Source organism: Malus sylvestris, chromosome 16 (assembly GCF_916048215.2).
Source record: "Malus sylvestris chromosome 16, drMalSylv7.2, whole genome shotgun sequence".
NCBI classification, from domain to species: Eukaryota; Viridiplantae; Streptophyta; class Magnoliopsida; order Rosales; family Rosaceae; genus Malus; species Malus sylvestris.
In genome coordinates this window covers 32,402,600-32,474,688 of record NC_062275.1, presented here as the reverse complement: position 1 = coordinate 32,474,688, position 72,089 = coordinate 32,402,600, and the positions used below count along the sequence as shown (strand labels likewise).

The window sequence follows — 72,089 nt, the reverse complement described above, 5'->3', positions numbered from 1 at the left end:
TTTTGAGAATTGTGGTTGAACTCTTTTGATGAAGCTCTTATTGGCACCATAAATTGGTTTTGCTTCACACTGTCTTGATCAAGAGTGTGTAAAGCTTTCTACAAGTTGTAATGTTTGCATTGTTACAGAGGGGAAATGTCTGAAACAGATGCAAGAGGGCTGAATAGCTTGATCTTCGTATGCCATGCACCGAAGTTGTTGTTGGCTTGCAATAAGACTTTGTTGGTGACTATAACTCTTGTTGGGCATAAGTGCTCCCCTAGTTGAGCTGTTAAGCTTGAGGGTTTTTGATTATTTGTGAATGCTAGGAGTTCACATGTACAAGTTGTACCACTCGTCTTCTGGTAGGTGGAATGAATGGTGAGTTGCTTTCATCACTTGGTTGGTGGTACGAAGGTGAGTTCCTTCATCACCTTTCATCACATTTCATCACCTGGTTGGTGGCATGAATGGTAAGTTGCTAAATGATATTAGAGTACGGGTTGTACATTTCATCACCATGTTGGTGGCATGAAGGAGAGTACGGGTTGTACATTTCATCACCTGGTTGGTGACATGAAGATGAGTTCCTTCTTCACCTGGTTGGTGGCATAAGTGGCAAGTTGCCAAAAGATATTAGAGTACGGGTTGTACATTTCATCACCTGGTTGGTGGCATGAAAGAGAGTACAGGTTGTACATTTCATCACCTGGTTGGTGGTATGAATGGCAAGTTGCCAAATGATATTAGAGTACGGGTTATACATTTCATCACCTGGTTGGTGGCATGAAGGAGAGTATGGGTTGTACATTTCATCTCCTGGTCGGTGGCATGAAGATGAGTTCCTTCTTCACCTGGTTGGTGGCATTAGTGGCAAGTTGCCAAATGATATTAGAGTACGGGTTGTACATTTCATCACCTAGTTGGTGGCATGAAGGAGAGTACGGGGTTATACATTTCATCACCTGGTTGGTGGCATGAAGGAGAGTACAGGTTGTACATTTCATCACCTGGTTGGTGGCATGAAGATGAGTTCTTTCTTCTCCTGGTTGGTGGCATAAGTGGCAAGTTGCTAAATGATATTAGAGTACGGGTTGTACATTTCATCACCTGGTTGGTGGCATAAAGAAAAGTACGGGTTGTACATTTCATCACCTGGTTGGTGGCATAAAGAAAAGTACGGGTTGTACATTTCATCACTTGGTTGGTGGCATGAAGGAGAGTACATGTTGTACATTTCATCACCTGGTTGGTGGCATGAAGATGAGTTCCTTCAAATTTCATCACCTGGTTAGTGAGAATAAAGGCAAGGTGTCGATGCACATTGTAGCAAGTGTCGAATGACACAAAGTATGTTGAACCATTTCGAAGCACAGTTGGCTTATGTATGAATGTGTTGGAATGTATGATTGAACGAATATACTGTGGAGCTGCTCGTTTATTTGTATAGTCTTGTTGAAATATACTTAGACTTTGTTTCATGTTGGAAGCATTCATGTTGAAGCTTTGAACCCAAGTGTTTCATTGCTAGGAATGTAAGAGGATTAGGACCGAGTTGTCTAAATCACCTCTTTATTGAATTCATGCCAAATAATCTTCGTTACATAGGATGCCGAACGGCTGAAGCTTAACACTTGCACACTGTGAGTTTACTTGTAATAGTACTTCAAGTGATCAGCATTCCATGGATGGCCAAGGGTCTTGCCATCAGAGCTTCTAAGCTTGTAGGAACCAGGGTGACTGATGACAACAACTTCAAATGGTCCATCCTAGTTTGGACTAAGTGTTCTTTCACTTGGGACTTTATCGCAGAGTAATCTTTTCTTCAATACCCAGTCCCCCACTTTGAAAGAACGAGGTTTGACCCTTGAGTCATAATAGTTGGAGATACGCTGCTTGTAGGCGACATTCCTCAAGTGAGCCTGGTTTCTATGTTCCTCGACTAGATCTAAGTTGAGGTATGTTGTTTGTCATTTTTGCTTTGCACGTAGTACTGGACTTGGAACGTTGCTTGCTCAAGCTCAACTGGGACAACTGCCTCTGTACCAAAGGTAAGTGAGAATGGGGTTTCTGCTGTTGATGTCCGATACGAAGTACGGTATGACCAAATAACTTGGGGTACAAATTCTGGCCAACAACCTTTAGCCTTGTCCAAGCTGGTTTTCAAAGTTCGCTTGATTATTTTGTTGATGGTTTCGACTTGTCCATTAGATTGGGGATGAGCTGGCAAGGCAAAACATAAGTTGATGTTGAATTTCGAGCAAAACATGCGGAACTTATTGTTGTCGAACTGTCGCCTGTTGTCAGTGACTATCGTATTGGGAATGCCGACTCTACAAAGGATGTTCTTCCATACGAAGTCTTCTATTTTTGCCTCAGTAATGGTTGCCAATGGTTCTACTTCAGCCCACTTTGTGAAGTAGTCAACTGCAATGATTGCATAACGGACTTTACCCTTCCCTGCAGGCATTAGGCCGATCAAATCAAGTCCCCATTAGGTGAAAAGCCAAGGGCTGATCATAGGAGTGAGCGGCTTGGGAGGGGAGTGAGGAATAGTTGCGTAGCGTTGACACTTATCACATGAGCGAGATATTCTGATGGCATCTTGGTGGAGTGTTGGCTAGTAATATCCTTGGCGAAAAGCCTTGTGTGCTAGGGATCGAGATCCAGCATGATCTCCGCAGACTCCTTCATGTATTTCCCGAAGGACAATTTCCACCTCTGCGGGCGTAAGGCATCTTAGGTATGGTAGGTTAAAACCCTGCTTGTAGAGTTGGTCATTAATGATTAAGTAACGGGTAGCCTTGTATCGAATCTGCTTAGCTTGGACTTTGTCATTTGGAAGGGTGTCATGAGCAAGGAAATTATAAAACGGGGTAATCCAACTATCCCCCTGTTGTAAGTTGCCCACTTCTGCAACCATGGTGCTTGGTGCTGCCAACAATTCGACCTGAATTTTTCTCCCAATCTTGTCTTCCATCGCTGAGGCGAGGCGAGCCAAAACATCTGCATGACTTTTTGTCGCTCAAGGAATTTGGGTGATCTGGTAGTGGAAGTGCTTGAGCAACAATTGTGTTTATGCCAGATATGCTGCCATGGAGCTATCCTTAGTGTCAAAGTTGTTGGTGACCTGGTTAACCACCAATTGGGAGTCACTGAAGATATCAATTCGTTTAACCCCAAGGTGTTGAGCCAAATGTAAGCCTGCTAGGAAGGCTTCATATTCTGCCTCATTGTTCGACGCCTTGAATTTGAAACGAAGAGCATACTCCATCGCGATTATGTCAGGGGTCATAAAGACTAGTCCTGCTCCACAACCCTGTTGGTTGGACAAGCCATCAACATATAGATTCCATGTTGGGGCTGTTAGTTCTATTTTCTAAGCTTCCGAGGGTAATGAAACCACTTATTTAGGCGTAGAAACAATGTTAACAGGATATGTGAAGTCGGCGATGAAATCTGCCACTGCTTGGCCTTTTTCAGCTGGCTTTAGTTGGTAGGAGATGTCAAACTCATCCAATGATATCGCCCATTTTATCATTCGCCCCTAAGTGTCAGGACTTTGGAGTATTTATCGAAAATGATGATTGGTAACACGATGATGAAGTGTGCTTGGAAGTAAGGGCGAAGTTTTCGAGTAGACATAACCAATGCTAGAGCCAATTTCTTAATGTTGAAGTATCGAGTCTCTGCATCTTGTAAGGCCTTGCTAGCGTAGTAGACAGGCCGTTTGACATTACTATCATTTCGAATGAGAACGAAACTTACTGCTGAAGCTGATACTGACAAATAGATAATAAGAGTGTCACCAACCTCAGGTTTAGAGAGCAGATAGGCCTTACTCAAGTAGTTTTTGAGGTTCGTGAATGCCTCGGCACATTCATCAGTCCATGTAATGTACTTCTTACTTCCCTTAAATGCTTTGAAGAAAGGAGCACATCTGTCTGTGGCCTTAGAGATGAACCTAGTTAAGGCTGCCACCTTGCCAATAAGGCTCTAAATGTCTTTTGAAGTTACCGGTTCCTTCATGTCGAGGATTGCTTTGATCTTCTCGGGATTAGCCTCAATGCCTCGTTAGCTTATCATGAAGCCTAAGAATTTGCCAAAGCCTACGTTGAAGGCACATTTGTTGGGATTCAACATCATTCGATACCTCTTCAGAATAGTGAAAGTTTCAGATAGGTTAGCGATGCGTTGGTCAACATGTTTGCTTTTGACTAGCATATCATCAACGTAAACTTCCACACTCTTCTCAATCTGTTTGGTGAACATTGAATTGACTAGTCTCTAATAAGTCGCTCCCGCATTCTTTAGGCCGAAGGGCATGACTTTATACAATATAGTCCCCTGTCAGTAGTGAAAGCTGTGTGTTCTTGGTCTGGAGGGTTCATGAGGATTTGATTATATCCTGAGTAAGCATCTATAAAGCTCAAGAGTTCACACCATGCTGTAGAGTCTATAAGTCTATCAATGAAAAGAAGAGGAAAGCTATCATTCGGGCATCCTTTGTTTAGGTCGGTGTAATCGACACACATTCTCCATAAGACCTTTTGGAGCAAGAGACTTTCTTTGGTCGGATTTTTCTTAATAAGGACCATATTTGCTACCCATATTGGGTAATTGGCTTCGCGGACGAAGCCTAAGCCTTTGAGTTTTTCAATTTCTGCCTTCATTGCTTCGTATCGTTCAACGTCATAAGATCTTCGCTTCTGTTTCACCGGCTCGGTCTTAGGGTCAATACTCAAGCGATAACATATGATATCGGGAGAGATGCCTAGCATGTCCTCATATGACCAGGCGAAGACCTCAGTGTTCTCTTATAAAAAATAGATCAATGCCAACCGAATGGGTGGTGACAAGGTGGTGCCAATCTTCACCATGCGATCTGGATAATCTTTTGATATAGAAACCTTCTCCAGCTCTTCAGCGGGTTGTGCTTGCTGGGTGAAAGAGTCATCTCGAGGATCGTCGGGTTGATTGTTGCCACCGTGAAGATCTAAGTTGGCTTCATTCCGGCTGGTCTTTATGACTTGGTCATGTATAGAAAAGGTTTCCTTGAGCACAGGCAGGTGTTGTTGCTTGACCGAAGTGTTGTACCATGTTCGTGCACTAAGTTGATCTCCTCTGATGTAACCATTGCCATAAGGGGTTGGAAATTTCATCAACAACATATGTGTGGATACCATGGCCTTGAGATCATTGATGCATGTGCGTCCAAAGATGACATTGTATGCCGTTGGGCAATCAACCACCAGGAAGTTAGTGGTAATGGTAACTGTGTAAGGCCATGTACCAATGGTGAAAGGTAAGTGTATACTCCCTAAAGGTTGCACGATATCACCGGAGAAACTTATCAGATGAGAAATCGAGCGATCGAGCAAGTGTTCAGCTACTTTAAGTGCCCTAAAAGCTTCAGCAAACATGATATTGACCAAAACCCCAATGTTTACCAGGATTCATTGTACTTCAAAGTTGGCTATGTGAGCCTCCACGATCAATGGGTCGTTGTGAGGGTAGATGATACCTCTTTCTTCCTCAAGGTAGAAACATATTGGATCCCAGTTAGGCTTTTGATACTTGCCTCCCTTGATGTCTTCCACGTGAAACACTTGGTGGCCAGGCCTTAAAGCTCGTTCGCTATTTTTCATGGCCCTATTGGAAGATTCAAATATGGGTGTGTCGCCGCTTATGGAATATATCACATTCACTTGGCGTTGGTTACGGTTATCCCTTGAAGGGTGAAGAAGGAATCGATCAATTTTTCCTTCATGCGCCAAAGCTTCAATATGATCACGAAGGGTGATACACTTTTCGCCGTCATGGCTGTTATACTCGTGGTAGCAGTAAAACATGCCCGTGTTCTTCGTGGGCTTGTAACCCGACTGCTTCGGCATTGGCTTCGGTATCAAGTGTGCTATGCTAGGGTAAATGGCCATGCATGTGGCGTTCAAAGGTGTGTATGTCTCATACCTCGAGGTAAGGCCTATCCTAACACGCATTTGGCCCGCTGTGTTGACTGCTTAGGGGCGAGCATTATCGTGGCGATACCCCTGGTTATTACGATAGTGTCCCTTGCTCCTTTTACTAAAATGAGACTGGTGAGGATGGAAATCTTTCCTTTTTCCCTGAGGTTGATATGTCTGTTGACTTGGTGAAGTTTTAAGTAAGGCAAGGGGAGGCACCGCTACCGTTTGGAAGGTCGAGGTCTTCTCATTTGGTTAGATCTAGCTTCCACTCCCTACTTGTTGATAAGGGGTGGCTGTGGGGGGTTTTCCCTTGATATGTCTTTGCCTCAGCGGAGGCGTGGTTGTAAGCCTGTGCCATCACCTCAGAGTAAGTTTTCCAAGTGTTGGCATTGATCATGTACTTGAAGAAACAATCACGTAGGCCTGCCATGAAGACTTTGAGGGCAGTCTTGTCGTCTGCCTCGGCATAAGGGGAATACTCATGGCTGAAGCGGCCAGCATACATACGTAATGACTCGTCTGGCTTCTGGCAAATAGTGTACAAGTCATCCGTAAAGTGCAAGCGATTGGTCTAGAAAATGTGTTGAGAAACAAACAGTTTCCTCAATTCCTCAAATGAGTCTATCGTCTCAGATGGAAGACGACAATACCAGTTTAAAACTCCTCTAGAGAGGATGGAGGAGACATAGCTCTTCATCGGTGTGCATCCGGAATACCATGGTGGACTCAAAGAGGTTAGGTGTTCAATCAGGTCTTACTTTGTCTTTGCTTGAAGGGGGTGTCGAGGATCCTCCTTGTAAGAGGGCCAATCCTAGGTTGGTTCCAATCAGGTATCTCAATTTGTCGTTCGGCCTTCAACTTGTTTACTTCCTTAAGGAGCTGTAGGACAAAAGAGTCCTGAGTGGAGTCATGTACCACTTGAGCTTTCTTTCATAAATCTACATCTCCTCTTAGAAGTAGGAAGGTTTGATCAAGAGCATGTGATTTTTCCTTGGACTCCCCGTAGTGACTTCCAAGGTATGTCTATCAGAACATCTTTGAGTCCCCTATAACTTCGTGTTTCTCTATGACTTGTTTCCTTTTCCCTAAATTGGTAGCTGGCCTGGGACATGGGAGGGACTGAGTCTTTCAGAGACCCTTGGGTCATTGATCTTCGAGCTTACATGGATGGGATTGTCTTGACGTTGCTTTAGAAAGTCTCGACAGTCGTGAAAGACGGCTTTCGATCCTTCCACTCCTTCTGTAAGGAGGTGTCTTCCTCCACTTCTCCTGCTTCGGGTCGAAGGGCTGGGTTAAGAGAAGTCTCATGTTGGTCGCCATTTCGATGAGTAGCTCACTCCTCAACAGGAATACCCATGTCGAGGGCAAATGACCCTCCGTGTTGGAAGGCATCCAGTTGATGGTTGACTTCTACAAGGGTGATAAGCTCGTGTGTTTTAGTATATCTAGCCTCGTGGAGCATCTCGAAAACCTTCTCATACTGCTCTTGGAGGATCTCATTCTTCATCGATATCTTGTTGTTCTAAGCCTCAAACTCATCGATTTTAGCCTGAAAAGCAAACTTCTTTTATTCCTTCTTTCGTTGCTTCGCACCAGGTGCAAGAGGGGTGTCATTCTGTGTGCTGTGGCTTCCTTCGCTCTCCATGTTGGAAAGGGATCCCTGGTCAAAAGAAAGTGTACGAATGGTGGAAACCTGCTTAACAAAGCTGAAGAGAGTGGGAATAAGTGTCGTTCCCACAGACGGCGCCAAATGTTGATGCACAAAATCAATGAGGACTTTGGTACAACAGAAAGTGTTAAGTTTGTGACCTCCGCTAGATTGCTCCAGTCATTAGTGTGGATAAGTATGTAAAAGAATAGAGATAGGGAAGCAAACACAAAAAGTAAGTGGTTCACCCAGATTGGCTACGTCCATGGAGTAGAGGAGTTCTCATTAATTGTGAAGGGTTTACACAAGTACATAGGTTCAAGCTCTCATTTAGTGAGTACTAGTGAATGATTTAGTACAAATGACATTAGGAAATATTGTGAGAGAATGATCTCTATTTATAGAAGAGAGTTTCTAGTTTCATTCTAACATTGACACGTATCGTGTTGTGATTGTCTTCTGATGTTGACACGTGTTGCGCTATGATTGGCTTTTGATGTCGACACATGTTGCGCTGTGATTGGCCTTCTGGTTGGAGGGAAACTCTTCTAGGTCCTTAACGGTATAACGTTGACTTGGTGCTCAGTAGTTTCGGGATTGGTCAAGTATAGTACAAACAAGGTGTTATCTAAAATCCTTGCCAATTGGTTGAAATGAACAAAGCCTATGACCGGGTTGAATGGGATTTTTTGAAGGTCGTGATGAGGAAAATGGGTTTTTGTGATGCTTGGGTGAATATTGTGATGCACTTTGTTTCTTTTGTCCAATTCTTTGTGCTTCTTAATGGGCAGCCTGGAAAGAGTTTCAAGCCGTCAAGGGGGATGCGTCAAGGGGACCCCTTATCCCTATATTTATTTTTGATTGTCAGTGAAGTTCTCTCTCGTCTTTTTAAGAGGGCTACTAATCTTCAATTCCTGGATGGTATTCAGATCAGTGCGAATGGTCCTCAGCTAACCCATATATTCTTTTGGCTGATGACACGCTTGTGTTCCTAGAAGATACTCTTGATAATTCCAGGAACTTGTCGAGTTTATTGAAAGCATACTGTAAGGCTTCTGGTCAACAGGTAAGCCTCAGAATTCAACGGTCTATTTTAGCGTCAACACTTCTGTTGCTTTGGCCCACGAGCTTAGTGGCATCCTAGAAATGCCGGTTGTGGAGGATCTGGGGACGTACTTGGGTGTTCCTACAATGTGGGGGAGATCGAAACGTGATGCGCTTGCTTTCATCAAAGAGCGGGTCTTGGCAAAAATTTTGGGGTGGAAGCAACAATTCCTCTCCAAGGCAGGTAAAGAAGTACTTATAAAGGCGGTTGCCCTGGCTATTCCTACATATCCTATGAACGTATTCTGGCTGACCGATCGTCTTTGCTGGGAGATTAACGCAACCCTTGCTAAGTTTTAGTGGGGAAATAAAAAGAAGGATCAGGGCATTCACTAGTTGAGGTGGGATGACTTGGGGCGCGCCAATAGGGATAGAGGGTTGAGTTTCTGAAGCCTGAAAGATTTCAACTTTACCCTTCTCGCCAAACAGTGTTGGCGCTTTCTCTACGAGCCTGAGTCACTTTGGGTTAAAGTGCTAAATGATAGATATTTCCCTCATGACTCGTTTTTTACTGCAAAACTAGGTGAGCGTGGGTTGTGGGTTTGGTCTAGCCTGCTGGAGGGTCGGGACCTGATCATTCGTGGTTCTAGATGGTAGGTTTTGAGTGGGAATTCCATTAATTTGTGGAAGGATAATTGGGTTCCAGGTATCATCAACAGTCGTCTGATTCCCAAGGATAGATGGGAGATTGACAAAACACCGGTGGTGGCCTCCATCATTGACACGGAGCGCAGGACGTGGAACGAGGATGAGATTGGAGATCTATTTTCTGAGACTGCTAAGGCTGCTATCTCCAGGATTCATATTGAGGATTCGTGTTCCCCTGATCGCCTCATCTGGCCTGCTTCTAAAACTGGCCCTTACTCGGTTATATCAGGGTATTGGTGGCTGCGCAATTCTATTCCTGCTGGGAAGCTTGACCGTCCATCGACTTCTCATTCTGTTCTTCCTCAGGTATGGGCTGGTATTTGGAAGCTATAGGTCTCTCCAAAAGTGAAATTCTTTTTGTGGTGTTACGTTAGATGTGCCATTGCTACTTGGGAGAACCTGTTTAGGAGAATGAGTGCTGAAAACCCATGCTGTCCTATTTGTCTTTTGCATTCGGAATCTATTAAGGACTTGCTACTTTTATGCCCGTGGGTGCAACATGTGTGGTTTGGTGGTCCTTTCTGCATTTGTATTATTAGCGCCTCTATTTCCTCATTTGATGACTAGCTCTCTCACTTGTTTTCGTTGTAGCTGGGGTCCTCCGAGTCTAAGTCAAGGTTTTTGTCTCAAGTGGCTTTCTCCTGTTGGTTTATCTGGAAAGCCAGATGCGACGCGGTGTTCAACGGGCTATCCCTTTCTCCATCTCACACTATTTTTCACTAGCTGTGGCAGCGTCTATTGTAATTTCGGGCCTTTGCTCTGTCATTAGTTCCTTTGCTGCGTTAGCCTTTGCGGCTTTCTTTGTTCTTGGCTGGCCTCTGTGCCTTGGTACCGTATCCTTGGTTCAAAAAAAAAAAAAAGTATGGAGGAAGGGCACTGTGCAATCTTGCCTCAATTTTAATTTATTTACAAGATTGCCACTGGGCTTAAGAACGGGTCTTCACTCTTTAGGCTGGATCTGGGCTTTGACTCGGGGCGAGAGAGGACTCGGGGAGAGAAAGGGAAGGGCGACAGAAGGGTTGAGAGGGAGAGGTTCGCGGGGATTTCGGGGAGAGGATTTTTGGGAGGGACTTGCTGGTGGGTCGTCATGTGGCTGATGCATCGGTCAGATGGTTGTTGGGGGGAGGAGAGGAGGGGGACAGAGGGACTGACGGATTAGAGAGAGATGGGAGCTACGATTTTGGACTCAGTGAGAGAGAGATTTAGGTAGGATAGAGCCTAAGAGATTTTCTCCGATTTTAGAGAGAGAGATGGACATGGAGATAGAGATAGAGAGGAGAAAGCATGGCTGTGTGCATTTTTGGGGTTGATCAATGGGTTAGTACACAAGGTCAGTGAGGAGAGAATGACAGGGGGATGTATGGGAGGGTATGGGTTTTCAGTTTTTCTCCTCTGATTCAACAGGTAATGCACTGTTTAAAATTCATTGATTATTGTTTTGTTTTCCGTTTGCTTTGTTAAAACCATCATTCGAATTTTTTGGTTTCACTGTGCTCATTTCTATAGTTCTTCATAATTTCCTGCTGTTTGCTTCTCATCCCTCTGTTGGTAGATTTTTTTTTTCCATTTCTTGGTTCCTTATGTATTCCTTGGTACAATTCTGTTTACTATGTTCGAATACAAACTCTTATCCTCTCTAATTTTTGGCTGTGTGATGATCCTTGCAGGTGAACCATATGAACGTTTTTTAGAAATAGAGAGCTTCATTCACTCGAATCTGCAATTGATAGCAGCAGGTTCATCCTCACCCTTTCACTATTATCTACTTAAATCGAAACATTTTAATTATGGCCTTGCTTGCTTGACATTTTTAGGTTTATAATTTGCTATACTTTTGTTTTAGTTTCTTCAGTTAGATGTAATGTCACCCAAAATAGTATAATAGACCGAATCACCATCTCTATTCTCTTCAAGATAATTTATTTCGCAACCCAACTTGGCAAATTATATAGTTTGTTCAAGAGAGAAAGCAAGCTTTGTTTGCAGTAGTGTGTGCAAGTCAGATCTCTTATTTTCCTGCAAATGAATGGACTTAATTGGAATCCTCGGTCAAATCAGTTATCACATTCAGACAAGTTCCCAATAATTTTTGCATATGAAGAAGACCATCTTCACCAACACCGGATTTATCTGCAAAGTGAATTTTGATTAGCCCAAATTTATTAATCAAGAAGCCACTGTTTTAATAAAATTTGGCATAATCTTTAACATGAATATAGAAGGAAAGAAGCAAAATAGGCCTCAAATGGATGTATATGTGTAGAAATTATGTTGGAAGGTAAGTTGACAACTACAAAATGGAGGCTATGGAAGAATTTTGGTTTTTATTCAAATTAAATTAAATAGACTGGTCAGATCAGTTTTATTGTCACAGTGCTCACTATCAATAAATCTTTTCGATAATAGACCCGTGCACTTGAAAAATCGTCCACCTTGGAGAAACAAAGCTCAGTTGAGGCTTCTCTGATTCCTTTGTAACCAATTAAAAGAAATGCCAATGCAGCAGAGACTAGCTGTGTCTGCGTGCCAAAACATGCAGTTCAGCGAAAAGATAAAAATTAGTGGTTAATGGAGACTAGATTGTGGTGAAGGCACTGGATGTTCTCCTTCCAACCTGATCTCAGTTTTTATATTAAAACAATACATTAATTTGGGACCAATCGATTTTTTTTTAGTTTATTTTAACATGGCTAGCATGGATCATATATGTACTCCAAATTGTTTTGTTTTTTGTTGTCTTTACACCATAAGGACCATTAGGTATTAATTCATATATGTATTGGGTGGGTTGGATTTCAATAAGAGAAGAAAAAGTAATCAAAACACAAGAAGCAATTGGAAACATGGCTGCAAGTGATAAGTGTTTTCTGTTTGGTGTGTGTGTGTTCATGGTAGGGAATCTAATAACAAAACTGAATTATATGTTCGATGCTTTTCATTTTCATTTTGGGTTAAAAAGTTGGAGCTTTGGATCGGGATTTTCTTTATTCAACTATCATTCTCTGCTTAGGAGACTATCTTAAACTGCTTAAATTTGTTTGCTTAGGAGACTATGTTAAACTGCTTAAATTACTTAAAATTGTGATCGTTTATGCAGCATTTGATAAAATTGGGAAATAAAATTGGGGAAATAATGTTAATGGTTTGTAGATGCTTAGGAGACTATGTGGGGCTGCTTAAATTTTATATATTCAGTTGCATAGAGTAGACATGACATGCACAATGAGACTTTGTGAGGTTGCTTAAATTTTATATATTCAGTTGCATAGAGTCGACATGACATGCACATCGATGGTCAGATTGCCACCCTTAGTTGGTGGTATTATCTTTACGACACATTTAAATTGAGGATTTAGAAAATCTAATAATAAAACTGAAATATATGTTCCATGCTTTTTGTTTTCATTTTTGGTTAAAAGGTTGGAGCTTTGGAATGGGATTTACCTTTATTAATCTATAATTTTGTGCTTAGGACACCATCTTGGGGGTCTTAACATGATTGTTCTTCTATTTCATAGATTCGAAATGTGTTTAGTATCTCATTTAATTGGTGTACCTTTGCTCATTTAACTCAAATTTAATACGATTTGGTTCTCCAATTTCTCTGAATTGCTAACGGATTTACTTTCTTTTGAAATTTCAGGAACTCTGGTTGTGGTAGGAAGAAGCCGGTTCCTTGCTACTTTTAGGTATACGATTATGCGCCCTGATTGCATGTTCAAAGTCTAATTAGTTATATAAATTTTTTATTTATCTTTGCAAAGCTTTCGTACCTAGATTTTAAATATGTGATTGGTTTGTGAAAAATAAACGAGAAGACTAATCATGGGGACATTCTTATTTCTGAATTTTCTCCTCAGCATTGTTTCTTGAATAAATTTGGATTGGTAGATGTAGGGGTAGAGCAACGGCCGTGGTGTAAATAAAAGGTCTAGGCGTAATGATTTCTGGGTTTAGAATTGATTGGAAAATATAAAAGAAAGTTGTGTTCCCTAATTTTTTATGCTGTTTGCTGCTCTAAACTTTTGAACTCCTTTTTGGATTGATCTTTGTTATTTTTGTTTTTGGGGGTATCTGATAGGTCAAGGTTGCCAAATCTTGGTTGTACTTTTTCCCAAGACATGGCACATTTGAAACTTCAAATTCTTGAGTTTATATTTTAATTCTCATTAATTAATGCTTAACATTTGGCCTTTTGTTTTGAGATTAGAATGAAATCATTCCAATTTTTGGTGTATTTTGAAGTGAGGTTTGGGATATGGTATACGTTTGGCCTGTGTGAGTGACACTCTGCCTGAGGTTTAATTAGCTTATCAAATCTCTTTAACCTCCTTACTCTGTATAAATTTTGATTGAAATAAGGCATTTAGGATTGTTTTTAAAATTTTTTTAAATAGGATTTAGCATATTACGTGCTGTGCCTAAAACTTCTTTATTCCAAGTTGTTTGGTTTCTCTGTCGTTGAACTAGCTACCAAGAAAAAGTATGAAGCAGTATCTATAAACTCATTAGTACCTGAACAAGAAAATAAGTACTCCATCACCATAGAGTATAGTTGCATCCACCCATAACTTGGTTAACCATACTGCTGGGGCGAAGGAAGCTTGATAAACTTTCTAGTTCCATTTACTCACCAGATATTAAAGGTAGTAAACTGAATTAAAATCTGGCTTATTTTCCATTGGCTATTGATCAGGGTAAGAAAAACACTGAATTGGGATCATTAAACAGCGCTGATATAGGACATTATACCAAATGAGCTCGAAGAGGACTCAACAATCGAAGCTTGATCAAAATTGACGGTAGGTTATTTGAAACATGGGAAGAGTATTTAAGAAAGGGTACCGAGATATGCAATGGAAAATTAACTACAGAAAAGTTGAAAAGATTATCTGCCCCATATATGATGTATGATAGTGATTAAGGAACCCTGGAAGATAAAACTTATATCAAAACTAATGATGTTCCAGATTGGGGTTTTTTTTTTTTTTTTTTTTTTTTTTCATTTTCATGTCACGGTTTCAATACATTTTATGCGTGGGGATGAGTGGTAAAAATGTTTGGTTTGAGTACGTTTTTGTGTTTGTTGGAAGGTTTCAATAACTTTTTTTAAGATAATCTATCATCTCAGATGGAAGAGTTGAATGCAAAGACGGTCATGACGACAAATGATACCTTCCCGTGATTAGCTACTTTTCTTTCGTGAAGTGTAATTTTGTTGTAGATTAAGTCCTTTGCACTGTCACAGATTGAGTCCATTACACTGTTATAGATTGAGTTACTTTTCCTACGTTTGTTTGTTTGCACTTCGATTTCTTACTCTGAATCTCGCTGCTTTTTTGCAGTTTAGATCAGACTATCATCGCAATATTGTGATCAACTGTTGCTACTGCCATTAATCTAGGGGTTCTGAGGCATTGCATTTGAATCAAGGCTTTGGTATGTCACCTGAACTTCAATGCATTCTTTTCCCGTGCTTTCCGTTTGAGACAATGCGACTTTGTGATTTTTTTAATGATTGTTTGGTTTGATCGCCTTATATTATTTGTTTGGTTTCTGATTTGTTTCTCATTTTTTGTTGTCTCTGTGATCCTCTGATTGTCCAGAGGTTGGATGGTTTGTTTTTTTTTTCTTTTTTTGGTTTTAATTTTGTCTGTACGATTCTGTTAAGGTTGAAGGTCCCTTGCTATCTATGTGGTTCTGGTTTAACCCAGTGTTCTTGATTCTTTATCAAATGTTGTTAGGCATTTTATCTCTGTGATTTTGTTATTGGTTGGTTGCTGTTTTCGATAGGTTTTTCTGATAGTGAATTGTCTCATCCTCCCCGAAGTGTTTTAACATATGCTGTTGATAATTGTGCTCTCTCAATGAATCAGATTTTTTTTATAGAAAAATCCTGTATTTAAGAAAATGAGTAGCCTTTTAACAACGCATGAATGCATCTTAGATGTTCAAAAAAATTCATGGATATTTACATTCAAACCACAAGATGCATTATCTCATAAATAATTAAGTTATGTATTTTCTTTATCGGCTACCACTTCAAAATTTGATCTACAACACTGTCGAAATGCTTTTTGGTTGCGTTTTCTTTAATAATTATCTAACTTTTACGAGCTCTTATATATTCACTTTGTTAATTTGAGTTTTTAACATTTATGACAATGCTATTCTTCAACCTACAAGCTAAAAGATATTTAAAAAAAAAATATCAATATTGACTTTATATTTCATTTCTGATTCAGGGTAATTAAAATGGTGAAAAAGATTGATCACAGAGAACAACAAATTCTAGGAGGAGTTTTGGTAAAGAAAATTAAGGAAACTGGTTAAGGCTCGTAACGATGAACAAAATCGAGGGACATTAGTGAGATATTCAGACACTGCCCAGGGACCTGAAGGATTATTTTGTGAAAACATGTTCATTTAAGCAACATCTATAAGCATGCAATTAACAATTAAAGGCGGAATCATGCTAGCATGCACTTAAAAAAACAAAACATTAACCAAGAAATTCAAAGCCTAGTAGATTGGTGAACCAATAAACAACTCAAAACAAAGTGAGTTGAAATATATACCTTTGTAGATTCCTCTTTGTATTTAAACAAAGGTTAATCACCCAAGAGATAGGGCCTTCATTCCTTGCATCTAAGATCCATGGATTTGGATGGATCTACACCAAGGAGAGCATGGATGATAAATGAGTGACCATGGAAGAATAGATGGCTAGCTACAACTTCCATGGTGGCCGGCCTTTCTAGAGAGAAATGGAGAGACAATTCTCACCAATTTTCTCTAAAACAAACCCTTTTTGAATAAAAAGCTATAAAGTCATATTTATACCTTTATTCATTTGAGTGGCAAACTTGTAATTAAAGCAAGTTCACTACCCTTTCTCTATATGGCCGGCCATGGGGGGTTGTTTGGGCTTTTGGGTCTTAGTGAATCATTATTCATTAAGTTGTCATACAACTTAAGTCAATGGGCTTGACGTTCGAAGCCCATTGGGCCTTAAGGTCCAAAACCTATCCCGAGGTCTTTAACGAACTTATTCGTTTGATTAATTAACATATTAATTAATCCTTGCCATAAATAATTAAACTATTCAATTGTTCTTACTCATTTAGTTTGTTTCATCCATCTCCACCTTATACGGTGTACGATCCATTAGGTTCCTTTTAGCGAGGCAGTGGGCGATCAAAACTCTTTCAAATCGATTATGAATTGAAACTTACTTTCAATTCTCCCTTTAGTGATAATACACTTTTAGGGCTTCCACAAACCATGAGTGACACCTAGCCGTATGTCATGGTTACCCAAGCTAATCAGAAGAGGTTAAGAACCTATTCAGTTTAGGATTACAAATGCAATACGGTCTTTCTCTAATCTAATACTCCTGACCACATTGTTTGGTTTGATAGTTTATTTATTCATGTCTACTATCCAATGTGATTCGTGTTCTTATATGATTTCCTTGAATGTGATTTAGAACGACTTTTCTAAATCTCATTCATACTCTGGCCAGAGATTCTAAATCATATCATAGAGTATTCTCCCTCAAACGATTTGAAGGTTAGAGATCCCTTGTTGCGCATTCACTTGCCTCCATGACTAAGTGGCTTAACCCCAACGATGCCGTGGACACCTCGATGGGGTGACATTGACATAATCAAAGATCAAGGACTTAACCACAAGACAACTGTGATGCCTCAGGTCAAAGGACTAATTTGCATTATCCCAAACATGAGTTCTCATGTGACATGAGTATGAGAACTCTTCGTTGATCGCGTTCAGTGAACTCATTCTCTACTGAGCACCTACGTACTTGTCTTGATGTCACACACACCAATGACTCGAGACTAGTCACTCTCCCTGAGAGAAGACATAGCACGTACCGATCTTGACGGACTGTCAATGCCCAATTGGCAATCCTATGATCAGGAACATTTAGGATGTGTCTACGAAAGAATGGTCTCATGAATCTAACTTCATTAGATTACATTCTTCCAATCACATATTCCTTGGACTTTATCGTTTAAGCATATAACATTTATATGAGACGGCTCAAACAATAATCTTTGCCCTTTATATTAAACTAGATTAGTTTAACATGTGAAATGTCCGTAAAGTATCATCACATGATTGGTTTTAGGGCACATTTCCAACAGGACCTTGTACAAAGAGAGCGGTGAGAATAGAAAAAACAAGGATGGGTTTTTGTGTTTATGGTAAGGGTGCAAATCGAAACAAGTTGGTGGTCCATACTATGTATCCACCTGCAAATCGTAGTAATCTGCCGAAAGAAAAAGTTCCGTTGGATGAAAATGTTTTGCAACTTTTTTTGGGGTTTTTTGGTGGGATCTACAAGTTTGCTCGCTAGAAGAAGGTTGGAGTTTTGTTGCTCTTACTTGCCTCCAATGCAACGGCCTTTTGGGTTTTAAATGTCTAGAGACGGGATGGGTCTTAGATAAGATAAGGGCAGTGTAAACTTTTTTTATTTGGTCATAAGGGCAATAATGTAAACAATTAACCCTTTAACCGTTGTAAGCATCAAGTGTTGTTAATACTCTTTTTTGCACCTTTTTGGTACGCTTCTGTCTCACTTACGAACGTTTTTTGCTGGCAATAACCTCATCGTGCCGGGATTATGTTTCTCTTATATTTTTATGGCATTTTTGCTGTTCTTGATAGGATCCTTTGGTCCATGCTTCTTTGTTGGTTATACACTTTTAAGGCGGTTGTTGTCTTGATGTTTTTGTTTTCTTGGTGAGCGGCCTGCTCTCATGAACGAGTATTTTCTTTGCTTATGTGGTCTCATGCTGAACAAAGTCAATGTATGCAGCAAGGTTGCAAAAATTCAGCGGATTTGTTTTTCCAATTGCACCCTTAGTTGGTTTATGTGAAGATTCTATTCTCTTTTTTAACTCTGAAAATTTTAGTTGGTTCCTCACTCCCTAAGATTTCTATTTGTGTGGATGTTTATGCTGTGCGAGTTCTTTGTTTTTGGCCATATCTGGATTCTTAAAAATTGTGGTGGTTAATGTGGTTTTTAGGTTGATTTTTCAACTGGGGAAGAAGGGGTGAGCGGGGGATTTATATTGTTATTCTCGGTTGGTATATAACTATTTGAATATGGAAGACATGGATATCGTGCAAGAAATGCAAGAATTTAAAATAGAAGGGGTGAGTGCGATTTGCAGAGGGTGGGTTTAGGGATGGTGAAATTTGCATAGGCGGCGAGATTAATGGTAATGGTTTTGTGGTCGTGTCGATGGGTGTGAAAAATGGCAACGGTCGTTGCCTCGCTGTTTCTGTGCAGTGAGCACAATGCCGGCAGACAGAGGTAAGGAAGCTAGGGAGTGTTGGAAATGTGCCCTAAAGCCAATCATATGATGATACTTTACGGACATTTTACATGTTAAACTAATCTAGTTTAATATAAAGGGCAAAGATTATTGTTTGAGCCGTCTCATATAAATGTTATATGCTTAAACGATAAAGTCCAAGGAATATGTGATTGGAAGAATGTAATCTAATGAAGTTAGATTCATGAGACCATTCTTTCGTAGACACATCCTAAATGTTCCTGATCATAGGATTGCCAATTGGGCATTGACAGTCCGTCAAGATCGGTACGTGCTATGTCTTCTCTCAGGGAGAGTGACTAGTCTCGAGTCATTGGTGTGTGTGACATCAAGACAAGTACGTAGGTGCTCAGTAGAGAATGAGTTCACTGAACGTGATCAACGAAGAGTTCTCATACTCATGTCACATGAGAACTCATGTTTGGGATAATGCAAATTAGTCCTTTGACCTGAGGCATCACAGTTGTCTTGTGGTTAAGTCCTTGATCTTTGATTATGTCAAAGTCACCCCATCGGGGTGTCCACGGCATCGTTGGGGTTAAGCCACTTAGTCATGGAGGCAAGTGAATGCGCAACAAGGGATCTCAAACCTTCAAACCGTTTGAGGGAGAATACTCTATGATATGATTTAGAATCTCTGGCCAGAGTATGAATGAGATTTAGAAAAGTCGTTCTAAATCACATTCAACAAAATCATATAAGCACACGAATCACATTGGATAGTAGACATGAATAAATAAACTATCAAACCAAACAATGTGGTCAGGAGTATTAGATTAGAGAAAGACCGTATTGCATTTGTAATCCCAAACTGAATAGGTTTTCTCTACCTCTTCTGATTAGCTTGGGTAACCATGATATGCTGCAAGGTGTCACTCATGGTTTGTGGAAGCCCTAAACGTGTGTAATCACTAAAGGGAGAATTGAAAGTAAGTTTCAATTCACAATCGATTTGAAATGGTTTTAATCGCCCACTGCCTCGCTAAAAGGAACCTAATGGATCGCACACCATAAGAGGTGGAGATTGGAGATTAAACGGAGATGAGTAAGAATGATTAAATGGTTTAATCATTTATTTATGGCAAGGATTTATTAATATGTTAATTAATCAAACGAATAAGTTCGTTAAAGACCTCGGGATATGTTTTGGACCTTAAGGCCCAATGGGCTTCGAACGTCAAGCCCATTGACTTAAGTTGTATGACAACTTAATGAATAATGATTCACTAAGACCCAAAAGCCCAAACAACACCCCATGGCCGGCCATTTAGAGGAAGGGTAGTGAACTTGCTTTAATTACAAGTTTGCCACTCAAATGAATAAAGGTATAAATATGACTTTATAGCCTTTTATTCATTAGGGTTTCTTTTAGAGAAAATTGGTGAGAACTTGTCTCTCCATTTTCTCTCTAGGAGGCCGGCCCCTTGGGGGGTGCATCTTGCAATCCCACTACTCCAAGGTCACTCATTTCTTCTCCAATCTCTCCTTGGTGAAGAGACTTAGAGGTTCCCTACTTTGGGAACTTGGAGAAACCTATTCTTCCATCCAAAAATATAGATTTAAGATGCAAGGAATGAAGGCCCTCTCTTTGGGTGATTAGCCTTTGCTTATGCAAAGAGGAATCTACAAAGGTATAAATCTCAACTCACTTTGTTTTGAGTTGATTAATGGTTCACCAATCTACTAGGCTTTGAATTTCTTGGTTAATGTTTTGTTTTTTAAGTGCATGCTAGCATGATTCCGCCTTTAATTGTTAATTGCATGCTATATGATGTTGCTTAAATGAACATGTTTTCACAAAATAATCCTTCAAGTGGTATCAGAGCCTAGGTCTAGTAGTTGGTGAATCCTTTTGGGTTTTGTAGTTCATAGTTTGTGATTTAAAAGTTGTAATTGTTACAAGCTTTATTCTTGCTTCTTTGAATGTAAATTTTGTTAGAAAATTTGCCATCTCAAATGTTGTAGATGTAGTTCATATGAGCATGAATATTGGAGCTAAAATTTGGTGCCATGCTTTTGGGAAAATTCGGCCAAATCCAAAGGGTGGATTTTTGGGTTCTTGTTTGACTTGTTAAAAGTGTTTTCAAGTGACTTTTGGAACCCTTATGTACCCTAGTTTGGTTAGATGTTATTTCCCTAAAGTTTGAATGGTTTTGGAATGTTTTTGGGTGAAAAATATTCATGGAAAATTTTGAGTTTTTTCATGAGTGTTCTTCATTGTTCTTGACATTTTTGCCAAGAACAAAAAGGTTTGTGTTTTGATTCAAAGTTTTGATTTATTACATAAAGTTTATGTTTTATGTTTTTCAAATGTTTTAATGCATAAGATATTTATTTGAAGGGTGATAGAAATAATGGTGGGTGTGAAAGGATTAAAACCCTTTCACACACACCACTTGTGCACTTGCATGCTTTATGTCAAACTACACATCAACACACACATCACTCCATTTCTTCTTCCAAAACCGGCCCTCCCTCAAGTGGGAGTACTTTTGGGGCTTTTATGCAATTACATAAAGTTTTGATACTTTTGTGTATTTGCACTTTGGTCCAAAAGTTTACGTTTTTACGTTTAGGTCCAAAAACGCTAAAGGACAAATTGTTTTGATCCTTTAATGAAGTTTTTGCATTGATTAAATTTTGGGTTCTATTGTAATTACATGAAGTAGTGGACTTTTGTGTCTTTACAAAGTGACCCCAAAAGTTTTGCAACATAGCCCAAAAGTTGAGGTTAATTGCTTAATGACCCAAATAAGTTGTGGTTATTGCATGATGGCCCAAATTAGGTTGAGAACAAAATTGTTTTGTCTCTTTAAATGAGAATTGGATTTTCATTTTGTTTAGCTCCATTTAAATCAATTTTATGGATACAAAAACCAAATGAAAATGTTGCATTCAATTTAATTAGTTAAAGTGTTAATTAATTAAAGGGTGATTATGAACCTAAGCCTAATATAATTGAGCTATGTGATAGGCCATTTCAAATTTGTTTGAACCATGGGAATGTGTAGATTAGATTTTGGTTGTAATTTGATTTGATCAAATGTTGTACAAGGGCATAAGCCCTTCTTTACTTTAAGGTAATTTGTTTTATGCAAATGTTGTAATGAGCATAAGCTCACCTTTACTTTGAAGTACTTCTTTCTTGCTTTATTTGATATGCATGAAAATGAAGTAGTTGGGTCCAACGCCCCTAAGACAACACGCCTTAATGTGATTAAACGCGTAACTAAAATCAATCACCATCCCTAGACCGAGATTCAACACAAGGCTCGTGTTGAATCTAAATAAAGGTTCATAATCATCCTAAGGCCCTAAGGCAACTATATAGTCCATCAAATGAATGCAAAGGTTATGTTAGTAGTATCATATACTCTTGCTTTAAAAACCGTTTTATAAACATAGTGGGAGTATTATATACAACTAAAAACAATCATATGGACCAATAGTTGTAATAGGACCAAAATAGTTTTAATAGAGATTAAAATGTATGTTTATATGTGATGAGACCTAAAACTCTTAACCAAACCATTATTAAGTTGATAAGCGGAGAGTGCTTTGAACACTCTTTCGTGGCCTTCCACCGTGGTAGGCTCCAATCGTTTGTGACTTGTACACCGGCTTCACCCTATAATGGGGGAGTACAAAGTGCGTGCTTACACTCAGGAGGAGTTCTATATACATACATGATGAAGTGAGGTAGGCAACGAGTTTAGCCAACATGATATAATTCTGAGGCTATGCTTGAACCCCTACACGAACTAGGCATGGTGGGAATGACTTAACTAAGTGCAATGACGCCAACATGATATAATTCTGAGGCAATCATTCTCTAGAGGCCAAATAAGATGGGTACTTGCATTAGATGCAAATGAGTAAGCGTACTCTCTCATTATTATTAACGCTAGCCAACATGATATAATTCTGAGGTGGGCTTGGTAATAGTGAGCCTCCCATAACCTACTAAGAGTTTCCTCCAAAACTCTCAAATTCCAATGAGGGATATGGAATTTGCCAAAAATAGTGGGTGGTGCTATTTTGATTTAAAGACCCGAATCAAATGGCTTAAAATCAATCAATTTATAACTCGTTATGTATTTGTTTACCAATATATTTGCAAACGCTATCCAACACTTGACAAATAAAAGCCGAAAGCTTTAGTTTCCGGACTTGGTACTACAAAACCATAGATTGTCTTTAATGGCTTGTAAATGTACCTAAGTAGTCTCATCCTCACAATCTTCCTATTGATAATGTATCATTAGAAGAATATGTTAGAAAAGTCTATCATAAAGAGGACAACACTTTTAATGTCATGATTCTTCAATTACAAATTGTTGTATGAAGAAATAAGAGTTGCTTTGAACAACCCTTAGTCAATGCAAACACTTAGTGCTTGTTTCTTTGTTAAATGAACAAAGAACTTAAGAAGAAAGCACAAAGGCATGGACACTTAATGTGCCATGATTCTTCACTTACAAATTGTTGTATGAAGAAATGAGAGTTGCTTTGAACAACTCTTGAAAGTTTGTAATTATGTTTAGAACATAATGGTTGGTTGACAAAAATAGTCCATCAACATGGACTTATGATGATTTTGAATCATTGAGTGTTGAAGTATTAAAACACTTCTAGAGACGGGAACTAGGCAAGGACTTCACCTTTGTGTCCCTATCCTAATCGTTCACTAAGTTTATTGTAAACTATGTAGTGTACAATAACCACATGCTCTCCAAAATGTTTGATGTGTATAACACAATTGAAATAAGTTTCAAGAGAGATAGTGGGAGTTTAGGGACCTTGACTATGGTAGTCAAAGGAGAAGTCAAATGAAGAAAGCAAAATAACTCCAAGGGAACAAACTTTCTTTATGAAAGGATGGACATTGGAAGGGGTATTTGCAAGAAATGTCTTGCAAGTGTCAAGAACACACCTTTCGAAGGCGTTGTAAATTGTTCTTGAATAGTTCAAAACAGTTGGTTCTTCTACTTGAATGCTTGATTCCGTATTAGTAACTAAGTTTTACAATCGTTGTAAAAGTATGGCTAATAAGAAGTAGAAGATATATGAGAGAAGAGAAAGTACTTCACATTCGGAAAGTGAATAAAATATAGATTTCTGCGAAAGCAGAAGGTACTTACTTCCTCATATGAACTACCAAAGAAATTGGAAAAACCAAAGACTGTCTTTACATTCCAATTTTAAGGAATTTAATTCCGTCACTATAGTAGAGATGGATGAATGTTTTGTTTGACAAAACATTGTTCTTTATTAATCAATGATTAGATTATTGTAATCTAATTAATAATCTCTATAGTAGAGATGATATGGTAGTGTTAACTGTTTAGAATATAATGATGCTTAAAAACCCAAAAGGTTGCAAAGTAGTGACTAATCCCAACTAAAGTTGTGATACCTCTAAAACATAAATTACGAGTTGGTCATAGATGGACGCTTTGGATCATTAGATCCGGATCCAATACCTTCTTGTTAAAATTGTATAGAGGCGAAATGTTCGAATCTTTATTCTTTTGGAAAGAAGAAAGAATCACAAAGTTGTTGAGGTTAATTCACTTAGATGTTAGTGGCACTTGTCCACAAACATAATACTACTCATGTTGGATAACATTCACCGAAGATCACTCTCGGTTGGACTATAGTTTATTTTTGAATAAACACAAGTCCGAATACTTTGCAAAATGTTTCAAAGAATTCAAGAAATGTAAGTTGATGAGTAAGACGTCTAAAGTATTTACATCCTCAGATTTGATCCAAGGAATGGTAACACTTTAGAATAGTTTTCTTGAAAGATATCAAGGAAAGAAGCATCATAAGATAATGGATTTCTCCATTAGGAGAAGAACGAACTTGAATAAGATTTAGTTCGTTGGATATTATCAATTACCCATATATATAGGATATATAATTCTAAAAACAATATGATTGTTAATTAGAAGATCTTCCAAATTTTTCATAACTCCATAAGATGTAGTTGGAAAGAAAGACAAATCTTAAGCATGTTAAGATTTGGGGTTGTGTGTTAATACACAATATTTGTTTGATAACAATCTTGTAGGATATCCTTAAATTAACTTTTGGATATCGCTTCTATAAACCAACTAACAAATGTTGTTTTGTTGGGTAGTTCATTGTAATCCTACAATGTGATTTGCCTAAGAGCAAATGAACGAAGGATAGAACTCAAAGAATGGTTCTTTGAGAGACAAGAAAGTAATCAACAAATATAACAACCTAGTTCCTATACCATAAGCTCCAAGGTAGTCGAGAAGGATTTATAAACCGTCTCAGTTGAATGGTTTGAACTTTATGACTATGTCATAGAGTTGCACCTCTTAATTCGAAAGAAATAAGAATGAAAATCCTTATGACTACATTGAGTGCATATACGATATATATACTCATGGGAATGGTAAAGTACCATTTGACCCGAAATAATGAAACCTTCATAAGCTAATTGGTAGCTTAAGGTGACTACAATCAAATAGAATGGTTGACTTTGAAGGAACCATTTTTGACGTAGTCTTAGTTTCAATTAATTTGAAGATTGCTAGCTACAACTAAATGGTGATTCAATGTTTGGACATAATATGGGTTTCCGAAACCATTATTAAGATAGTCTTGATAATATATGTCTAAAACTATGAATCACAAGACATATAAGTTGTAGAGATCCATCCATCATGGATCTTAGCAAGCTAGTGGGAGCTATAAGCGTCTTATGAGAGAAAGGTCAAATCGTTTGATTTCTCATAAAGATGTAAATGAATCTTTTGTTTACTAGTTTTACAAAAGATTAGTGGGAGTTAATCATATTCCTAAATTTGTATATATATATATATAAATATATATGTGATATATATGAATATATGTATGATATATTAATTTTGGAAATGAAAAGAATATTTCTTCGTTAAAGTTATGACTTTAAACATTATATGAAGATAGAATGTATATGGGAGACATAGTCTATATACATGGGATGGAAATCTATATTGATAGATTTTAGGATATAATTTGATTATATTAATCCCTAATAATAGACAAAAGATGCTAGGAAGTTTCTCATATGATGATAAACTTTAATCAGAAGAACAACTCTAGTGAGACTAGGAGGTAGCTCTTCTCAAAGGGAACGTACCCTTTGACTCCCAAAGAAATAATGCGTAAATAGAATCCTTTATGCGTAAGCAGAAAGGTGATTTATGTATTTCATATTGTATGAAAAACATTGATATGGGTTGTACCTAGAAAGGTACAAGACGATATCAGTGTAAGCCCAGGATCAGAACCATGGCAACTGTCAAGTAAGTCCTTAAGTATTTAAGAAATACTAAAGGATAAATTCCTCAAAGAATGAGGAAGAATCAGAGTAACGTAATGGAAGCGTAAATGTATTAGATTATGAATCTAATCCATCATTGGATGTTTCTTCATTATGAATGAAGAGATAAATGGATATCTCTTTATTATGACTAAAGAGATATTTGGATGGAAACATTAAAGTAATGACTTTAGTGTGTTCCATTATGAATGCAAAATATATTGCCATATAGAAGCTTACAACAATGTTGTTTGGATGAGAAAGTTCATTTATGAACTCTCTATTCGGTTCCAACCAGAAAGTGTATCTAGTGTATCGACACTATGACACTAATGGGGCGATAGCTCAAGCCAGGGAATCAAGGTCTCATCAAGATCCGAACTCATATGAGAGACTGAACCACATGATTGAGAATCATGTATAATGGTGACGTCGTTATTCTCAAGGTTGCTTCTATGGATAACATATAGATATCCATTGCCTAGGCCTACTATTCAGCCATTTATGAAATGACTACAGAAGAGGTATCATCACTGATGACTAAGCTGATTGGCTCTAGTGCAAGTGGGAGATTGTTGGAAATGTGCCCTAAAGCCAATCATATGATGATACTTTACGGACATTTTACATGTTAAACTAATCTAGTTTAATATAAAGGGCAAAGATTATTGTTTGAGCCGTCTCATATAAATGTTATATGCTTAAACGATAAAGTCCAAGGAATATGTGATTGGAAGAATGTAATCTAATGAAGTTAGATTCATGAGACCATTCTTTCGTAGACACATCCTAAATGTTCCTGATCATAGGATTGCCAATTGGGCATTGACAGTCCGTCAAGATCGGTACGTGCTATGTCTTCTCTCAGGGAGAGTGACTAGTCTCGAGTCGTTGGTGTGTGTGACATCAAGACAAGTACGTAGGTGCTCAGTAGAGAATGAGTTCACTGAACGTGATCAACGAAGAGTTCTCATACTCATGTCACATGAGAACTCATGTTTGGGATAATGCAAATTAGTCCTTTGACCTGAGGCATCACAGTTGTCTTGTGGTTAAGTCCTTGATCTTTGATTATGTCAAAGTCACCCCATCGGGGTGTCCACGGCATCGTTGGGGTTAAGCCACTTAGTCATGGAGGCAAGTGAATGCGCAACAAGGGATCTCAAACCTTCAAACCGTTTGAGGGAGAATACTCTATGATATGATTTAGAATCTCTGGCCAGAGTATGAATGAGATTTAGAAAAGTCGTTCTAAATCACATTCAACAAAATCATATAAGCACACGAATCACATTGGATAGTAGACATGAATAAATAAACTATCAAACCAAACAATGTGGTCAGGAGTATTAGATTAGAGAAAGACCGTATTGCATTTGTAATCCCAAACTGAATAGGTTTTCTCTACCTCTTCTGATTAGCTTGGGTAACCATGATATGCTGCAAGGTGTCACTCATGGTTTGTGGAAGCCCTAAACGTGTGTAATCACTAAAGGGAGAATTGAAAGTAAGTTTCAATTCACAATCGATTTGAAATGGTTTTAATCGCCCACTGCCTCGCTAAAAGGAACCTAATGGATCGCACACCATAAGAGGTGGAGATTGGAGATTAAACGGAGATGAGTAAGAATGATTAAATGGTTTAATCATTTATTTATGGCAAGGATTTATTAATATGTTAATTAATCAAACGAATAAGTTCGTTAAAGACCTCGGGATATGTTTTGGACCTTAAGGCCCAATGGGCTTCGAACGTCAAGCCCATTGACTTAAGTTGTATGACAACTTAATGAATAATGATTCACTAAGACCCAAAAGCCCAAACAACACCCCATGGCCGGCCATTTAGAGGAAGGGTAGTGAACTTGCTTTAATTACAAGTTTGCCACTCAAATGAATAAAGGTATAAATATGACTTTATAGCCTTTTATTCATTAGGGTTTCTTTTAGAGAAAATTGGTGAGAACTTGTCTCTCCATTTTCTCTCTAGGAGGCCGGCCCCTTGGGGGGTGCATCTTGCAATCCCACTACTCCAAGGTCACTCATTTCTTCTCCAATCTCTCCTTGGTGAAGAGACTTAGAGGTTCCCTACTTTGGGAACTTGGAGAAACCTATTCTTCCATCCAAAAATATAGATTTAAGATGCAAGGAATGAAGGCCCTCTCTTTGGGTGATTAGCCTTTGCTTATGCAAAGAGGAATCTACAAAGGTATAAATCTCAACTCACTTTGTTTTGAGTTGATTAATGGTTCACCAATCTACTAGGCTTTGAATTTCTTGGTTAATGTTTTGTTTTTTAAGTGCATGCTAGCATGATTCCGCCTTTAATTGTTAATTGCATGCTATATGATGTTGCTTAAATGAACATGTTTTCACAAAATTTTCCTTCAGGGAGAGTGGCAGAGAGGGAGTGAGGCATGATTGCAGCGGCAACATTGTGCCTTGCAAGAATGGCCGGTGAGGTAGAGATGGCTGACAGCCTTCACGCTTGGGATGCACTTTCAAGTGATGTAAGGGTCCTCATGTGGTGTTATGTCTTTTTAGATTATAAACTGAGAAAACTCTCTCCATGTTTTCTCTAGATTTCCCCCAGGCAGGAGCAGTATCTTCTGCTGCCTTATCTATCCCCCAAGTGGATGTGGATGTTTCTTTAGCTGGAGTTTTCCCCCAAGATGGTGTATCATCTTTACTTGCCTTACTTGTCCTTCGGGCAGATGTGGTAGGTTCTCCGGTTTTCCCCTAGGCAGATGTGGCATTTTCTCTGACAGTATTTGTCCACTATACTGGAGTAGTATCTTCTGCTGCCTTGGCTATCCCCCAAGTAGATGCGCCAGGTTCTTTAGCTAGAGTTTTACCCCATGATGATGAAGAGCATCAATTGTGTGCCTTTTACTTTTTTCGCCTTTGCTTTAATCATGAGTTTTTGTGCCGTAATGAATTTTTTCTCATAATGCATATAAAAAACTTTGACTCTGGTGCTTCTATTGAAGTGAAAAAAACTCATATGTCGCTTTTACAGTTTGAGTAGTTGTTGTTGGTTAGATTTACGTAATTCTTTTACTAAGAATTTGTTTCTACATACTCCACCCGTTTGTCTTCATATAAGTATATAAAAACTGCATCATGTAACTAATTAGAATTAGTCTACCTATGTATGAGCTGATGGCACATATCTACCTTTGATAAAAAAAATGACAAGCTAAAAATTTAAAGAGTTTCTGGCATAGACCTACAACGGTGATGTTTCACCTTGATCTCACTCTCACTCATTCGTGGTGGGAGTATATCATCGTTACGTGAAATTTATGTGTGCTTAAAATATTTTTGATACAATACCTCCTTAATGGCATTATTGTTGCTAATCATGACTTTATATGATTAATTTTTGTTTTTGATTTTGATTTTTGTTTAGAAAATGAATATTTTTTAGTTATTTTTTTTCGAGTTAAGAAACGAATAATATAATAAGTATGATAAATATTGATTTTTATGAATGATGAAAGTTGAAATGGAACTTGAGAATCTTATGGATGATGTGTGATGGACAAATATTAGTTTCAGGGTTGGATTCCAGCCTAATGTATGATATCCCAGGCGATGGAATTATATCATTGGTTTCTAGGCTTCCCTGAATGCAAACTTTAATCTTCGGACTTTCTCATTGTTGCAGTCTTTGATGATTTATTTAATCCTCCTAGCCTGTTCTTGGATGAACAAAAAGTGTTTTGGTCTATTATTGTTTTGTGTTGTATGCTTTCTTATTGTTAGATAGGTTATGATTCTAGATGATTCGTTTTTCTCGGTGCATCTCATTAGTCAACCAAGGAGAAAGTTTGAACGTTTTAAATCCTGGTCATCTCTGTTTCAGGCAATACATTTTTTTTTCTAGCCTAAAAGCATTTGATGCATGACAACTGCTTTCTATGTTTGTTGTTGATTACGCGCGCAAAGCACAACTCGATCTTTGACTGTTAAAAATGATTTGTTGTTTTAAATAAACGGGTTAGACTGTTAACTGTGCGCTTTTCATCTTGCACAGCCTACTGGTCTAATGTGAATCGAGCCTAAATAATTTGTTTCTTTCTGTCAAATTTATGCATGCATGTCTTGCAAAACTAATGGCATAGAGGCGTGACTTGGCTTTTTATGTTCGATGTTTGTTCACTTTTTTATTTCTCTCCAATTATATATGTGTTTATATATTGTCTTCATCTTTCTCTAGGTTCTGTTTTGATCATTGGGGTCCTGCATTGTTCTTCGGTACCATTCAGGTACCATTCGCACGTAGCTGCGCTTCCGTGTCTACAACGGTTAGAATTCGGTCTCTTTAAAGAACCATCACCTTTTTTTTTTTTTTTTTAATTTACTCTTTTCTCGGTTTACACGTTCGATCGTCGATGCATGGTTTTTTGGATCATGGTAGCATCTTTATTTGATCTTTATGCTGGTTACCTTTATCGGACTTTTTTTGCTATCGTAATTCGCTTTATTTGTTCCTTTTCCATCCTGCACTAAGAAACAACGTTGTCTAAGGAAACAACTACGGATCAACTGTCTATATTCTTCGTTTTAATGTAAAAAGATTAGGGTTATGTTGTTATTGTTATGTTTACAATGTGTTCATGGTTTTGAAAACCTCATGTTTTAATGGGTTGTGGTTCGCTGCTCATTTCATGTGGTTAACATAATTGCTTTGCCGTCGCATTGCTTTTATTAGAGAATAAACCATTGCTGTGTGGGTTTTCCTGCCTATGTAGATTTATGTCTGGAAGAATAGGGGTAGCTAGGAATGCCACTGGAACTCAGCATACCGATTTGCCAGCATCTGTTACAGTCATTGATCTGAATGATTTGGTGTTGCAAGATGTTCCCACCACTTATAACAATGAATACAACAATACTTCAAGCTCTTTGCTATTTTTAAACAATGGAAGCAACCCTCCCCAAACATTTGCATCAATTGTTGAACAAAACATTCCTGCCAGTGATGTTTGTGCCTCACATTTGGAAGCTGGCTATGAGTTCTCATTGAATTTCTGTACCAGTTTTTCTTGCTGATTGTGCCACTATGCATTGTCTATTAGCCAGAGATGCTCAAAGTGTTCATTCTGTTGCGAACTCGCTCAGCACTGGGCATGCCGCTTATCAGAAAAAAAAGAAAGAAAGAGTATGCAATCTTTCGATATGACTTTCTTTGCATTCTCTTGCTGCTTTGAAAATTTGATATTTCTTCATTTATTAACTCCTATCAATTGGTTTGATTTATGCGTCTATTAGTCTTTGTTTTTTTTTTTGTTTTTAGGAATTGATCCAATATGTTGATTTTGGATCAAGAAAATGCCAATGTCAATACTGCAGTGCTCTATTTTGGTCTGCAGAGCAGACAAAGAAGCATGCTAAGCATACTTCTTCTGTTTCGGCCTCGCAGTTCACTATGTATTGCATGAGTCAAAAAGTACAATTCCCATGCGCTAAACCCACTCCTGCTTATTTGGAACATTTCTTAAACCCCACAAATTCTCGAGCCTTGTGAAGTTCAAAACAAATATTAGATCGTATAATTCAATGATGACGTTAACTTCAATGGGGGCTAAAGTTGATCTGTCGATCAACAAGGGTCGAGGTTTATATGTTTTTAAGATGAATGGTCAGGTGCATCATTTGATGGGTTCTTTGTTGCCTCCAGAAGGCAACAATCCTAAATTTGCACAGTTGTACGTTTATGACATTTAAAATGAAGTCAATAATCGTATCAATTGTTTCAATGGATCAGAAGCATTTGAAGAACTTGATCAATAGATTGTTAGTGTCCTCATCAAAATGTTAGACGAGTGTAATGAGGTCGTTAAGCTTTTTAGGCTCGCTAGGGATAAGATTGATGAAGGTCCACAAGCAATTGAAGGTTGCGTTTGTATGGTGCACAGAGCAACCGTGATGTGCAATACAATTTGCCAGCATGTGACAGGATAGGTGGGTTAATAGTTAGGGACATCGGCCAATTTCACACCGAAAGAGATATTGTTGTGGAGCATAAGGCCGATGGCCTACAGAGAATCACAAAGTTACATCCTAAGTACATGGCACTCCAATATCCCCTTCTTTTCCCATAAGGTGAAGATGGGTATAGGAAATGTCTTCCTTGGAATCCCAATTTTGGGGGGAAAAAAATCAAAGGATGGGAGGGCGGTATTAATGAGAGCATTTTTAGGTTATCAAATTCAGGATAGACTAGGACATAGTGACACCCTGTTAAAAGGTTAGATTTCATTATAGCGAATCAAGATTCTTTTAGAACATAAGGTATTAAAGGAATTCATGAAGCGTTGAAAGCAAGAAATGCAACTGGTTCTGCTGTTGGCAAGAGGGTCATTCTGCGAACTTCGTTTACTGACAGTGTTAGATATATGATAAATAATTATCAGGATGCCATGGCTATATGTCGCCACTTTGGAAATCCTGATTTATTTATCACTTTCACCTGTAATGCTAAATGGCCTGAAATTATTGAAGATCTGCGTGATAAACCTGGTTGTAAAGCTAAAGACAAACCATATCTAATTTCAAGAATTTTTAAAGCAAAGCTTGACCATATGATTAAATACCTCAAATTAGGAAAACCTTTTGGCGAAGTCAAATTTGGTCAGTATGTTACGCTTGACCAAAATTTTCCCTTGATTTGTTTCTGTCTTCTCGCTACAAGTCGAAAGACTCTATGGTATTGATGTCTCTACATTCTGTTTTGATAAATAGTGCTTTACACAGTGGAGTTCCAAAAAAGAGGTCTTCCTCATTGTGATATCTTGCTCTGGGTCAAAAAACTTTATAAGTGTCATTCTCCTTATGATGTTGATTCTATCATTTTGACTGAGATTCCTGATGAAAGATGTGACAAGGTTGGGTATGATGCAGTTTCGCAGTACATGATATATGGTCCATGCGGTATTGTGAATCAATTTCACCTTGCATGAAAGAAAACAAGTGTTAAAAAAAAATTCCTAAATCTTTCACAAGTGAAACCATTTTTTTTTATGAGGGTTTCGTTAAGTATATGCGTCGAGATATGGAAAATTTGTTTGTACTAAAAAATGGAATCAAGCTTGATAATGCATTTGTGGTCCCTTACAATCGTGAGCTATTATTGAAGTATCAAGCACATATAAATGTTGAATCATATTGTTAATCAACGCTCATTAAGTATCTTTTTAAGTACATAACTAAAGGTGTTGATCAGACTAGAGCTGTTTTTAAGGATGAGGAGTTTGATGAGATTGTAGCTTATCTAAACCGTAGATATTGATGCCTTTACGAAGCAGTTTGGAGATTGTTACAGTTTCACATTCATTTTAGAGAACTATCGGTTGAGAGGTTGTCTCTACACCTTGCATCTGACCAAAATGTTCTTTTCAGAGAGACTGATGATCTCAACCATGTTGTTAACCACCCTAATCTTGAAAGCACAATGGTAACAAAATGGTTTCAAACCAATGTCCAAGACCTTGATGCACGTGAGTTATCTTATGTTGAATTTCCTACCAAGTATGTATGGAAAAATGATCAGAAACAGTGGTCCCGAAGAAAAAGAGGTAGATCTCTAGGTAGGGTTACATATGTTCACCCTGTTGTCGGTGAATTATATTACTTGAGGTTGCTGCTAAATTACCAAAAAGGTAGCTTTGGATTTGACCATTTGAGGACTGTTGATGGCGTTCTTCAACTAACATTCCGAGCTGCATGCACCTCTCTTGGTTTATTAGGTGATGATAGGGAATGTAATAATGCTATGTTAGAAGCCATTGTCACTGCATCCTCTCAACTTAGGCAATTGTTTGTCACAGGTTCTCTTTTGTGATGTTGTTGATGCATTAACTTTGTTTCAAATGTATTGGAAGACAATGTGTGATGACATTTTGAAAAACATGATCAATGCTTCTTTTGACCTGCAAGATGTCTCTAAATACCAAGATGAACTTAGAAATTCACTTTTGTACAAGTTAGAAAATTTGTTTGTTGCTGCAAATAGTGCTTTGTCGAAGCATCACCTACCATAGCTAAACAATTTGATGAGGGATAGACTTGCGAATAGGAGTTTGAGGGAAGAGTTAGATTGCGATGTTGACAAGTTGAAACATGAGCACTCGCTCTTGATCATCCAGTTAAATAGAGGGCAAAAATATTTCATCACAGTGTCATAGAAACAATTCACAACAACATATATGGCCTTTTTTTTGTGCATGGTCATGGTGGGACAAGCAAAACTTTTTTGTGGACCACCATCATAGCTAAAATTAGATCCCAAAATCAAATAGTTTTAGTGGTGACTTCATTTGGAATTGCCTCCCTCTTGCTTCCTGGTGGAAGAACGGCTCACTCTAGATTTAAAATTCCCATCAACATCACAGATTGTTTGGTTTGTGAAATAAAAAAAGGGATTCATCTTGCAAAACTAATTACTGAAGCTATTCTTATTCTTTGGGACGAAGCCCCCATGAATCATAAATGATGTTTTGAAACTCTAGATAGATCCCTTCTTGATGTTCTTAAAGGGTTAAAATCAGGTTTTGACCATTTGCCATTTGGGGGTAAGCCAATTCTTTTTGGAGGTGATTTCAGGCATATTCTTCCTGTTGTTCCAAACGGAAGTGTCACTGACGTTATTGAAGCTTCATTGACGAGTTCATATCTTTGCCCTGTTTATACCTCAACGTGCTTTATTTAGCTGCTTAAACCTTCAATTTGTTGATTGTTATGTTTTATCTATAGGAAACCCTGTTCTTGGAAGCATGGGATCAATTGTTTGTGTTTTCAATCCGGATATTCCACAACTCTCCCAATACAAACAAAAGTAAATTGATAACCCTCCTTTAATAACTTTAGCGTTTATATTTCTTCGACTGATCTTTCTCAACCTAAACATGCACGACACAGGTTTGAGCATCTAAGATCACCTGTTCAAATCCTGTGCACCTTAGCTGAGATGTATGTAGACCGTGCTATCGGTCCGTCCAAAACAATTGATGAGTTGCTTATGCTTGATCCTACTTTACACAAGGTTAGTCTCTTATCACCAACTTGTTAACAAAAATCACATCTTTTTAATAATAAAATTTTAGTGGTGCTTCTTCCTTGGTTATCTCTTGTTTTGTTTCTTTATTCATTTATATTCCATGTTTACAAGGTGATGGTTAAATGTATTTCATTATTTAAGAATTGTGTGATTCCATAACAGAATGCAAGTTTTGCATGCAAAGCGATTGTCGTTGGATTCGATTTGACTAGGGGTTAGTGGTACAAGTCGTGCCCGTCCTACCATAAAGCTGTCAAGAAAACGTTTGGATTGTTTGAGTGCAATGAACATGGTTTGTTAAACAGATTACCCGAACCATGGTAATTTTCTTTTGCACCTGTTTTACATCTAACTATTATATTAAGTTGCTTAGTCATTCCTAAATTTCTTGCAATTATAAAATTGATGATTGATGATGTTTTTATACCTATCATCTTCTGAGCAACAACAAGATTTAATGCTTGACAAAGCTTGCATTACGTATGTCTTTGCACTTTATAAAGAGATTGGTGTGCGTGTGTTATGCAATTGCCTTTTTTGTGTTTATCAATTGTTAATTTTGCTATACCAAATAATGTCTTTTGGTTTATCTTTATACTTCATTACTCAATCTACAACCTCTTGAGTTGACTCTGATATACATATTGATATACATATGGATGGAAGTGTCTTTGGTTGATAAAAGTTTTGGAATACTCATGGACTTTTATTCGAAGTTGTTTTTGTAAAGAAAGCGTCTTTGTATTTGGAGTTCAAATTGTTGGACTTGCCGTAGATGTCGGGCCATTGAACCCTCATCATTGCATGCAAAATTAAAGGAAAAATTGAATTTAATTGCATTTTTTTAGTGCATCCCATCTGGAAAGTAAGTGTCTTTGATGATTCTAAAGGGGTTGGGCCATCAAACCCTCATCACTCATGGATATTTATTAATGTGGTGCATTTTTTGTAAACAACGGGAGGAAAGCATTCATCATATATGTGTTTCACTGTTCTCGGTCCTTACATTTGTGGTTGAAACTGTTTAAATAATTCGTTGTATGCTGCGTTATCCACAGTGGTGCATTGAATTGTTAAACATTCAATTCAAGGCTTTCCAAAAGGGTATTTGGTGTTTCCAAAGTTATGTTGATGGAGTTTGATGTGGGGTATGCATTTTGGTTGTTGGTTACTGCAAAAATTAGGGGATTCGTTATTCAACTATTTACACATGTTTATTAGTTTAGGATCCACTGAATCCTTTCGATTTGAAAAGGTATACTGTTGCAACTTTTTCAATCGGATCTTGAACTTCTTCTGCTCAGTTTTACAACTTTATTATTTTCATTTGCTTTTTGTAATTTTTTGTAATTTATTTGCGTTTGATTTGTTGAGAAATATTGAATTCGATTGCTTGAGTGATTAGGGATTTGATTGCTTCAGTATCTTTAAGAGTAGCAGATTGAATTGATTTTTGGAGCTCTATATATGTCCCACACAGTCATTGTGCATATTTGTGTGTCGGTGAGATCAGTTTGGGTGGTGTTTGGTACCTGAGAATGTTGCAAGAAAAAATGCGTAGAAAAATGAAATTGGAATCTATGTTTATTTAATTTTTTAAGCTGTGCTGAAATCCAAAGGTTTATTTGACCATCCATATATTTGATTCAAGCACAGGTTCTGCCATGGTTTTGCATTTAGTGTGCATCCTTGAACTGCGAATAAGAAATTTAGCTTATGAAAGTTAACATATTACTCATATTTCATTCTGCTGAGTAAAAGAAGATTGTGGGTTTGCTTTTGTTTGGTTTACATTTATTGTAAAACTAGCAATATTTTAGTTGAGTGATACCTGAGTTTGTGTTGCATCACATTGTAAATCTAAGATCAGGTGGCATCAGTTCATTCATTTTTTTCCGATTTTTCTTGGTGGATTATAATGCAAATTAGTTTTTTAAATGAGATGAAAAGGGGGTCCAATCTAAAAAAAGCCTGAAAGATGTGATGGTTTCCTATCTAAGAGGATGTGAGAGAATATGAAAGTTCAGTAAGTTTTCTAACTATGCTCTTAAGTGAGTTTTGTAGTAAGAAGAGCACCTATCAACTTGGTTTTGTGAAGTCTGAGAACCTCCCCATAGATTAGTTTAGGAACAAATATATCCGATGTAACCCTTACCCTTCTATCTTTTGGGTAAATTTTGTTTTCATTTCTTGTGATGTCTATAAGGACATTGATTTTTTGTCTTAATTTTTTATTGACATGCTTTTGGCAATCTGTAGTTTCATAATGTTATTAGTAGTAATGATTACCTAACATGAAAATATCCAACCTTTGCATAGGTTCAAAGTCAATTTTATTGTGGAAGATAGCACGAATCAGCACAACTTCCTCATGTTAGGAAGGCACGTCGAAAAAATACTTCGTGTTTCTTGGCACACTTTGGTAATAGAGGACGGAGATGATGATCCATTTGTGGTGCTGCCGCCTCTGAAAAAATTGGTGGGCGAGACAAGGAGATTTTAGCCGTCTTTCGGGAATTAAAATAATGACTTCCGGAAGACGGACTTCATCATTTATGGATTGCTTCATTGTTAGCTGCCCTTGAACCCAACAATTGCCTCAATCAACCCGCAAATGCCTGCTACCACCGCAGGAAAACAAATTATGAGTGAAGCGACCCCCGCCCTAGTGACACCTTCCTAGTGGCTTTATCAACAACCTCAATCAGTTGCACCTGCCAAGACTTCAAAGAGAGCGTTGTTCCTTTATCAAGTAGACAAATTCGACAGGTTAAGTTTTCCTCTCAGTTATCGTCTCATGTGTAAATCTTAATGAATATGCTTGCTTATCTTAGGTATACATGTGTTATGTTGCTTATGAAAAACTATTAGCCAATCTTTTCACACCACTCTTTCACACTATTTTCCATGCCTATCACGATTGTCTCTAACCTTATAAATTGTACCTTCATTCATAGCAAAAAAACTCGCATCAAGCAAAAAGAGACAACCAATTCTGCTAGAATTGCTAGAGAATTCCACAAACTGGTTGTCCCTAAGATTGAGCTTGAGGATAAAGAATCAATAGCTGCACTCAAAGCAAAGTCTCAAGCCAAAAAAACCAAAGATAGGTAAATTACAATTTATATTTTTGCATGCACGCCTACATAACATTTGTCATACCAGTGTTTGCTAAACTATGATTCATGTTTTTTAATATAGTGTTGAAGATGTTTGCTCACCAAAAAAATGAATGACTGCAATCTTTGTTATCAGCTGTTACAAAGCCACTCTCCCTTTTTTTGCCTTTAAACATGTGTGGTTGAAAAATTACTTGCTGAAACAACAACATAATAGTTTTTGGGTTTTTGTTTAACTGCTTAAATAAATGCTTGATGTGATATAAACTAGCACTCAAATTAAACCATCTTATTGAAAATTGTAGTAAAGATGTAAGTAGAGATCGTTCTAGGCCGGGGATTAGGAGGGATTGCTAATCTACTTAAAGCTGACTCAAAAACACAAAACTAGGTTTAAAAACACTTAACTAGACTCTAAAGACTCAAAACAAACTAGAATGACTCCAAACAGCACAAAACAATGAAACTGACTCAAACTAGACACTAGGGATTACTTTGAACGAATTCTAACTTTAACTTGACTCAAAATACTAAAAGACACAAAATTGGATAGATTCTAACTAAAACACATGACCAAGTAAAGAGGGATTGGGTTTTGGATGAAATTAAAGTAAAAACAACCAGATTGTAACCTTAAACAAAGTTTGGACGAAATTGGGTGAATTAATGGATGATGGGCTAGCTAGAGGGTCATTCTCCACACATGACACATATGCACATGAATTGATTTCCCATTACTCTTTCAATAAACCATGAATGACAATGCCCCAGATTAACCGTGTCATCACTAATTAACCCTCAGATTTTCCTTAAGTCATTGAATTGGACGCATAACGCATTGGCAACCAAATTATTCTTCCCAAGTTCCCTACATGAACTGCATAATAGAGACACAAGCAAAGATCATTAAGCTCTGTGAAAATCATAAGCATTAACAAGACATTCGTAACTATGATATCATGATACTCATGCCAGGAATTTAACTTAACACGATCGTGACCAGCGACCTTCACTACTTGTGAATATAAGTTTGTAATTATTTTGTGAAACTCCCTTAAATTCTAGCGTCAAATTCATGCATGCAAACTAAGTAGGCCTCCTTAATCAACATACACAAATAAGTTATGAATGAAACAGTTAAGTAAATTGCATTCACGTTTCACAAAATTATAACTGGAAGTAATCAACTCATATTTCATATATAATCATGGTTTCAAAGTCTCCTCTAGCTAAAACGAGTTTAGCCTCTCATGTTCACAGCAAAACAAAGAGAATATAAATTAAACATTGAGAACTAAGATAGATTACACCTAAAAACGTCCAGCAATCCAACTTGAATAGCCAATATGTCCAAGGCTGCTCCTTCTTCTTCTTTGCTGCGACACAAGGTGGCAGTGGTGGTTGAAGTGAGAAATTATGGTGAAGGATGGCTGGAAGTATGAATGGTAGTGAATGGATGGATTGAATGGTGCGGCAAAGGCCTTTATTTATAAGGGAGGGAAAAGGCACGACTAGGAATTAAATTGGGAAAGGTTTAAGACTCCAAATCTTCCAAGAAAAGGGTAACAAATCAGAATCCCAAGAGGAAAAGGGTAAGTGAGGTGCGACAGGATCCTAGAGGACAAGGGAATGGGATATGTGGCAAGGGGAAAGGGAAAAGAGGTTTGCCTTGCACGGCAAGGGAAAAGGAAAGGGAAAGGTGGTGCGGCACCCTATAGGAATGGGTTTAGGTCTGAATTTAAGTCTCCTAATTTAATTAAAGATCCTCCTTGCACTTGGAAATTAAGTGGTGAAGGATTAGGAAAGTTTAAGACAAAATAAGGTAACTTTGGCTAACATTCATTCTTTCTTGCTTGCATCCTTTACTTCCTTTTCTTGAATTAATTTCTTCATAACTTCAACATAATCCTAGCCTCTTTTGATCTTCAAATTCGTCCATCCACCTTGCTCCAAGCATGTGTTATTCATTCCAAGCCCAAAACTGCTCCAAAAGGCTCCAAAATGTACTTTCTTGCCACTTTAGCCCTTTGGACCTACAAACACACAAAAATAGCTTAAAATACTAAAATAACTATGAACTAATAACATAAATACAAGAAAACAAGCTAACTAAGTTGCATAAATATGCTCCTATCAATGCTTGGCCTGCATAGCATGTATTTTGCCACCTTAAGTGCAGGGGCAAAATATGTGTAGACTGCATCTTCCTTCTATAACTTATGAAACAAGCATCCTATATCTTTATTGCTTTGAACATTAGTGCTTGAAAGATTAGCTGCTGAAACAAGAACAACCTACTTTTTTTGCTTTTTTGTTTAGCTGTTAAAACACTTGCCTAGCCTACAGAACATATATTTTGTCATCTTAACTTGAAGGCCAATATATGTGTTAAATGCATGTTGCTCCTGTTTCTTAGGGAAACAGAGCATGTTTTGCAGTTGTATCTTTTGTAATCAGCTTGGTTGAATGTATGTAAAAGCTGAACTACTTATCTTACCGACACCGTTCACTCATCTATCATTTTTGTTCATTCATCATTATGTTGAATTTTTTTTTTCAAGTTACATGTGTCTAATTCATGTGGTTAAAATTGGTGCATTCAAGTCCCGCAGCAGCAACGCGCGGGCATTTTATCTAGTTAAAGTCCTATTGTAGTAGATAAGGTTCGTCTGAAGTAATTTTAGAAAGAATCATATTCTCGGATAACTAATTTCTTCATATAATCACGATAAGTGATTTTTTTACTATATATGAAGCGTCTTTCTAACTAGAAGTGATTATAGTCAATTTCTTAATCACTTCCATACGAGTTCTAAATAGGTAGATAGTTTTGCTAAGTTACAAAGAAATGGGAAAAATCCAATGGATCATATGACAATGAGGATTAACTTACAAAGAAATGGGAATTGTGGTAGTCGTCGTGGTTGCTGAATTGTTGTTGCGATATTTTCAGTGGTGGTTACCATGTCTTCGATGGTGGTGGTGGTGAAGATCTAAGACTTGCATATTTGCCGTCTTCAATCATGATAAATTTGTATTTACAAAATAATTAAGACCTCGATTAAAGACCAAAGCCTCATGCGCCCGCGAAGTGGGGTAGGGGGAGGGGTTTGGCCAATCGATCTTCGATGCCTAAGTTAGTAACTCTAAAAAGTGTGAGCGTTTAGGGTTTGTATACGTAGAAAAAAAAATTACTAAATTTGGTGAAGATGGAGGTTTTTATAGGAAGAGTGGCCGCCCATAGTGTTAAGGTTTTGCCCTACACATTGTAGCATCCTATTGGTCAGGGTGTGTCATCCATTGGATAAATGATGAAAAAGATTCCTAGGATATTAATTAGGAGATAATATCTTAGGATGATGATGGAAGCATCTATGGTTGAGTGTGGTAGGGGTTCCTTACTTGGTGGAGTTGATCTTCAATCGGGAATGTATAAAAAGTAAGATTTTGTAATTAATCTTATCTTTAATGCCTTTGACTTCCCACACCACAAATAGGGGAGTCTTAATCAGTCGTAGTCAATTGCTTAGACCTTTAGGGATGCTGAGCTACGCGTATGAGTATTTGAGAGACCTGCCCATTTAATAAAGGCAATCTTGTCTTTCTTGAGAAAAAGTCCACATGTCATTTTTTGGATTTTTGGTTCCACAAATACCCCCACACATGCTGGGTTGGAAGTAGGAAAAGGCAATAGGTGTAGAAATCCCAAGCTGCATAGGTGAGCAAAGAGTTGGTTTCCAATTTGATGTAGAACTTCAACTTTGACTTGGAAATAGAGTTTTCTTAGGAAAGGGAAACCAATTACCGCTAAAACCTATTTAAACTTGCCTTAAATAGAGGGTTAAATTGGGGCTTGATGGAGTGGCTCGGCGAGGGTCTAGGAGGTGAAAAAACGTGGTTGGGTAGCCATGGTTGCTACAAGAAGATTGGGCAGCTAAGAGAGCTACCTGACTGGCATGGCACGATTGGCTAATTGGGGTCAAAAGCTTAGCAATAGGGAATGGCCAACATGAAACTGGGCCTTTCATTGGATTGGGCTACTGGGCACAAGCTTGTGTAGGAGAAGAAAGGAGGCGTGGGGCACGTGTCCTCTCACTAGTCGATTGGGTCGTGAGGCCTTTTTGGCTAGATAGGTGCGAGTTGTATGTTAGAGGAGATAAGGGACTAGGTCATGGGGCCTGGCATGTGCTGCTAGGTTCATGCTGTCTTACGCCTGTGGTAGGACAAAAAGGTGGAGGCTGGGGCCTCTACGAGGGGTATTACACTAGGTTTCGGCCTGGTGTGTTGCCCCTTGTAAGTTTTTTTAGTTTCCTCTAAGTTTTTTTTAGTTTCTTTTCTCCTCTAAGATGTCTTCCTCGAATAGCAAAAGTGATGAATATCCTCCGCTCTTGTATCGTTAAGGCATGTCTTTTGGAAAGATAAGCTACTTCAGGGCTGCTTACGTCAAGATCAATTATAATGAGTTGTTTCGAGACTTCCTTGCGAAGTATAAGCATGCAATTCCATCGGGGGTTTACATCTAACAGGTGAAGGTTGAAAGCAGCCATAAACCATGCAGTGAAGCAGCCAAAGCTAGGAAGAGAGTTATTAAATTCCACCCATACTACTTGGTGTTGGGATTTACCTTTCCCATGCCGCGCCTCTTCCAGGAGGTGATCTGCTCCATGAAGTACGTGCCTGCTCAGTGCTCCCTAAATGTAGTTCGCGTAATGGTGGGTTTTTGAACTTAAGCAGGTTCTTTGATCTCGGCTTAACCATTAATGAATTTTGGCACTTCTTTGAGACTGGCCATAATGATGGTGTGGGGCAGCTGAGTCTCGCCATAGATTATTTGATGCTTGGAGCAAAGGTGATCATGAGTGGGCAAGGGGCACCTTGGAGATCAACAAAATGTAGGAGTTCAACTCATCGTCTGAGTTGGACGTTCTGACTAAATTTATTGATGGTATGTGTTTCATTTTTTGTTTGTTTGGAATTCTTGTTGAGCTATTTTTTACTTCAAATTTATTAATCGTCCACTTTACTTTGTGTAGATTTAGAATTTGGCTCAACTCTAAGGACCACACCTGATATGAAGAAAGTGCATGTAGCCCTGGGCATTTCTGCTGAGTATTGTAGGTGGCGCTGGCTACTTAGTCCTATTCATCGGGAGAATAGTGGACTATTTCTAAAGGTAGAGATTAAGCGGATCAAGGAAGAAGCGCTCGCTTGTCTGATCGCGGTTATGGAGTCTACTGTCAGTAAAGGTGGAAAAAAGAGATTTTCTTCACTTGTTCGAGAGCCGTCGGTTATGAAAAAGCCAAAGACTTCCTCTGCTACTTGTGGGGGCTTGTCTTATGCTGAAAAGCTACTTATTGATTTGACTTCTCCCAAGAGAAATATGGAGACTGCTGAGTTTGAGTTTACGAAGCCTACTGCTCCAAAGGTGGCCATAATCATTACTGAGAGGATCGTCGAATGTAGAAGTTCTATGGTGCCCCATGTGTCTAGGTTTGTGTCAAGACGTTCGTCTGGAGCTATGTTTGGTTTGGCTTCCAAGAGGCTTGCGGCTATGAAGAGAGGTAAGGTGGATTTTACTACTAAGGTGGTGCCCATGCTTGCTTCTCCTTCTATTATTGCGTCTGATTCGCTTGCAGAGAAGGCGAAAACGGCTCATATGGGTAGTTGTGAGAATCTTATGAGTTTGCTTCGGGAGAGTTCTTGAAGATTTATGCGCCACTGAAGGTTGACCTGCTTGAGGACCTTGATGCTTACGTCATGTTTGTTGATAGTGTTGGGAAAGAAGATTGCTTAGATTTCTTTGCGAAGCGTCCTACTAGCTAGAGAAGGGTTTTTCTAGCTACTATGCAGAAGATTTTGATCCTAGCTACTGAGTCCATACGTCTTTACTAGGATGCTACTGTTTGAGCTGCTAAGGAGATCGAGGTGGTGATGGCAGCTCAAATTCGTTGTGTTGCCGAAAAGATTGAAAAGTTAGTGTACGAGGTTATCTATTTGAAGGGGTTCAATGTCTTTGCCCCTACTTCTGTGCAACTGTAAGCCGTTTGCTAAGAAGTTAACGACTTAAAGGTTAGGCTTGTTACTGCTCAAGGGATGCTAGAAGTTGTAGAGAAGAATGCTTACCTCAATTTGCTTAAGATATAGAACCTCGAATGTGTTAACTCAAATCTTCAATCTGCTTGTTATGCCAAGGATACAAAACTTATCTCTGTGTAAAATGAAGTGATTCGTCTCTAGAAGGTTGCTAGTAAGCTTGAGTCTAAAGAAGTGGAGCTATAAGGTGCGTTGTCTGCTAGTGAGAACATAAAGAATGAGCTACATAAAGTGTACACACTAGCCTTGTTGAAAAAAATGAGCAACTGAAGAGTGAGAAGGTCAGTCACGAAGTTGCACTTGCTCTAGGTCAGGCTGATTTCTACAAGTTGGGCTATGTTGACCATCATCAAGGTAGGTCATTGGATTATGAGAGAGATGCGATTGGTGGAACAATTGAAAGTCAGGCTGCTCAGGCCGAGGCAGTTGAAGATAAAGTGATGGAAGGTGTTGCTATTGCTATTGAGAGAGATGCGATTGCTGAAGGCGTGCTAGCTAAGGAATCGGTGATCGTTCATGCTGCTGATAAGTAGTCTTCTTGATTAGACTTTTTAGAATTTTTTTTCTTTTCCTTTTGGTTAGCTTTGTTTGGACTATGTTGGCCTTTGAACTAGTTTATTAAGTTGCTAGAAATTTAATAGACTACATTCTTCACTTTACTTCGTCTTCATAGCTTTACCTTGTATTTGCAAAACTTATACCATAGGACTGGTGGCTATCTATGAGGCTTTTTCTTGTCCAAGATGACTTGTGAAACTTTTAACTGTAGAGCTTGCAGTCGGAGATGTTGCTTGTAATAAGCAAGCAAGTTCACATAGCTACTACAATCGTGAGCTTCGACTTGACAATTTGTAAAACTTTAAGCCATAGTGTTGGCAGCCGGACGCGCTACTTTTAAATAAGCAGACATGTTTGCATAACCACTATGGTCATGAGTTTCAGCTTAGAGATCTTACAAAGTTGTTAGACACATGGTCGACAACCGAACGTCTTACTTATAGAAGCATACCGGTCTACGTAGTCTGGTCATAAGCCTTAGCCTTTTGAAGCTTTGATTCTTCAATCCCTTGAGCTGCATGGCCTACATCACAACATACTAAAGATTTATGGGACAAAATTCGCTAACCAATCACGTCATAAATGTGCAGTCGTATGGAATTTCGTGGGTAATGATTCAAGGAATACATTGCACTTTACGTAACCAATTTCGTGGGTTGTGCAGCCTTACAACATTTTTGGAATCAGTGTGTAGGTATCCAATGGGCTATTTTACACTCGGCAATGTGTAGTAACCCAAAGGTCTGTTTTGCACTTGTAGACTGCGTAGCATGTTGGCCGCGGATAGAGTTTTATATGGACACGAAGATTGCTAACTAGTCATAGCAAAAACGTGCAATTATGTGAATCTTCATGGGCAGAGGTTCTGCACTTAGCTTCTCTTTCAGTAGCTAGGACTTGAAAGAGACTATCATGGCCAATTTTAAGAATGACTTCTTAAATCTTCATTGAAAATAAAGATATCTATCAACTTTGCGGAATGTAGAAACTGGGATAATCATTGTCTGCGAGGTCTTGTTTGTTGAGCTGCTTAAGTCTTCAAACTTATTTGGCTTGAACGGGGTTTAATGAAAGATGGGAACTCATACATAGTCATTCCGCAGGTTGTAGGCATTCCACTGTTTCTCGATCTTTTTGTTGTTCATAGTGGGAGGGTGTAGCTGCCCTTTCCACCTACTTAGCTAATCTTGTACAGCTCTTCTCAGATCGAATCCATCTTTTTGAAGCCTTCCCGTGAGGCGATGGTGAAGACTTTTCTGATGACCAAATCTCTGGGTTGGAACTGCTGAATTTTCGCCCTCATATTATTGCTGGAGATAAGCTACTGCTGGTAGGCCGCGATGCTGGTGATATCCTTCTCGCATTCTTGCTCTGCCAAGTCTAAGTTTGTGGTAATCTCCTTTATGTTCTTGCTCTATATGGTGCATTCTTGCACTTGTCATTCTTCTTCCCCCCACGCGGTTGTGTCTTTCCTTTTTTACAGCGTACTAATGGCTTGTATTTATAGTAGCAAGAAGCCTTCTAAGCTCCAGTTGAGGAATCTCTTGGTCTTTTCTCCGTTTCCAAATTAGTTAAGTCTTCCCTTCATAATTCCTTGGCTATAACTACGAGCCATGTGAAGGCTGTTTGAGCACACTACCCAAAATTTCTCCTTTCTGAGACCAAGTCCCACAGTGCCTTTCTTGGATCAATTCCCACAACACGACATATCTTTGTTGACGCTCCTTCTTGCTTTCTCTCATTTTTTTTCCTATGTGAACTTGGAAAAGAAAAATTATTTTCTGCACAAACAAGAGGCGTGCGGCTCTAGGTAAACATGTGATTTGTTCTGATTTGGTTAGCTCAGTTTTGGGTTTTGGTTGGTTCCGAAGTTTTCTAGTTGGTTTGTAAGGGAAATGGGAAAGATAAAGCTATTATCTCTCAAGCCTGTTACGTGGCTGAGGTCATTTAAGTGTGTCGCATATTTGGCGTGACTCGTATTATAATATTAATGTATTAATATCATAATATGGCTTGGCATGGTGGATATGCATGATTTGCATGGGCTTGGCGTCTAATAAACTATTATTTTATTGACGTGACATGATCGTAAATTGGCATATTCTCCATTTTGTACTTTATGTTCGGATTTAAGCTTGGCTTGTGGCGCTTCCACAACTATTTGGCCTTGAGACATGATTGGGCTTCTAAGTGTCATTTTTGGGCCCCAACACCTATAAATAAAAGAGGTTTCGCAACGAGAAAGGGATCTTCAACTCAACACTCAAACTAACGCTCTACGCGAACCCCTTTCACACCCTAAGAAAAATAGTAACTGCTCACTAACCTCTTCCCAGTTGGCATGTAATCATTTTGGTTAAACAACACTTTCCTATCCTTGTTGGTTTCCTATACAAGTCTTAGTCGAGCAAAAGTTTCTTATTCTCTTCCTGAAAGAAGTCACTTCATCAATCTCCTAGCGGAGTAAGGCGTTCTATGATTGATTACTCCCAAGTAAATTTAGAGTTTGGTATTCATCTGGCCGAACAACTTTCACCATAAGGACGCTAATTTCCTTTGAGTATTTTTGGCCTTACAACCTGATACTGATTCGACGCACTTATATTCTCATAAATACAATTGAAGCACCGAACCAGGTGCAGAAGATCCTAAATTGCAGCGAGATTTGCAACCTTGTGTTCAGGTTCTAAGAACCCTAGGCCGACAGTATTTCTTCCTCGACCATAGTCGCTCGGTCCACCACTATATTCATCTTACTCACCCGATTGACCTTGATGGCGAGTTGACATGCCTTCATCAATCACAAAAAGGACATAGTTAGCTCTTAGTTACTGGTCTATGCGCCACGTAAGTTCTTGGAAATTAATTATTATTATTATTATTATTATTATATTGAATTTATTAATTGAATGGAAATTAGAAGTGATACCTTTTGGTGGAAAGATGTGTTTATTCAAATAAAGAATTGCAATTTTTGACTCTTCATGAATGGTCACATGCTTTCAATACAGGTATATCAAATTCTACAAATAGGAAAGCCCCCTATAATTACTTAACAACTTTTTATCATACATGTGCACTAAAAATTAGAGAGCCTACATTGAGTCTATGTGAGAAAGTTTTCAATACAATCGTAGTTCATTGGAGTCTTGTGATTTGTAGTGCTATTATTATAAGGACATGGTCGTTGTATCTTGGGAGACAAGCGATGATCAACCATGAACATTGTAGTGGGTCGTAAACTTATTTTAAAAACAAAGTATCCAACACTTGCATCGACCATATTTTCAGGTTTTTCTAATCCACTATCTCATGTTCATTTAACATTAGATACTCATGTGCATGCATTAATTTGATATATAATTGCATGAATTATTTCTTAATTTTCTATGTGATTTAATATAACAATTAGACCCTAATTTTTTCCACATAAGTTTGGTAATTTTAAAGGTCAACAGTAACATAAAAGAGTCTCTCTTACGATCCTACGTAAACCCAAAACATGCCTATTTTGTCAGGTTTCACTAAACAATTTGTAATGATGTAATCTCTATCCCACAACAAATGTGACTGGTAGAGACGTATATCACTAAATTACAACAATTCAACTCTACCTCCTGTTTATAATATAAAGGAAAGCACAAAAATTGGGACGTAGATACTAAGTCGAACGAAGCTTGGTTGCTAAAAAATCAGCAGCAGCTCCTGCTGCTAGCGAATCACGGGTGGGCATGTGTCCAAGTCGTAATTATAAAATCAATTACTTGGACACGTGTCCACCTGTAATTTGCTAACAGCAGGAGCTACTGCTGATTTTTTCAGCAGCCAAGCTTTGTCCACTAAGTCTCTAAGTTACGAGAAATTATTATATTTAAGGGTTAAACTTTGTTTACTACTTTCATGTTTCATGGTTTTCAACATTTAGTACATCAAGTTTTTTTCATCATAGAGTCACAAATCTGCAACCTAGAAGAAGAAGAAGAAGAAGAAGAAGGAAAAGAAAAAAAGAAGAAGAAGGAAAAAAAAAAAAAAAAATGCAACCCAGAAGAAGAAGAAGAAGAAGAAGAAGAAAAAAAAAACCGAATCTGCAACCCAGATTAAGAAAAAGGAGGAAGAAGAAAAAAAAGAAAAAAAAAAATCAAATCTGCAACCCAGAAGAAGAAGAAGAAGAAGAAGGAGGATGAGGAGGAGGAGAAGGAAGAAGAAAAAAAAATAGCAATCCAAACCTAGGTCGTCCCCCCCCCTCCCCGGCCCTGCGAACGCGTACCCAGAAGGTTCTTCTTCTGGGTTGCAGATTCGGTTTTTTTTTTCTTCTTCTTCTTCTCCGTCTCCTTCTTCTTCTGGGTTGCAGATTCGATTTTTCTTCTTCTCGTTCTTCCTCCTTCTTTTGGGTTGCATATTCGGTTTTTTTTTTTTTCTTCTTCTTCTCATTCTTCCTCCTTCTTCTCCTTCTGGGTTGCAGATTCAATTTTTTTTTCTTCTCCTTCTTCCTCCTTCTTCTCCTTCCCCTTCTTCTTCTGGGTTGCAGTTTGGTTTTTTTTTTTTTTTTTTCCTTCTTCTTCTTTTTCTCCTTCTTCCTCCTTCTTCTCCTTCTGGGTTGCAGATTAGGTTTTTCTTCTTATTTTTTTCTTCTTCTTTTCCTTCTTCCTCCTTCTTCCTTTGGGTTGTAGATTCGGTTTTTTTTTTTTCTCTCTTCTTCTTCTTATTCTTCTTCTGGGTTGGGGGGAGGGATGGTTTTATTTTTTTTATTTTTAACTTTTATTTAATTAATTATTTTAATATTTTTTAATGACACATGGTGCCCAGTCATTGTCCACCTGGTGCCACATCATCACTTAACGGGAGAATTAAGAGTTTGACTAACAGATGTATGAGACTGTCCCAAAATTTACACTTTAGGTATAACTCTGGGATGAAAAAAACTTGACGTATTAAATGTTGAAAACCATGAAACATGAGAGTAGTAAACAGAGTTTAACCCTATATTTAATTGTTTCTTATCTGCTTCACCTGTTCTTTCATTACCACATTTACCTATAAAAGAAATCGAATGATTAATGCAAAAAAATAGTAATAATAAATAATAGAGGACAAAGGTCACTTTCACTGCTTGTCATGAATCCATTTCTTTTTAACAAGTTGGAGAGGAGATTATTATGATAAATATAAAGAACAACCCGCCCACATCAGATAGACATTAAAGAAATATGACAGTGAAGGAGAGTACATAACCTGCTGTTCTATAAGTATCATTTTTGTTGGCTAGGTATATACATCTCTGGAGCTTAACCATAGACCCCTCAAAACCTCTTCAAACAATGGCCAAACTTACAGTGGTAGATTTCTCCGATAAAGACTGCTTCAAGCCAGGGACCAGTTCTTGGCTCTCATTACGCAAAGACATTTGTCATGCACTTGAAGAGCTTGGTTGTTTCGTGGCAAAACTACCCGACCTAATTCCGTCTGAGATTCACAGTCCCTTCTTTGGTACGTTGGATGAGTTGTTTGATTTCCCAACCGAAACCAAGCTGCAAATTACTTATGAAAGGCCTTTCCCCATGGGCTACATATCTTTGAACGCGGCTAATGAAAGCTTGGCGATTGGTTATCCTACAAACCCTGAAGAAACTAAAAAGTTTACGCATCACTTTTGGCCCAATGGAAACGATCAATTCTGGTATAAAATCTCAACCGAAATCCATCATAAAGATCCCAAGAAGATCGTCAAAATGTTATTTTTTTCTTTTTAATTTTTACACATTTACACTGTTATAATTTGTTCTTTGTTGGGCAGTCAGGGTGCTGATTTGTATGCAAAAATGATGGAAAAGGTAGATCATGCTGTGACAAGAATGGTGTTTGAAAACTATGGCGTAGAGAAGTACCATGATGATCACATTCGATCAGTTATTTACTCCTGCAAATTTAATAAATACAATGAACCTGAGAAAAGTGGAATTGATGTGGGAATGCCCGGCCATACAGACAAGGGCTTTAGCACCGTACTCTGTCAAAATCATGTCAAAGGTCTGGAAATAAAGTCAAAGAACGATGAGTGGATTTCTTTTGATCCTGCGCCTTCATCCTTAATCTTTATAGCTGGTGATGGATTTAAGGTATGGCACAAAATTATGTGATATACATGTCACGAGTTTGGTAATAAATTAAATTTTTTTTTTTTTGAACAAACGATATTAAGGGAAAGAGGATATACTTAGCCTCACAATGTGCTAGCAATAATGTGGTTCAAATTTGCCTTTGACGAGAATTGAACCTAAAACTTTTCACTTACAAGTGAAGAGGAATACCGCTAGACCGTAGTACTAAATAACGGTAATAAATTAAAGTTTTAGAATTGAATAACGAAGCCTATGATTATTTGGTCTATTGGAACCCAGTCTCAACTCCCCACTTTGGCAGGAAAAAAATATTAAGAGACTCATGCTCAACTTACAAATTGATATTCGTTAAAAAAAAAAAAAAAACACTTGCGATTGATATCATTGTATAATTTGTATTCCAACATGTGCTAAATCTTAACAGGCGTGTTTGTGGTTTTGGTTGACCTAGGTTTGGAGCAACGACAGAATTCAAGCTTGTAAACATCGAGTCACCTTAAGGGAGAATGGTGTAAGACACTCGTTAGCTCTATTTTCATACAAAGAAGGGGAAACATGCGTACCCAATGAGCTTGTAGACAAGGACCACCCCCTAAAGTATAAGCCATTGCATCTGTTAGAATATGTTCAATATTTCATGGAGAATTACCCCACACTTGGACCTAACTTTTCCATCAAGACATATTGTGGCGTTTGATCTGTCGGGTCCGAGACTCCAAGTCAATCCCTCTTGTTGTAAATAGTGGGTAAGTTTGCCCACATGTGTATAGTAAATACTCATATGCTAAATAATAATCCTTTTGTAAGTTTCCATTGAAGTGGCTCTATAAATAGAGCACTTCGATTTCAAAGTTGGTGAATATCAAGAAGAGAAAAGAAAAAAATATAATACTCTCAGTATCCCTAATTTTCTAATACCTGCAATACTTTTGTGGTGGTAGTAAAATTTAAACAGTGTGATATTTTGCACCACTTCGTCCTTGCTCTTAGCAAAGGTTATTTCTCTAACTTTTGCCTATTTATAACACGTTATCATCACGATTCTCTAATCTTTTCCCATTTTCCCTTCATCGAAAGAAAAAAAAAAAGTTTCCTCTAAGGTTTTTACTGTTATTCTTCTTCCTCTGCCTCAATTGCTAGATATACCCACGCGAAGAACTGCTTGCACCATGTTTACTTCTAGTTCTTAATCTAATAGTTACTTATATCTTTGATTTCTTGTTTGGTGTAACTCTTAACTATTAACTCAGTGTTTATTTATGCAATCCAAGACGGTGCGATATCATCGCCTATCTTGGACTGCAGATCTAATTTTAGTACAAATTTTATATAGAGCGGTATAATCGCCCACCCTATCCTGCATATTTAAATTTACCTGATATTTAATTTTATTGTAATTTTAGGTGGTGTGGAATAATCACCCACTCTTCTCTGCATATTTAAATTTTATTGCAATTTTAGGTGGTCCGGTATAATTGTCCACCCTGCTCTGTATATTTAAATTTTATCGCAATTTTAGGTGGTGCAATATAATCGTCCACCCTGGTGTGGTATATTCGTCCACCTTACATTGTATATTTAAATTTTATCGCAATTTTTAAGTGGTGCGGTATAATCGTCCACCCTGCTGTGAATATTTAAATTTTCCTGCTGTTTAAAGTGGTGTGAAAAATCGTCCATCCTTGTTTCGATGAAAATGGTGTGGTATAATCGCCCTTCTCATTAATCATGAAAATCTCGAGCCTGAAGTTTCGAGTACTAATCATTTTGGCCTGAAGATCAAAATTTGTTAGAACCAGAAGTTCTAACAATATATTCCTCCAGAACACATATTATTGCAAGTTCTTACACACCTCATTTTTCTTTCAGAAAAGAAATTGGCAAACTTGGCAAAACTTAATTTTGCTGCCCTAGACATTACTGGGAAAAATTACCTTACCTGGGTACTGGATATCAAGATCCATCCGGAAGCAGCGAATCTTGGAGATACCATCAGGGAAGAGAGCAGCTCATCCTCTCAAGATCTGGCGAAGGCCATGATTTTTATTCGTTGCCATCTTGATGAGGCACTAAAGAGTGAGAGTACTTAATGGTTAAAGATTCGTTATCCCTTTGGAAGGCCTTGAGAGACAGATACAATCACCAGACAACGGTGATTCTTTCAAGAGATCGCTATGAATAAACTCACCTAAGGATCCAGGATTTCAAGTCAGTGGCTGAGTACAATTCTGCGTTGTTTAGAATTACCTCTCAGATGAAGCTCTGTGGGGATACTATTACTGAGGAAATGTTACTGGAAAAGACTTTCAGCATATTTCATGCTTCTAACGTGCTCCTGCAGCAGCAGTATAGAGCGTGAGGCTTCACTGAATACAACCAGTTGATATCTGTGCTCCTGGTAACTGAACAGAACAATGAGCTCCTAATGAAAAACCATAATTCCCGACCTACTGGATTAGCACCGTTCCCAGAAGTGAATGTTGCTTCCCCTGAATGGAATACCATATCCTCCCGTGGTAATAATTACAAACGAGGACGTGGCCACAAGCAAGACCGATGGAATGGGAAAGGTAAGAACCATGGTGTCCAATTTCACAACCAGGTTCCAAGGCATAATCCAGGCCCGAGCTTTAAAAATGCAAATCGCCAGAAAGGAAAAGCTCATATGAACACTCATAGAAATCCTGAATGAGTTTGCCATAGGTGTGGTGGCAACGGACATTGGGCGCGTACTTGTCGCACCCCAAAGCATCTGGTGGATATGTATCAAGCCTCCTTCAAGGAGAAGGGTGTTGAGATCAATTTCTTCGACCAAGCTCAACCAATGGAAACACCTGATCCAGTGACCAATTTATCAGGACAGTTAAACACAACCCACCTGGATGCTACAAACTTTATTAATGAAAGAGGGAATGAAGTTTATGGGTCTGATTGAATTATTTATGTTTAATGTACTCTTATTTATTTTTTTATTTTTTATTTTTTACTTGTGGTTTAATGCTCGCATTTTCAATTCAATAAAAGTAGTATTCCAATATGAATAAACTGTTTTTTCTTTACTCAGAGAACATGGATAAAAATTATGGTTATTCTCAAAACAAGAGCAATGGCGGAGACTTTTGTCTTGCAGACAGCGCAACCACGCATTCAATACTTCGAGATCGAAAGTATTTCTCGAATTTTGTACTTGCAAAAGTAAAGGTAACAACAATATCAGGGCAATCAGATGTAATTGAAGGCTCAGGAAAAGCCCAGATTATGTTACCAAATGGAACAATATTGTCCATAAAGAATGCATTATATGCTACTCGATCTATTCGAAATTTGTTGAGTTTTAAAGACATACGTCTAAATGGATACCACATTGAAACGAAAAGTGTAGAAAATGTGGAATATTTATGCATTACCTCCAATGATACCCAGAAGCGTATATTGGAGAAGTTGCATGGTTTATCGAGTGGATTGTATTATACATACATAAAGACAGTTGAGGCATATACTGTCATGAACCAGAAGTTCATTGATTCAAAGGTTTACATGCTTTGGCATGATCATCTAGGTCATTCAGGATCTACCATGATGCGTAGAATCATTACCAACTCTAATGGACATCCATTATTGAGCAGACACATTGATGTCTCAAATGATAACCCTTGCAAAGCTTATTCCCAAGGGAAGTTGGTAATTAGAGCATCACAACTAAAGGTTGATGATGAATCCCCATCTTTTTTGCAAAGAATTCAAGGGGATATTTGTGGACCTATTCAACCACCTTGTGGACCATTTCGATATTTTATGGTTTTGGTTGATGCATCTACCCGATGGTCACATGTTTGCCTATTGTCTACTCGAAATGTAGCTTTTGCAAGACTTCTTGCTCAGATAATTAAGTTGCGAGCACAGTTCCCAGATCATCCCATTAAGTCCATTCGACTTGATAACGTTGGTGAATTTATGTCTCAAACCTTTGATGATTACTACATGGCACTGGGCATTGATGTTGAACATCCTGTTCCTCATGTCCATACCCAAAATGGTTTAGCAGAGGCATTTATCAAGCGCCTTCAATTAATAGCTCGCACTCTGCTCATGAAAATGAAATTGCCAGTCTATGTATGGGGACATGCCATCTTACATGCAGTATCATTGGTTCGACTGAGACCCATAGCCAACCACTAATACTCATCAATACAACTCATGTTTGGACATTAGCCAAATATTTCACATTTACGAGTTTTTGGTTGTGCTGTTTATGTGCCTATTGCACCGGCACAACGAACTAAAATGGGACCTCAGCGCAGACTGGGAATTTATATGGGTTTTGATTCACCATCTGTCATCAGATATTTGGAACCTTTAACTGGTGATATGTTTACATCTCATTTTGTTGATTGTCATTTTGATGAGACAGTCTTCCCGACGTTAGGGGGAGAAAAGACCGTTCTAGAAGAACGGCAAGAGCTGACATGGGTTGTTCCCACCTTATCTACACAAGATTATACCTATTTGGAAGCCCAATGGTTGTCGGAGATGGCCGGAAAATGGCTTGAAAGGTGACCGGTCTGCAGGAAAACTGGAAAACTCGCCACAAACTGGGCAAACTTTAAACGTTCATAACTTCTTTAATACTCAACAAAATCGAGTGATTCAAAAAACAAATCATACTTCTCGATGAGATGAAGAGAATGGTACCTTTCTCAATGGGTAAATTGCCTTGGTTTGGCTGAAAATGGCTCGAAACTAGCTATCTTGGTCTCGAGCTAGCCAAGGAACTTGAACGAAATAGCACGCTTCAGCCGCCCAGGAAACGGTGCGCGCGTAGGTACGTTGTCATCTTCAATATGTCAAAACGACTCTAGACAACGGATATCTTGGCTCTCACATCGATGAAAAACATAGTGAAATGCGATACTTGGTGTGAATTGCAAAATCCCGTGAACCATCGAGTTTTTTAATGCAAGTTGCACCCGAAGCCATTAGGCAAAGGGCATGCCTACTTGGATGTCACACGCCGTTGCCCCTCCCCCCGCACCTCCCTTGGGAGCATTAGGGGTTGGATAATGGCCTTCATTGAGTCACGCCGCACGGTTGGCACAAATACAGGTCCTCGACGACGAACACCACAACAATCGGTTGTTGTCAATCCTCGATTGCCTGTTGTGCACTTTCACCTCGCTTTGAGCGGCTCATGACACTCGTTGCTCTACTTTGACAGAGCTTTCAACGCTACCCCAGGTTAAGCGAGGTTGCCCACTGGATTTAAGCATGTCAATAAGTGGAGGAAAAGAAACTTGCAAGGATTCCCTTAGTAACGACGAGTGAACCGGGAATAGCCCAGCTCAAATTATAGTCTGGAGAAGCATCCTTAGCGATGGACCGAGCCCAAGTCCATTAAAAGGTGGCGTCAGAAAGGGTGAAAGCCCCATTGTGCTTGTACCTTGTCGCACGATGAAGTGATGTCGGTAAGTCGGGTTGTTTGGGAATGCAGCCCCAATCGGGCAGTAAATTATGTCCAAGGCTAAATACTGTTGAGAGATCGATAGTAAACAAGTACCATGAGGGAAAGATGAAAACAACTTTGAAAAGATAGTCAAAGAGTGCTTGAAATTGTCAGGAAGGAAGCAGATGGTGGCTGGCGATGCGCTCCGGTCGAATGTGGAACGGTCACAAGCCGATCCTCTGATCAGCTCGGGGTGTGGACCGTAGAGACACCATCATCGCGATCGTGGTGGGCAGCGTGGGCCTTCTCGGGGTGCTTCGGCAACTGTAGGCTTTTGGCGCCTGCCAGCGAGTTCCCCATTCAACCTGTCTTGAAACACAGACTAAGGAGTCTGATATGTGTGTGAGTTAATGGGTGATTAAACCCGTAAGGTACAAGGAAGCTAACTGTCAGGATCCATTTGAGGGTTGCACCACCGATCGACCTTAATCTTCTGAGAAGGGTTCGAGTGTAAGTATGCCTGTTGGGACCCGAAATATGGTGAACTATGCCTGAGCGGAGCGAAACTAAAGGGAACTCTGGTGGAGGCTTGCAACGATACTGACGTGCAAATCGTTTGTCTGACTTGGGTATATGGGCGAAAGACTAATCGAACCGTCTACTAGTTGGTTCCTTCCAAAGTTTCCTTCAAGATAGCTAGAGCTCATGAACAAGTTATATCGAGTAAAGCCAAGGATTAGAAGCATTGGGGGCGCAATGCCCTCGACCTATTCTCAAACTTTAAATAGGTAGGATGGTGTGGTTGCTTTGTTGAGTTACACCATAGAATCGAGAGCTTTAAAAGGTGTTGGTAAGTAAAACTGGCAATGCCGGATGAACCAAAATCCGGGTTACGGTGCCCAACTGCGCGCTAACCTAGAACCCACAAACAGTAGTCATGGAAGTTGAAATCCGCTAAGGAGTGTGTAACAACTCACCTGCTGATTCAACTTGCCCCAAAAATGATGGCGCTGAAGAGCGTGACCTATACCCGACCGTCGAGGCAAGTGCCAGGCCCCAATGAGTAGGAGGGAGTGGCGGTTGCTGCAAAACCTAGGGCGCGAGCCCGAGCGGAGTTGTTGTGGGTGTAAATCTTGATGATAGTAGCAAATATTCAAATGAGAACTTTGAAGGACGAAGAAGGGAAAGGTTCCATGTGAATGGCACTTGCACATGGGTTAGTCGATCCTAAGAGACCGGGGAAGCCCGTCTAATAGCGCCTCGCGCGAACTTTGAAAGAGAATCGAGTTAAAATTTCTAAATTGGGACGTGGCGGTTGTTATCTTTTCTATTTAACAACTTGCCCACCTTGGAAACAGCTTAGCTGGAGGTAGGGTCCAACGGTTGGAAGAGCACCGCACATCGTGTGGTGTTCGGTGCACCTCTGGTGGCCCTTGGAAATCCGGATCAAGTATCCAAGATGAACAGTCTCTGGTCGATTGAATAATGTAGGCAAGGGAAGTTGGCAAAATGGATCTGTAACTTCGGGAAAAAGATTGGCTCTAAGGAATGGGCACGAAGGTCCTAGCCTAGAATTTTTCAGCTGTCGGCAGACTACTCGAGCTACTCACACGGCGATAGTGGGTCTCCGCATTCCAGCCGGAGGAAAGACTAGGAATGGTTCCTTCAAGGACTTTCCCCAGGCAGTGAACATTCAGCTCAGAACTGGTATGAACAAAGGGAATCCGACTGTTTAATTAAAACAAAGCATTGCAATAGTCCCTTTGGATGCTAACGCAATGTGATTTCTACCCAGTGCTCTAAATGTCAAAGTGAAGAAATTCAACCAAATGCGAGTAAATGGTGGGAGTAACTATGACTTTCTTAAGGTAGCCAAATGCCTTATCATCTAATTAGTGATGCGCATGAATGGATTAAAAAGGTAAAAGATCATTTGATTCTGATTTCTAGTACGAATACGAATCATGAAAGCGTGGCCTATCGATCCTGTAAACCTTCAGAATTTGAAGCTATAGGTGTTAGAAAAGTTACCACATAGGTAACTGGCTTGTGGCAACCAAGCGTTCATAGCGACGTTGCTTTTTTATCCTTCGCTATCGGCTTTTCCTATCATTGTGAATCAGAATTCACCAAGTGTTAGATTGTTCACCCACCAATAGGGAATGTGAGCTGGGTTTAGACCGTCGTGAGATAGGTTAGTTTTACCATACTGATGACAGTGTTGCATTAGTCATTCAACCTAGTACGAGAGGAACCGTTGATTTACACAATTGGTCATCGTGCTTGGTTGAAAAGCTAGTGGCGTGAAGCTACCCTGCGCTGGATTATGACTGAACGCCTCTAAGTTAGAATTCGGGCTAGAAGCAATGCGTGCTGCCCGATTGCCGACTTGCAATAGGGCCTCGGCCCCCAAAGGCTTATATCGATGGTCAAGCACAGTATACCACTTTAGGAACTCCACAACAAAATAGAGTGACTGAGAGGTGGAATAGGACACTGAAAGATATGGTGAGAAGCATGATGGCATGTCCAAAGCTTCCTCATTTTTTGTGGGGTGAAACTTTGAAAATGGCTAACTACATTTTAAATCGTGTCCCTAGTAAATCAATTTACAAGATTACATTTGGACTTTGGACAAGTAGAAAGCTAACCTTGAATCATTTACATGTGTGGCGATGCCAAGTAGAAGCTAGAATGTTTAACCTAATGAAAAGTAGAAAGCTAAGCTTGAATCATTTACTTGTCACTTTATAGGCTTTCCTAACAAGTAAAAATGGTATAAGTTTTATGCTCTAAACCTTATTTCGAGACAAACAGGGTAAAGTTTATTGAAGATGGAGAGAATTTAAGCCACCAGCAAGTGATGGAACATTTAGACCAAAGTCATGATGCTACCGAAAGTCTACAGCTCTTAATTGAATTTCAGATTGGAGACTTAAATGAATCAATGATGGAGTCAGTAACAAATCAAACATCATCTCATGTTGTTGACAATCTTGCAACACCAACAATGATGAGTGAAAGAAGAGTCATGACATCAAAAATCAAAAGGTTTGTTATATTTGATGATTATTTAGTGTACTTTCGTGAGATTGAATTACACCAGATGGATGTCAAGACTGCTTTCCTTAATGAAGCCTTGGATTAGGAAATTTATCTGCAACAACCATGGTTTTATCAAAGAAGGTGAAGAAAACATGGTTTGCATGTACCATCTAGACAATATGAGAAGGCAACAACATCTGGATTCAATGAAAACAAAGCATAATCGAGAAACCCTATGCTTCATTGGTAGGGAGCCTTACCAGTGCACGAATTGTTCGATAGTATAGAAAGCAAGCACTTAATATCATCCCACATAAATTAATCTAATTCTAAACAACTAACTTAAATCCAATTGCAACGTAGTAAAATTTAACAAAGATTGATAAATAATGATGGTTTTGAGAGTTGATACTAAAAGTAAAAAAAAAAAAAAATGAAAACAAGAATGTGTGATAACAATGTAAAAAAATAGTAGCCAAGAAAACAAGTTGTAATTCAATCGAGTTAAACACTAGAGTGTTCGACTTACCATAACCAATCCTACTTATTTCCTGCAACGAATTATTAACAAGTACTCTGTTGATGCACAAAATCGGAGGGGTCTTTAGTACAACAGAAAGTGTTTAGTTTGTGACCTTCGCTAGATTGCTACGGTCACTAGCGTGGATAAGTATGTAAATGGATGGGGACAGGGAAGCAAACACAAGATGTATATGGTTCACCTAGATTAGCTACGTCCACGGAGTAGAGGAGTTCTCATTAATTGTGAAGGGTTTACACAAGTACATAGGTTCAAGCTCTTCTTTAGTGAGTACTAGTGAATGATTTAGTACAAATGACATTCCAAAATATTGTGAGAGAATGATCTCTATTTATAGAATAGAGTTTCTAGTTTCATTCTAACATTGACACGTGTCGTGTTGTGATTGGCTTATGATGTTGACATGTGTTGCGCTATGATTGGCTTCTGATGTCGTCACGTGTCGCGCTGTGATTGGCCTCCTGGTTGGAAGGAAACTCTTCTAGGTCCTTGACGGTATAACGTTGACTGGTGCTTAGTAGTTTCGGGATTGGTCAAGTATGGTACAAATAGTGCACCCCAAAGTTCCCGAGTGATGGAAGCTTCCCGGTTGGGGACTTGCAAGATCCAAGCCATTAAGTAATCACGAAACTTCTAAGTATCAAAGTTTGGTGTCATTTTCACTTGCCTTATATGTCTCATATGTAGATGTGGCATCTTCTCTGGAAGTACTTTTCCTTCATCCAGGGGTGGTATCTTTAAACGATGAAGATGCACAATGTAATGTATCCATTTCACTTGAAGCTTACTTGTAGTTTCAGGCTTGGTCAAGTGCGATACAAGCCCTATAGTAGGAGTCCTGCAAGTCGCCGAGCTAGGAGATTTGCCGAAAAAGGTAACTAACAAGGTAAGCAATCAGACTTCCAAGCAAGCAACCTGGATCGGAGGTTTGACTTCGGCTTCCGGTTGATTGTTCTCCTTCTCCTTGTGTCATAAACAACAACAAGGATAAGGAGAAGCAAATGGAGAAGAGATGATATGAGATATTTTTGCTTTTGAAGAAGTAACTTTCCATAGGCTTATTCTTGAACTGGGCTGAAGGGTTTTCTGATTTCCTTCAAAGTATAAGGCCGACTCAAGAATTTAAGGGTAAAAACAAGTCTATCAAATCTAGAGTACGTTCAACCCTGATGATATGGGATACTTTTGTTGCTGACAAAGTAGTGGATGTATCGGCACGTGTTCTGTTACGCTTGTCTCCACATGCTTTCTTGTATCCTTCTCACTTGCCCTATCTGTTCCTCAAGCAGATGTGGTATCTTCTCTGAAAGCATAAGATGTTGAAGATGAATACTCGAGAGCAATGCCAGGTAAGTAATCAGGCAAGGGGTTCTAGGCAGTCAATTTCTGACTGGAAGCTTGATTCCAAGTGTTGAACTGATTGCTCTCTTTCTCCTTGTCTTGTAGGTAAGAACAAGGCCAAAGGAAAAGACAGGGAAAAAACATGATATGTGATACTCTTGCTTTTAACCCTGATGATATGAGATACTCTTGCTCTGGTGTGGCTTATTTGCAGAGGTATTATCAGGGGGAAAAGAAGCTGAGTATTTCGAGAGACTCTGCTGAGAGTGCCCTTTCGGATGTGAAGAAAAGTTGAGCATTTTTTTTATTTGCAGGTCTGCCTGGCTGTGGAGGATGGAGGTCGACATATATAGGAGTCTCCATAACAAGTAGTAGTGTTATTCTTTTACCCTTCTTGGTCATAGTAATGTAGTGGTAGTTGCAAGCTTCACGTATTTTAACTTTGTTAGAGCACTTTGAAAAAGTGGTCTGTGGAATCTAGAAAGCTGATGTTACGTGTGAAGATTACATACAAGCTTTATCCAAGGAAATCTGGCTCTTGAAGTTCGAGGAGCGGTGCCTCTTCGGTTTTCAAACAAGCAATCCTGTCGGGGATCTAGCTCTCGAGATTCAGAGAACGGTGCCTCTTCGATTTTTGAGAAAGCAATCTTGTTGGGAGTCTGACTCTTGAGATTCGAAGAGCAGTGTCTCTTAGATTTTTGAGAAAGTAATCCTGTTGGGTGTTTGGCTCTCGAGATTCGGAGGGCGGTGCCTCTTCGATTTTTGAGCAAGAAATCTTGTTGGGAGTGTTTTCTCGAATGTGAGTAAAGATCGGGCATTTTTGCCAGTCTGCCTTGCCACGGAGCACGAAGGTTGACACACATTAGGACTTTCTAGTTATCAAGCAATGGTGTTGTTCCTTTACCCTTGTGGGTAATAGTAGGGTAGCTGGACCTTCAAAAATTTATGTGTCTAAACTTTGTCAGAGATCTTTGTTAAAGTTATCTGTGGTACTCGAGAAACTGATGTTGCGTGTTGAAAGTGGTGCCTCTTCGGAATCCAGAGAGTAGTGCCTCTTCGATTTTTGAACCAACGACCTTGTTGGCCTTTCTTTTATAAGGGCACCAATTGTGTGCAAGAAGTACATTCAGAGAGTTATTGCTTGTATGAATTTTCCCCTTACTTCAAAGATTTATTGCACCTCATTTCTCCTTCATCATTTTTGAGAATGTCCAGCCCATCCAACCATCGTTTTGACTTGAACTTTGGTGAAGATGCAGCCATGCCTTCTCAAGACAACATATGGTGCCCATCCTTCTTATCCCCTACTAGTCCTCTTACCGTTGGGGACTCTGTGATGAAGAATGATATGATCGCTGTGGTGGTGGCTAGGAACCTTCTCACTCCCAAAGATAACAGACTACTTTCCAAACGGTCTGATGAGTTGGCTGTTAAGGATTCTCTAGCTCTCAGTGTTCAGTATGCAGGTTCTATGTCTAATATAGCCCAACGCCTATTTGCTCGAACCCGCCAAGTTGAATCATTGGCGGCTGAAGTGATAAGTCTCAAACAGGAGATCAGAGGGCTCAATCATGAGAATAAACAGTTGCACAGGCTCGCACATGACTATACTACAAACATGAAGAGGAAGCTCGACCAGCTGCAGGAATCTGATGGTCAAATTTTACTTGATCATCAGAGGTTTGTGGGTTTGTTCCAAAGGCATTTATTGCCTTCCTCTTCTGGGGCTGTACCGGGTAATGAAGCTCCAAATGATCAACTTTTGGTGCCTCCTTCTTCTGGGGTTTTGCCTAGTACTGAGGCTCTGAATAATCACCCTCTGGTGCCTCCTCTTTCTGGGGCTCTGCCGACTGCTGAGACTTCTCCTGAGCAATCTTTGTGAAGGCTCCCTCTTGTTTGTTTATTTTGATTCATGTATATGTACATATTTGTAACTTATCGGAGATATCAATAAACAAGCTTTGTTTCATTTCAACGTACAAATACACCAAGGCCTTCTTCACTAAATTCTTTGAATTTTTCCTTTTGTTGAAGCTTGTATGTTGAAGCTTTGTGAGTGAAGCATGTAGGTTGAGGTAGTGCTCCCTTAATTTCCCGAGTGAGGAAAACTTCTCGGTTGGAGACTTGAAAAAATCCAAGTCACTGAGTGGTCATGAGACTTCCGAGTATCAAGGTGCAGTAGCATATGGTAGGAGTCCCCCAAGTCTCCAGTCGAGGGAGTTGACGATTGAGGCATTTTCTTTCTAAGTTGTAGCCCAAAACTCCTCCTTCATATATATTTGTTATGAAAGTTGTTAGGCCCAAAGAAGAGGAGGCCTAGGTAATTTTTTTTTTTAATTTTTTTTTTCGAATTTTTTTTTTCGAATTTTCGATTTTTCGAATATTTTAATTTTCAAATTTCTGAATTTTTGAATTTTTGAATTTTTGAATTTTTGAAGTTTTGAATTTCGAATTTCTGAGAAAAAATATATATATATATTTAAGCTTTGTAGGTGAAGCTTTGGTGTTGAAGCTTCGTAGGTTAAGCTTTGAGGTTGAAGCTTTGTTGGGTATCATGAATTGATTTTGCTTCACACTATCTTGATCAAGATAGTGTGAAGCTTTTGTAGGTGAAACTTTTGTGTTTAATGAAGCTTTTGTTGGTGAAGCTTTTGTGGGTGAAGCTTTTGTAGTGGGTGAAGCTTTTGTTGGTGAAGCTTTTATGGGTGAAGCTTTTGTAGGTGAAGCTTTCTGTGGTGGGTGAAGCTTTTGTGGGTGAAGCTTTTGTTGGTAAAGCTTTTGTTGATGAAGCTTTTGTAGGTGAAGCTATTGTGGATGAAGCTTTTGTGTTGAAGTTTTGTAGGTGAAGCTTTGTAGTTGAAGCTTTGGAGTTGAAGCTTTGTAGGTGAAGCTTTGGAGTTAAAGCTTTGTAGGTGAAGCTTTGGAGTTGAAGCTTTTGTTGGGTACCATGAATTGATTTTGCTTCACACTATCTTGATCAAGATAGTGTGAAGCTTTTGAGAATTTGAAGTTGTCCTCCATTGATGAAGCTTTTATTGGTGAAGCTTTTATGGTGAAACTTTTGTGGTGGGTGAAGCTTTTGTGGGTAAAGCTTTTGTTGGTGAAGCTTTTATGGGTGAAGCTTCTGTAGGTGAAGCTTTTGTGGGTGAAGCTTTTGTGTTGAAGCTTTGGAGTTGAAGCTTTGTAGGTGAAGCTTTAGAGTTGAAGCTTTTTAGGTGAAGCTTTGGAGTTGAAGCTTTTGTTGGGTACCATGAATTGATTTTGCTTCACACTATCTTGATCAACATAGTGTGAAGCTTTTTAGAATTTGTAGTTATCCTTCATTGATGAAGCTTTGTTGAATTTCCCAATTTTTTTTTTTTTTTTTTTTTTTTTTTTTTTTTTTGGAAACTAGAAATTTGAAAATGTGGGAGAGACAACATATACAAATTTTGCTTCCACACTATTGAGCAAGAGATTGTGATGCAAGCCACACCTCGAAGTAGTCGAAGGTTTGGATGAACCATATAAATTGAATTTGCTTCGAACAGTCTTGATCAAGAGTGTGTGAAGCTTTCTACGAGTTATAGTTGTCCCTCATTGATGAAGCTTTTGTTGGCACCATAAATTGGTTTTGCTTCACACTGTCTTGATCAAGAGTGTAGTGTGTGAAGCTTTTCAGAATTATGGTTGAACTCCTTTGATGAAGCTTTTGTTGGCACCATAAATTGATTTTGCTTCACACTGTCTTGATTAAGAGTTTGTGAAGCTTTGAGAATTATGGTTAAACTCCTTTGATGAAGCTCTTGTTGGCACTATAAATTGGTTTTGCTTCACACTGTCTTGATCAAGAGTGTGTGAAGCTTTTGAGAATTGTGGTTGCCCTCCATTGATGAAGCTCTTGTTGGCACCTTAAAGTGGTTTTGCTTCACACTGTCTTGATCAAGAGTGTGTGAAGTTTTTGACAATTGTGGCTACCCTCTATTGATGAAGTTATTGTTGGCACCATAAATTGGTTTTGCTTCACACTGTCTTGATCAAGAGTGTGTGAACCTTTTGACAATTGTGGTTGCCTTCCATTGATGAAGCTATTGTTGGCACCATAAATTGGTTTTGCTTCACACTATCTTGATCAAGAGTGTGTGAAGCTTTTGACAATTGTGGTTAAACTCCTTTGATGAAGCTCTTGTTGGCACCATAAATTTGTTTTGCTTCACACTGTCTTGATCAAGAGTGTGTGAAACTTTCTACGAGTAGTAGTGTTTGCATTGTTATAGAGGAGAAATGTCTAAAGCAGATGCAAGAGGGCTGAATAGCTTGATCTTCATATGCCATGCACTGAAGTTGTTGTTGGCTTGCAATAAGACTTTGTTGATGACTATAACTCCTATTGGGCATAAGTGCTCCCCTAGTTGAGTTGTGAAGCTTGAGGGTTTTTGATTAGTTGTGAATGCTACGAGTTCACATGTACAAGTTGTACCACTCGTCTTCTGGTAGGTGGAATGAATGGTGAGTTACTTTCATCAGTCGGTTGGTGGTATGAAGGTGAGTTCCTTCATCACATTTCATCACCTGGTTGGTGGCATGAAGATAAGTTCCTTCTTCACCTGGTTGGTGGCATGAGTGGCAAGTTGGCAAATGATATTACAGTACGGGTTATACATTTCATCACCTAGTTGGTAGGCATGAAGGAGAGTACGGGTTGTACATTTCATCACCTGGTTGAAGGCACGAAGATGAGTTCCTTCTTCACCTGGTTGATGGCATGAGTGGCAAGTTGCCAAATGATATTAGAGTACGGGTTGTACATTTCATCACCTGGTTGGTAGCATGAAGGAGAGTACGGGTTGTACATTTCATCACCTGGTTAGTGGCACGAAGGTGAGTTCTTTCTTCACCTGGTTGATGGCATGAGTGGCAAGTTGCCAAATGATATTTGAGTACAGGTTGTACATTTCATCACCTGGTTGGTGGCATGAAGGAGAGTACGGGTTGTACATTTCATCACCTGGTTAGTTGCATGAAGAAGAGTACGGGTTGCACATTTCATCACCTGGTTGATGGCACGAAGATGAGTTCCTTCTTCACCTGGTTGGTGGCATGAGTGGTAAGTTGCCAAATGATATTACAGTACGGGTTGTACATTTCATCACCTGGTTGGTGGCATGAAGGAGAGTACGGGTTGTACATTTCATCACCTGGTTGGTGGTATGAAGATGAGTTCCTTCTTCACCTGGTTAGTGGCATGAGTGGCAAGTTGCCAAATGATATTAGAGTACGGGTTGTACATTTCATCACCTGGTTTGTGGCATGAAGAAAAGTACAGGTTGTACATTTCATCACCTGGTTGGTGGCATGAGATGAGTTCCTTCTTCACATTTCATCACTTGGTTGATGAGAATAAGGGCAAGGTGTCGAGGCACATTGTAGCTAGTGTCGAATGACACAAAGTATGTTGAACCCTTTCGAAGCACAGTTGCCTTATTTATGGATATGTTGGAATGTATGATGTTTATGTATGAATGTGTTGGAATGTATTATGTTTATGTATGAATGTGTTGGAATGTATGATGTTTATGTTGATTGATATGAGTGATGCTTATGAATGTTTTGCTATACATGAAGGGATCCATGCTTTTGATATGAGAACCATGTTGGTTGTAACACTTAGTATCACATACTTTGTGTCAAAGTATGCATGTTGAAGCTCTGAGTTGGAGTATAAGGATAGGTCAGCGTAGAACAAGTGTTCCAGTGCTAGGAAAGCAAAAGACTCAGAAGAAGTTGTCTGAATTCCCTTTTCTTTAAATATTTGCTGAATGGCTTGTGTGACAAAAGATCTCAAGCGGTTGAAAGTAAAAACATTTGTAATGTGTATGCCTTCTTATAATAGCATTTCCTTTAGTACCTAGTCTTCCACTTTGAAAAAGTGAGGCTTGGCCCCATAGTCATAATAGTCGACGGTACGTTCACCCTTGGTTGTCTTGATACGAACTTTTATCCCTCTTGTTGTAATGGGCTTGCTGAGAGTAAAAATCTTTCCTCTTACCAAGATACAGATACGTTTGGTGACTTAGCGAGTAGCTAAATGAGGCAAGAGATGATGCAATGGGTGTCTGAATGGCCAAGATCTCCTCACTTTGTAGAACTTGACTTCCACTTCCCACTTCTTGATAGAGGTTAACCATATGGGGGTTCCCTTGGTATGTCCTTGCTTCAGCGGAGGCGTGGTAGTAAGCTTGCGCCATCACCTTAAAGTAAGTCTTCCAAGTGTTGGCATTGATCATGTACTTGAAGAAACAATCATGTAGGCCTGCCATGAAGGCCTTGAGGGTTGTCTTGTCATCTGTCTCAGCGCAGTGAGAATGCTCATGGCTGAAGCGACCAGCATACTCTCGTAGTGACTTGTCTGGCTTCTGGCGAATAGTGTATAAGTCATCTGCAGAATGCAAGCGATCGGTCTGGAAGATGTGTTGAGAGACAAACAGTTTCCTCAGTTCCTCAAATGAGTCTACTGTCTCAGGTGGAAAACGGCAATACCAGTTTAGAGCTCCGCCAGAGAGGGTGGAAGGGAAGAGAAGACATCGCTCTTCGTCGGTGTGCATCCGATATGCCATGGTGGACTCAAAGAGGTTAAGGTGTTCAATTGGGTCCTCCCTTCCAGTATAGAGTTGTAAACCAAGCTTTTGTTTTGTCTTTGCTTGAAGGGGGTGTCGAGGATCCTCCTTTTGAGAGTGCCAGGCCTGGGTTGGTTCCAGTCAAGTATATCGGCCTAACGTTCGGCCTTCAACTTGTTTACTGAAGGAAAAATTTTGTCTTAGCTAAGAACATGTGAGAATATTTGAACACATATGCAAACTATTAACACATTAAAGTAGGCATGCATTCAAAACAATTCTAAAACCCATGACTTTCAAAGCCTAGTGAATGGTGAACCAAGAGACTCTTTAACAACATTAAAGAGAAAGAAGGTTTTAGAGATTCATTACCCTTGAAGCTCATCCTTGTTTACACAAGGGATTCACCCAAGTGGAGGGCCTTCAAGTCACCTCCTAGCTCCTTGGATCTTCCTTGTGATTTCCTTCCTTTTGATGCTCCTTTGCTCCTTGAGGATGTGAGGAAAGGATCTCCAAAAACACCAAAGATTTGGTGTTTCTAAGTCTCCACACCAAGGATGAGGTGTGAAGATGAAATGGATGACTTAGAGAAGAAAAGATTGCTAGCTAAATCTTCCCTATGTGGTCGACCTCCTTGTAGAGAAAAGAGAGGAAATGTTTCACCTCTTTGCCTCAAAGAAAACCCCAATGAGAAAATAGTTATAAAGTTAACTTTATACTACATCACATTTGAGTGGCAAATTTGTAATTAATTCAATTTTGCATCCACTCACCCTTATGGCCGACCTTGTCTTTGTTATTGGGCTAATTGCCCATTTTGTTTTAGTTGTCATACAACTTAAACATAATGGGCTTTGTGGGCCAAAACACTTTTGGGCCCCGAAACCCAAAACCAACTTAAAAGCCCAATACGAACCTTTCGTAAAATTAATTAACTAATTAATTAATCTTGACCATTCTCAATTAAACCATTTAATTGCTTATCCATCTCATTTATATTTCTTCACTTTCATCCTTACTCGGTGTACGATCCATTAGGTTCCAATTAGCGAGGCAGTGGGCGATTGTTACTCTTAACGATCGATTGTGAATTGAAACAACATTTCAATTCTCCCTTAGTTGAAGATTAGTGTTTGCTAATCTTCAGGGCTTCCACAAACCATGAGTGACACCTAGTAGCATGTCAAGGCTACCCAAGCTAAATAGAATTGGTTGGAGAACCTATCCAGTTACAATTTCAATGCAATACGGTCCTTCTCTAATACAATACTCTTAATCACATTGTTGGAGTGATAGTTTGTTTCATGTCTACTATCCAATGTAATACTTATCTATATGATTCATTTGAATATGATTTGGAACATACTTCCTAAGTCATATTCGTATGCTTTGGCCAAAGACTCCCAAATCATATCTTAGAGTATTCTCCTTCCACTATGGAAGGTTAGAGATCCCTTGTTGTGCATTCATATGCCTACATGACTAGATAGCTTGACCCCAACAATGCCGTGGACACTCTCGATGGAATGCCTTTGACATGATCAAAGATCAAGGACCTAACCATTAGACATCTATGATGCCTCAGGTCAAAGGACTACTTTGCATATTGCAACTTACGAGTTCTTACATGACATGTATGTTCGAACTCTCTTTTGATCATTGTTCAGTGTACTCGATTACTCTTTCAAGCACCTATGTGTTTGTCTTAGTGTCCAACACTAAATGACTTGAGACTAGTCATACTTACGCTTGAGTTGACATAACACATACTAACCTTAGCGGATTGTCAATGCCCAATTGGCAATCCTATGGCTAGGAACGTTTTAGGAATGAACATAAGAGAAATGTCTCGTTAATCTAACTTACTTAAATCACTTCTCTCTTAGATCAAATACATTCCTTGGATTCCCTTATTGCTTAAACACATGATACAATAAATAGTGATTAACAATAAGCTTTGCCCTTCATTAAACATATAATAGTTTAATACATTAAGTATTCCAAAAGCTATTACATCAAATGAGTGGCTTTGTGGGCATACTTCCAACATTTACTTCCTCAAGGAGTTGTAGGACAAGGGGGTCCTGAGTGGAGTCATGTACCACTGGAATTTTATTTCGTAAGTCTCCATCGCCCTTGGAAGTAGGAAAGTTTGAGCAAGGGCGTGTGGTTCTTTCTTGGACTCGCCGTACTGACTTCTGGGGCAAGTTTGTCGAAATACCTCAGAGTCCCCTGTACCTTCATGTTCCTCTGGGACATGTCATTTCTTCCCTAGATTGGCAGCTGGCCTGGGTCGTTGGATGGGACCGAGTCTTTCAGAAAACTTTGGGTCATTGATCTTTGAGCATATGTTGAGGGGATTCTCTCGACGTTGCTTTAGGAAGCCTCGGCAATCACGATAAATGGCTTCTGATCCTTCCAACCCTTCTACAAGGTGTCTTCCTCCACTTCTCCTGCTTCGAATCAAAGCATCTGGGTTGAGAGAAGTCTCATGTTGATCAATGTTTTGATGATTAGCTCGCTCCTCATCAGGGATACCTATGTCGAAGAGAGGTGACCCTCCGTGTTGTTGGGCACCCAGATGATGGTTGATATCCACAGGGGCAACGAGCTCGCGTGTTTGAGTACGCCTAGTTTCGCGGAGCGTCTCAAAGACCTTTTCATACTGCTCTTGGAGGATCTCATTCTTCATCGTTATCTTGTTGTTCAGAGCCTCCAGCTCATCGACTTTAGCCTGAAAAGCAAACTTCTTTTGTTCCTTCTTTCGTTGCTTTGCACCAGGTGTAAGAGGGGTGTCATTCTGTGTGCTGTGGTTTCCTTCGCTCCCCAAGTTGGAAAAGGATGCCTGGTCAAAAGAGAGTGTACAAATGGTGGAAACCAGCTTAACAAAGCTGAAGAGAGTGGGAATAAGTGTCGTCTAAACACCATTTTACCAAACATGATTAGACACCACCAGACTAACATGAAACCCATAGAAAAATAGCATAATTTTCCATATCATTAATCTAATCTTAAAAACACCAAAACCTATCATTTCTTTCATTTAAGTCCAAAATTGCATCTAAGAAATTGTAGTTTTTGGAGTACAATAAGTGATAAAATATGCGTTCATCATTTGCACTAGGCTTGATTTGGCTTTTGCCATTAGTGTTTTGGGAAGATATCAAGCTAATCCAGGAGACTTACATTGGACAGCTTCTAAGAAGGTGCCCAGATATCTTCAAAGAACAAAATCTCACATGCTGATACACATAAAAGTCGAAAACTTAGAGCTTGTTGGTTACACAAATTCAGACTTTGCAGTATGTACTGATGATAGAAGATGAAGGAGTGGTTATTTGTTCTTACTGGCTGGTGCAGCAGTGTCTTAGAGTAGTGACAAACAAAAAGGCATTAGCCACCTCAACTATGGATGCATAATTCATAGCCTTGTTTGAAGCAACAAAGAGAGGATTGTGGCTGTGAAATCTCATCATTTTCATGAGAGTTGTGGATTCTATTTCACAACCTTTGAAGATATATTGTGATAATAAGGCTGCAATATTGTTTTCAAAGAATAATGAGAAATCATAAGCCACAAGGTTGATGGACATTAAGTACTTGTCATCGAAGGAGCATGTACGGAAATGCGAGATTATGATTGAGCACATTGACACAAGTATGCTGATGGCTGACCTTCTAACAAAGCCCCTACCTATGGGTGTGTTCAAAGAACATGTTACAAGCATGGCATGAAATGTAGGAGTAAGATTTTCTGTTAAGCATCAAACATTGTGTTTATATTTGAATGCATGTGATTTTGATTAAATTATTTTTCTTGTTTATGAACTGAGGGTAATGAGTGCATTGTATATATTGATTCCATCAGAACAGGACAATATTGCAATATTTCTCGAATATCACATTTGATTTATAAATGATTGACATGTCGAAATTCGACACTTGAAAGTGTTTTTTGTCCAAAGACAACACATTGGGAAAACTTGGATTTGTTTGCTTGAATAAAGCATGATAAATCCATTATGATTCTAGAGTACATGTGCTAACGTATGCACGTGGTTTTCAAGAGTTCAATTGTTAAAAATCAATTCTGTGAGATGGGGAATGTTAATAGCGTGATA

At 38.9% G+C, this 72,089-nt stretch overlaps 1 protein-coding gene, 1 non-coding gene and 1 pseudogene across 2 annotated transcripts; all 3 read left to right on the top strand.

The window, feature by feature from the left end:
* The first annotated feature begins 34,817 nt into the window (after positions 1-34,817).
* LOC126609296 (uncharacterized) lies at positions 34,818-43,939 on the top strand (annotated as a pseudogene).
* A 6,250-nt stretch (positions 43,940-50,189) lies between these two features.
* Positions 50,190-51,920, top strand: LOC126608981 (deoxypodophyllotoxin synthase-like). Its single transcript, XM_050277002.1, has 3 exons — positions 50,190-50,563; positions 50,681-51,002; positions 51,457-51,920. Exons 1-3 carry the CDS (start codon positions 50,205-50,207, stop codon positions 51,700-51,702), a joined length of 927 nt encoding a protein of 308 aa, XP_050132959.1. The 5' UTR covers positions 50,190-50,204; the 3' UTR covers positions 51,703-51,920.
* Positions 51,921-55,856: 3,936 nt separating this feature from the next.
* Positions 55,857-56,012, top strand: LOC126609427 (5.8S ribosomal RNA). Its single transcript, XR_007618148.1, has one exon. It is a non-coding gene; the product is annotated as a 5.8S ribosomal RNA (ribosomal RNA).
* Positions 56,013-72,089: the final 16,077 nt, after the last annotated feature.

What these genes read in the sequence shown, in the direction of transcription:
- LOC126608981 (XM_050277002.1), top strand. Translation starts at nt 50,205, where the DNA reads ATGGCCAAACTTACAGTGGTAGATTTCTCCGATAAAGACTGCTTCAAG. An exon ending in AATGGAAACGATCAATTCTG is followed by an intron (nt 50,564 to 50,680) that starts GTATAAAATCTC and finishes TTTGTTGGGCAG; the next exon opens with TCAGGGTGCTGATTTGTATG. An exon ending in TAGCTGGTGATGGATTTAAG is followed by an intron (nt 51,003 to 51,456) that starts GTATGGCACAAA and finishes TGGTTGACCTAG; the next exon opens with GTTTGGAGCAACGACAGAAT.